The sequence below is a fragment of the Hypanus sabinus genome, unplaced genomic scaffold (assembly GCF_030144855.1).
Source record: "Hypanus sabinus isolate sHypSab1 unplaced genomic scaffold, sHypSab1.hap1 scaffold_1149, whole genome shotgun sequence".
NCBI lineage: Eukaryota > Metazoa > Chordata > Chondrichthyes > Myliobatiformes > Dasyatidae > Hypanus > Hypanus sabinus.
The window spans coordinates 23,663-95,751 of record NW_026779207.1 but is presented as its reverse complement, the minus strand read 5'-3'; the positions used below and the strand labels follow the sequence as shown (position 1 = coordinate 95,751).

At 46.9% G+C, this 72,089-nt stretch overlaps 1 protein-coding gene and 1 long non-coding RNA gene across 2 annotated transcripts; one reads left to right on the top strand and one right to left on the bottom strand.

The window, feature by feature from the left end:
* The first annotated feature begins 18,194 nt into the window (after positions 1–18,194).
* On the top strand, positions 18,195–22,974 carry LOC132386415 (uncharacterized). The gene is made up of 4 exons (XR_009509532.1): positions 18,195–18,395; positions 20,745–20,887; positions 21,741–21,804; positions 22,105–22,974. It is a non-coding gene; the product is annotated as an uncharacterized LOC132386415 (long non-coding RNA).
* Positions 22,975–34,523: 11,549 nt separating this feature from the next.
* LOC132386414 (low affinity immunoglobulin epsilon Fc receptor-like) lies at positions 34,524–69,441 on the bottom strand. Its single transcript, XM_059958691.1, has 10 exons — positions 69,339–69,441; positions 61,823–61,974; positions 57,411–57,589; positions 53,234–53,353; positions 49,461–49,577; positions 45,479–45,808; positions 39,324–39,653; positions 37,345–37,490; positions 35,839–35,903; positions 34,524–35,367 (listed from the first exon to the last, which is right to left on the bottom strand). Exons 3-9 carry the CDS (start codon positions 57,475–57,477, stop codon positions 35,847–35,849), a joined length of 1,167 nt encoding a protein of 388 aa, XP_059814674.1. The 5' UTR covers positions 57,478–57,589; positions 61,823–61,974; positions 69,339–69,441; the 3' UTR covers positions 34,524–35,367; positions 35,839–35,846.
* Positions 69,442–72,089: the final 2,648 nt, after the last annotated feature.

The window sequence follows — 72,089 nt, the reverse complement described above, 5'->3', positions numbered from 1 at the left end:
ATAACGTTCGTTGTCAGCGGGAGAGATTGAGAAGAGAGAAAGTGGGGTACAGAGGGAGGGGAGACTGTAAGAGGATTAGTGAGGAGGCCGTGAGATTGAAAGGCAGAGGAGAGCGAGGGAGTAGAGGAAACAGGAGACAGCTGGAGACAGGAGTGAAACTGAAGCGTGTTTGGCATTAATGAGAGAGAAATAGGGAGATGGTGAGGGGAGAGTGAGGGACGCAGAGAAAGAAAATGATAGACAGTAGGTGACAAAGAACTTGAGAGAACAGCTGGAGTCGGTCTGCTGCCATTTTTTATTTTTTGCTGTCTTTATGCCGGCCCAGTCATTGTAACCGCACGCTTTCAATACTGACAACCCCCAGCTTATGTTCCAATGGGTGAAGCGAGTCAAATTTTAAACACCGCGCAGCGTGTGTTGGTTTCCTGTGAACTTCAATATCTAAATGTCATGTCTAAAAATGGCAATCTATCTTTTTGGGGGCTCGCTTACTTCGGAGGGTGCTGCGGGTAACCCAGGACCGTGGTTTCCAGAGCACAGAGGGTCTTACCATCTCCATCGAGAAGTGAGTGGGGCAAAGACGGAGCGAGGGAGATTCACTCAGTGTCTCACCCCTGCAGGGTGTGATGGGACGACGTTACGGAGCCCGCTTCTCTATGTCTGACCGCTGGCAAGTGTGATTTGACGGTGTGGAGGGAGATACACTCGGTGTCTGACCCCGGGTGCAGCGGAAGGGACGGGGTGGAGGGAGTTTCACTCTGTGTCTGATCCCGGGAGTGTATGATTGAACGGAGCGGAGGGAAGTTAACTGTGTCTGTCCCCGGAAGTGTGTGATGGGACGGTGTGGAGGGAGATTCACTCTGTCTGACCCCGGGAGTGTGTGATGGGACGGTGTGGGAGTAGCTTCACTATATTTCTGAGCCTGATGTATCGTAAGCGGACATTATTATCAAGACCCTCTGTGTTCCCAGGGTAACATTTGTTGTTTTGACTCTGTATATCTAATGTGTTCCTTCCTGTTGAGAAATTTCATGGCAAGAGCACAGTTGACGCTAATGATTCCCTGTGGGTCCTTAATCCAGAAGCAATGCGTGCGTCTGCCGATGAGATACGAGCTCCATGCGACAGTCGGTGAGGAGGGTGGGCTCTCGGACGGGTCGGGGTGCAAGGCAGAGCAGCAATAGGGGCGGTATTGATGGAGAGCTGTGGAAGGCGATGTGGATAGTGCTCTGCGTGGGGATTGGTACAGAGGAAGCCATGGGAGGTGAGCTGTGTTGGTAGTACCGCGTAAGGGGGTTAAATTGGGCGCAATGAAGAGGGTGCGCTTTGTGGTTGGGGGCGTGATGCGAGAGCAGGGAGTGCCGTGTCATGGGCGGTGAGCAGCAGACACCTTGGCAGGAGTGGAGAGGAGGGAGGGGAGTGGAATGAGGTGGTGAGGATGGGGAATACTCTCCTCGTTAGAACCACACTCTCTCATTCCTCTCGCCCCTTTCCCAACTCTTTTCTCTGACCTTTCCACATCTCTCTCCTTCTGCGCCTCCTGCTTTCTCTGTTGCAATTTCCACTTTATCTGTTTCTTTTTTCCCACTCTCACATTTCCCACACTGTCTGATCTCCCTCTATCACACTCTCCCTCTCTACTGCTCTCGCTGTCCTCGCGCACTCTTTCCCTCTCCCCTCACTTCGCTCCTTCTAGTCTGTCTCTGTAACCGTTTCACCCCCGCTCCTTGCGTCAATCCTCTCCCTCTGTCTCCTTCTCCTTCGCTGTCTCACTCACTCCCCTACGCATAACCTCGCTCCTTTTTTCCCTTTCTCCATCTTTCCTCTTTCTCCGTTGCCTCTGCTCAATTCGCCCCCATTTTTACCCCCATCACTCCATTCGCTCATTCCCCAATCCATCCATTTTTTTTTCATCCACACTCTCCTGCTCTGTCTCCTCGGCTCTCTCCCCTCACTTCCACCACCCTGTCATTTTCAATCCCCACCTCTCATCCCTCTCTTTCCGCAATATAATCCCCTCTCTCTGCTCCGTCTCCCTGTCCTCACCCCTCTCCCATTATTTACTGATCTGTCCTCCTTCTATTTCTCTCTGTCTCTCATTCTCTCACTTTCTTCCCCAGACCGTCAGACCTCCACCGACTCAGAGCTGAACTTTGGGAAAGACGAACACCGAGTCGATGAGCGTGAGAATCCTCCCATTGCCTCGGGACCAGGCGAGCTGCGAGTCACTGCACAGGCAGGTCAGAGTTCACTGTAGCGAAGCCATTGTGAAGGGGTCACGTGTCATACCCCCAGTGTCCTAGTTTCTGATGCATCTGCCTTGCCCACTTCTTCCGGCAGTTTGTGCCATGGACTGATCACAATCTGGGTAACAAAATGTTGTTGCGCGGCTCCCCAGATAAACGTGTTTGCATGTTTCTCGAAGCGATTGTTTTATGTTCATTTCTTACCGATTCACCTATTTCATTCCAGTGGCATTGGCTGCAGGTCACGTGTCTGACCTTTAACAGTTTCCATTGGCTGTTCCAGGCCAGCATCCATTTATTGTCTTCTTACCAGCAAGTGACCATCTGTCACTTTGTTCTCAGTCAGCTTGAATCGAGCAGATCATACAGCGCCAAATCCACGCACTCCATCCACACTTTCCACTGCGCCGGTAAAGCAGCTTCCGTAATAAAGACTCCGACCCACCCTGACCCCCAACTCCACACGGGGAAAGATACGAAACCAAGCCTCGCCACGTTCAAAGACAGTCTCGACTCGCTTTTATCAGATTACTGAACGGTCCCCTAGGGCGATAACTGGATGGTTGACATCAACGCCTGCCCCTTTCATCGTATTGTCCACTTTCTCTGTAACTGTGGCACTTTACTCTGCATTCTGTTATTCCTTTACTTTTTCTACTCCTGTGAAGTGACCTGTATCTGTGGCATTCCACAGGGACATCTCCTCTTTCTGATGTATGCAAGCGATCTCAATAAAAATGTAGATTGGTTGTTTGGTAGGTTTGTAGATGCTGCGACGATAGATGGTGTTGTGCAGAGCGTAGAATACTGGCAAAGAATTCAGTGGGAGAGAGATCAGTTATTAATGTGGCTAAAGACATGACAGATTGAATTAGATACGGACCAACGTGAAATGTTGAACTTTGTTAGGTCAAAGGAAAAGGGATAATGCAACATTAAATCCAAGCTCCAAAGTGGTGTTGATGAGCAGAGACATCTTGGGATCCATGTTTATAGATCCCTTATTATGGCTGCACATTTTAGAACCATACAACACCATAGCCGTTTGGCCTTTCTTGACTGTGCCGAACCATTTTCCTGCTATTTCCCACTGGCCTGTACCTGGCAAATTTCACTCCATACACCTCTCATCCATGTAGCTGGCCAAGTATTTCTTAAAAGTTAAATGTGAGCCCGCATTTACAACTTCATCTGGCAGCTGATTCCACACTCCCACCACTCTCTGTGTGAAGAAGCCCCGACTAATGGTCCGTTTAAACTTTTCCCCCTTCACACTTAACGCATGTCCTCTGGCTTTTTTCTCTCCGAGCCTCAGTGGAAAATAGCCTGCTTGCATTCAATCTATCTATACCCATCATACTTCTATATACCTCCATCAAGGCTCTCCTCATTCCTCTACGCTCCAGGGAATAGACTGCTAAACTATTCTACCTTTCTCAGTAACTCAGTTACTCAAGTCATGGCAACAGCCTTGTAAACCTTCTCTGCACTTTTCCAACCTTATTAATATCCTTCCTGTAATTAGGTGACCAAACTTCCACACTATACTCCATATTCGGCCTCACCAATGTCTTATACAGCCTCACCAGTACATTCCAGCTCTAACACTCAATACTTTGATTTATAAAGAATAATGTACCAGCATTTATCTTTACTACCCTATCTACCTGTGACGCCACTTTGTCCACCGCACCTCCAATCTTGGTATCATCAGAAAATCTAGCACATTATCATCCTGATGATTGATATAGATGACAAATAACAATGGACCCAGCACCGATGCCTGTTGCACACTACTATTCAAAGGTTCCACTCAGAGAAGAAATTCTCCACTACCACTCCCTGACTTCTCCCATTGAGCCAATGCCTAATCCAATTTCCTACCTCACAATGTATACCTGGTGATTGAATCTTCCTAACTAACCTCCCATGCGGGACCTTCTCAAGGCATAACTGAACTCCATGTAGACAACATCCACTGCCTTCCCTTCAGCCACTTTCCTTGTAACCTCCTAGAACAACCCTAATAGATTGTTAAACATGGCCTACCACACACAACGCCGTGTTGACTCTCCCTAGTAAGTCCCATTCTATCGAAACACTTCCAAATCCTATTTCTCAGTACACATTCCAATAATTCACCTACTACCTATGTCAAATTTACCGGACTATAATTTCCAGGATTACTTTTAGAGCATTTTTTTTAAACAACGGAACAACATGATATATCCACTAATCCTCCGGCACCTCACCTGTAGATACAGAAATTTTAATATATCTGGTCCCTGCAATTTCAATACCAGTCCCCTTCAAGCTCCTTTCAGACCTTTGGGATTTTTCTACTCTGATTTGTATCAAGGCAGCAAGCACCTCAAACCTGTATAGTTTCAATGACCTCATTACTTGTTTGCCGTAGTTCCATGGACTCCATGCCAATTCCCTTAGTAGATACAGACGCAAAAATCCAGTTAAGACCTCCCACATTTCTTTTGGTTCCATACATAGCCGACCACTCTGATTTTCAAGATGACAAATTTTATCCCTTACTATCATTTTGCTTTTGATATACTTGTAGAAGCTCTTAGGATTATATTTCACCTTGAATGCCAAAGCTATTTCAAGTCTTCTTTTAGTCTTCCTGAATTTTCTTAAGTTTTTTTGCACGTTTTATATTCGTTAAGTTCCTTATTTTCTCCCTGTTGCCAACACTTGTTATACATCTCGCTCTTCTTCTTTATCAGATTTCCAGTATCCCCAGAGAACCAAGGTTCCTTAATTGTTATTCACTTTGCCTTTAAACCTGACAGGAAAACTCTGCATTCTCAAAATTTCGCCTTTGACGGCTTCCCACTTCACAACGACATTCTTGCCAGGGAACAACCTGTCCCAATCCACGCATTTTAGATCTTTTTGCATTTCTTCAAATTTGGCTTTTTTCTAATTTAGAACCTCAACCCTTGGAACAGATCTATCTTTGGACACGACCAATTTGAAACTAATGGTGTTTTGACCACTGGAACCAAAGTGTTACCCCACAAACACATTAGTAACCTGTCCTAACTCGGTTCCAAATAGGAGATCTAATATTGCATCCTCTCTAGTCGGTACCTCTATATATTGATAGGGAGTAGAGAGTTTTAGGATGTTTGGATAGACCCATGAATGTGATAGACGACAGAGACACAGATATATTTTTATTGATCCCGAGGGAAATTGGGTTTCATTACAGCCGCGCCAACCAAGAATAGAGTCGAAATAGAGCAATATAAAATCATGATTAATTAAATAATAATACGTTAATCATGCCAAGTGGAAATAGCTCCAGGACCAACCTATTGGTTCAGGGTGTCTGACACTCCGAGGGAGGAGTTGTAAAATGTGTTGGTCACAAAAAGGAATGACTTCCTATGACGTTCAGTGTTGCATCTCGGTGGAATGAGACTCTGGCTAAATGTACTCCTCTGCCTAACCAGTACATTATGGAGTGGATTGTAGCCATCGTTCAAGATGGCATGCAACTTGGACAGCATGCTCCTTTCAGACACCACCGGCACAGAGTCCAGTTCCACCCCTACAACATCACTGGCCTTACAAATGAGTTTGTTGATTCTGTTGGTGTTTGCTACCCTAACCCTACTGCCCCGTCACACAACAGCAAACATGATGGCACTGGCCACCACTGCCTCGCAGAACATCTTCAGCTTCGTCCGGCAGATGTTAAAGGACCTCAGTCTCTACAGGAAGTAGAGACTGTTCTGACCCTTCTTGTAGACAGTCTCAGAGCTCCTTGACCAATCCGGTTTATTGTCAATTCGTATCCCCAGGTATTTGTCATCTTCCACCATGTCCACACTGATCCCTTGGATGGAAACAGGGTTCACCCGTTCCTTAGCCCTCCTCAGGTCCGCCACCAGCTCCTTAGACTTTTTCCAATAAGCTGCAGATGATTCTGCTCACACTATGTAACAAGTTTCCCACCGTAGCCCTGTACTCAGCCTCAACTCCCTTGCTGATGCATCTAACTATGCCAGACTCATCCGAAAACTTCTGAAGATGGCAAGACTCTGTTTAGTAGTTGAAGTCCGAGGTGTAGATGGTGAAGTTAAAGGGAGACAGAACAGTCCCCTGTGGAGCCCCAGTGCTGCTGACCACTCTGTCTGACACAGAGTGTTGCAAGCGTATGTACTGTGGTCTGCCAGTCAGGTAATCAATAGTCCATGACACCAGGGAAGCATCCACCTGCATCACGGTCAGCTTCTCACCCAGCAGAGCAGGGCGGACGGTGTTGAACGCACTGGAGAAGTCAAAAAACATGACCCTCACAGTGCTCGCCGGCTTGTCCAGGTGGCATCCTCAACTCCTAGTCGGGACTGATAGGCGTACTGGAGGGGGTCTAAGTGAGGCCTAACCATAGGTCGGAGCTGCCCTAGAACAAGTCTCTCCATGGTCTTCATGATGTGAGAGGTCAATGCCACCGGTCTGTAGTCATTGGAGCGACTGGGTCGCGGCGTCCTCCGTACAGGAATGAGGCAGGACGTGAGGCAGCACGGGAACCCTCTGGAGACTCAGGCTCAGGTTGAAGACATGCTGACGAATTCCACATAGCTGGGGGGCACAGATTCTGAGCACCCTGGGGCTGACAGCAACCGGGCCTGCAGCCTTGATCGGGTGGTGACGTTTCACCTGTCTTCTCGCATGTGAAGCCAACAGTGGTGGTTTCAGGTGTGGGGTCGGGGGGGATGGTTAGTCACGAGAGCAGGGTGGGGGCGGTGAGGAGGGGTAGAAGGGGAGAGCGGTGTATGTGTTGGTTGGGGGTGGGCAACATATGAATCATGTGGGGGATAGGCAGGGACCAAATGGACAAATCTGTTAAAGAACAGGTTACAGCCGTTGGCCCTGTCCACACGTGAAGGCGCATGGACACAGAGTATGCAGAAGATACGAGGGCAGGAATTGATTTCCAGTGGACAATATCTTGCGCAGAAGGGCCTGTTCCTGTGTTGTACCAGCTGATCTATATGTGACAATAATAAACCAAAGCTGTGTCCGAAACACAGATGCCTTGTTGAAAATCCAGGTTTCTATCCAAATCTTTGCACCTTTACGTGCGTCACACCAATAGTCGGGGACAGCAACCTGAGATTTTCGTGCTCTTCTTTCTGTGGCCAAGGCAATGGGAAAACAAATGACCCAGTTACTGTGAATATACTGCATCGCAAACTTGTGAATAAATCTTCCAAAGGAGGGACGTTGCCAAAGGCCCGACTACATTCATATTTTAACTACCCATCGACCTACACGAACAACACAAAACTCACCTTCTCCGACGCCACTTAAGTGTGGTATCCTGTATCCTGTCCTTCCGCATGTCACTTCCCAGAGCACCGAACCTCACATTAATCTGGGTTAACGTCCGTTTGTCTTTTTTCTACACATCTGCAACCCTCTCCACAACACCACCAATCTTTGTGATGAATGAAAAATTACCAACCCATTCATATCCATTGTCATTCATAACAGCCCTACGGATTTCGAACTATCGAAGGCTCGTTGTATATCTGTACTACAAACAACCGTGAGATTCATCTTCCTTTTGAAGAAAAAAAACATTATTTACTTATCTTTTGAAAAACGGTGTCGCAATTCCCCAACTTAATCCTGGCCTTATAACTGCCGGTTTTGCAATGGCCAACTAACCTATCAACTGGTATGTCTGCGGACGGGGGCAGGAGGCTGGAGCACGTGGACGATACCCTCTCGGTCACGGGGAGAAGGGCAAAGTCCCTCCAGCCAGCGGCTGGAAGGCGCTGGTACTGTAGAGCGGTTTGCTCAGCTCGAAGATACATTACCGCTGTTTCTCTTGCCAGTAGCCACGAAACAAAGAAACACAGACGAGTCTCCGAAAATCCCTCAGCATTTTAATTCCAACAAGACAGCCATATGTCCAATGTGTGAAAAAAGAGCAATCATTGCAAACAATAATACAACTACCTTATAAATCATATAACCATATAACAAATACAGAACGGAAACAGGCCATCTCGGCCCTTATAGTCCGTGCTGAACTTTTACTCTCACCTAGTCCCACTGATCGGCACTCAGCACATCGCCCTCCATTCGTTTCCGGTCCATATATCTATACAATTTTACTTCAAATGACAATACTGAACCTATCTCGACCACTTCTGCCGGAAGCTCGTTCCAAACAGCTACCACTCGCCGAGTATAGGAATTCCCCTAACTCCCCCTAACTCTCAACTCACGTCCTCTGTTTGAATCTTCCCGACTCTCAATGGAAAAACCCTATCCACATCAAATCTATCTATCACCCTCATAATATTAAATACCTCTATCAAGTTCCCCCTCAACGTTCTACGCTCCAAAGAATAAAGACATAACTTGTTCAACCTTTCCTTGTAAATTAGGTGCTGAAACCCAGGTGACATTCCAGCACATCTTCTCTTTACTCTCTCTAATTTGAGCTGGATCGCGCCCTCTCTCCATCCCTCTCCTTCACTCTGCCTCCTGTCATTCCGGCTCTCTCAAACTCTCTCTTTCTCCCGTTCACTACTTCTTTTCTAAGCCCCGCTCCGAATCTCTCGCCGAAACTCCTCATCCTCTATTCTCCACATCCTTCCTCCCTACTCCTGTTTCCCCTTTTCCGTCACGCTTACCATCCATCTCTCTCCGCACTCTTCCCCTTCCCTCTCAATGAAAAAAGCCTACCCACGTTAAATCTATGTTTTCCCCTCATAATTTTAATTACCTCTACCAAGTCCGCTCTCAACCTTCGACTCTCGAAAGAATAAAGACCTAACTTGTTCAAACTTTCCGTATAACTTAGGTGCTGAAACCCAGGTAACATTCTGGTAAAGCTAAGCTGTAGTCCTTCAATTTTGCTGACATCTTTCCTATAATTCGATGATCATAACTGTACGCAATACACCAAAGCCGGCCTCACCAATGCCTTGTACAGTTTTAACATTACATTCCAACTCCAGTACTCAATGCTCTGATTTATAAAGGCCAGCATACCAAAAGCTTTCTTGACCATCCTATCCACATGAGATTCCACCTTCAGGGAACTATGCTCCGGTATTCCTAGATCACTCTGTTCTACTGCGTTCTTCAATGCCCTACCATTTCCCATGTGAGTCCCATTTGGTTATTACTACATAGATGTATTACTTCACACTTATCAGCATTTAACTCCATCTGCCGTCGCTCAGCCCACTCTTCTAACTGGCCTAAATCTCTCTGCAAACTTTGAAAACCTACTTCATTATACACAACGCCACCTACCTTGTATCATCTGCCTACTTACTAATCCAATTTACCACCTCATTTTTCAGATCATTAATGTATATGACAAACGACATTGGACCCAGTACAGATCCCTGAGGCACACCACTAGTCACCGGCCTCCAACCTGGCAAACAGTTATCAACCACTAGTCTCTGGTTTCTCCTATCCAGCCACTGTTGAATCCATTTTACTACTTCAGTATTAATATCTGATAATAATTTATTATTATTATACGAAAATAACAACATTACGAAAAATAATATATTAACGACCCTCTCCCTTTCTCCTCTCTGTCCCTAATTCTATCACGCTCATCTTGTCTCTTCCCTCTCTCTCTTCCACTTTTTCCTCCCTTCACTCTCCCCCTCTCTCCCCCACTCTTTCGTTATCTCACTCATCCCTGTCACGCCTCTGCACACATCAGCTCGCACCCTATTCTCCGTGAATAAATCTATTTCCATTTATTCACACTGTTCTCTGTCCCCTCTATTCTTTTAGATATTCCAGCGTATATCCCCCATATATTGCCTTGTCACCCGTCTCTGCGTCCCGTGCACCCTTTCTCTCCTGTTCGGTCTCCCCTCTTTTCTCCCTCAACTTTCCTTGCCTCTGGGCCCTTTCTCCCTCTCTTATTCCTCTCTCTCCCTACGCTCTCAACAACTCTTTTTCTCCGACCTCAACCTCCATTCTCTCCCAGTCTCTCCTCCTTCTATTTTACTCTCTCACATTCTCTTTCTCTCCCAGACGGTATAGTATCGATATACTCAGTGCTGAGCCCTCGGAAAGATGAACTTCTCATCGATGATTATGAAGAATTTCCCACCGTCTCAGGATCCGCCGACCGGCCAATGACTGCACAAGCAGGTCAGAGTTCACATTATTGACGTCACTCTGAAGCTGTCGCGAACGATACCCACAAGTCTACCAACTATAATGCTTCTGAATTGACCATTTCCTCTGGCAGCGCGTTGTCACTCCTGTCCTAGATTATCTCTTTCTGCTAAACTCTGACATGTGCGTTAAGTCCTCAGTTCTTCAAGCCCAGAAAAATAAAATGAGAGCGCACATTCACCTTGTCTGCGCCTACTTGGTTTTATACACCTCTATAAGGTCGCCCCTGCGCTCCAAAGCCTGTCTGTTCTTCGTAATTTAGACCCTCAGGTCCCGTCAACATTCTCGTAAATATCATTTCATTTCAGTGGCATTTTTCCTACATCAGGGCGACCAAAACTGAACACCATACTCCAAGTGCGGCCTGAGGGACGTCTTGTATGAATGCAACGTGACCCAAGTTATGGTACGACAACACAGAATTTAAAATTGAGACAGGTTTTTAGTAATAAATAAAGCATTTGTTTAAACAGTTCAAAAACAAATGAAAACTAAACAAACGACTAACTTAACCGGAAATTAACTGCTATATGGCAACGCAATCAGTTCTTAAAGCGGTAACTGCAAAAGTCCGAGATATTTATGCAGACAATTAGCAGAGAATTCCTGAAGTAACGAATTACTCGACGACGTGAAGTAACTGCTGATCCCAGCCGAAATATGCTTTGCCCAAAGGATTTACGACGAAGGGAATAAAACGGCTAACATGGACTGACCTTTTCCTTGGCAAATAAATTGTCCCAGCACTTTCTACTTATACAGCAGGGGCTATCTCACGTGCAGATTACTGTTTCTTGAACGAAGATCTCATAAGGTCGATCCTGTATTACCGACGACTTCACTAACTTTTCTTGATCCTTCGGTTTCCCAAACTTCCATAATTCCTCAATCTCCGACTGGACTAAATTTGGCAGCGTTGTAGCGAAAATGCCGGCAATAACCTGTTGAGATTTAAGATACAAAATTTAAAACTCCACTTTGAAACAAAACTGCGTATTGAGCCGAATACGCAGCATAACGGAGTCACTGACGAAGGAAACAACGAAGTGATCTGCGTCACAATAAGTTTTTACGACTTTTATACCTGTTGAAACAGGTCATCACATAAACCCACCTGGTGGGAATTAGATCACCCCACCATCACGTCCATTACGTAATGCTTACCAGATACTCAGTTTCATCATGGTCAGAAGAAAGTCACAAGGTACCCACGGCATGTAAACACCTCCCTCCAAAAAATGGTCAAAAGATTAACAATTAATTACTTAAAGGCCTTCCAAATACCTTTTAACTTCCAACATGCCAGCAATCTCACATACAACATTCTTTATCGCATTCGCTAATAACCCCGGGTCTGCCAAATCCAGAAAATCATCAATATTCATTCTGAAGAAAGCCACTAACAACCAATCAAACACAAGAATCGGGTATTTCCCTTGGGAAATCAAATCGATAATTAAACACACACTTAAGCACAGAAACAGAACAGAGCCGACGAGCCCCAATAGATACGGCACGGCAACAATGAATACTGAATGGAGAGAGTTTTATGAATAACAAATAAAACATTTATTTACACTCAGCTCAACAAGAAATGAAAAGTAATCAAGCGACTAACTTAACTGTAAATGACCTGCTATACGAAATCTCGAACAGTTCTTGAAGTGATAAATACGAAACACAGTTCTGAAAGTGATGAATACGAACACAGTTCTTAAAGCAATAACTGCAGAAGGCAAAGTGATTTTACAGTCAAGTAGCAGAGACTTTTCTGAAGTAACGAATTCCTCGACGACGTGACGTTACTGTTGATCCCAGCCAAAATATGCTCTGCCCGAAGGATTTACGATGCAGCAGATAAAAATGGCTTAAAGGTACTGAATTCCTCCTTGTCAAATAACGCCGCACCAGCTCCTTATGCTTTTCCAGCAGGGACGATAAGAGGAGCAGGTTACTAATTCTTTTAAGAAGATGCCATAAGATCGATCCTGTATTACCGCCGGCGACACCGGATTTACTCGATCCTTCTGCTTCCCGAACTTAGATAATTCTTCACTCTCCGACTGGACTAAAACTGTCAGCGTTTTAGCGAATCTACCTTTTGAGACTTAAGACAGAAACTAAAGCTCCACCTTGAAGCAAAACTGTGTCAGGAGCCGAATACATAGCTTAACCGAGTCACTGACGAAGGAAACGACGAACTGACCTGCGTCACAACAAGGCTTTCCCCTTTTATACCTGTTGAAACAGGTCAGCACGTGACCACAAACTGGCGGGAAATTACATCACCGCACCATCACGAAGCCATTACATCATGCTCACAAAAACACATCATGGACATAAGACAGTCACAAGATACCCACGGTGTACGTGACACCCCCTTCATTCTGTAATCGGTGTCCTGACTGATGAAGAACAGCACATCAGGAGCCTCCTTCACCGTCTCGCCTACCTCTGACCTCACTTTCCGGAACCATGTACCTGCGGCACAACACACTGTTGTACAGCACACCCCGGGGTTCACTGTGAAAGTTACACCGTGGTTTCCCTTCCTGGAATATTATAGGACCCACTTATACGAAATAGATTATATTTTCTATTGCTTGTCCCACTTCCTTTGCTAATCGATATCTCACGATAAGAAATAACTGCCTCCAATGTCTAACACGTCAGAAACGCCAGTGTCGTCTGCAAACTTACCAACCGTGTCTTTTTAATCTGATCGATATATTTGACTATGTTGTCTGGTTCCACGACTGGTTCCTAGTGAACACCACTGGTGTCGGGCTTTCTGTCTGTGAAACGAACTTTAACGTTAAACCTTTGCCCCCTACCGCCAAGCTAGATTTCCCTGAGCACTATTCCAACCGGGACCAAACTATAGTTTGTGTATGTTACATCAACCACCCAGAGCTGATCAGTCCTCTGTTTTCAGAGAGAATGTTTGTTTACACTTCATTCTCCAGAACAGTCTATCATCTGAACCCCTGTCAATAGCCTTTTTCAAGTGTCTGTATCTACTACGAGTGCCGAATCTATCCTCCACCGTCAAATTAACCCGTAAACCTTTCCTGGGTCACACGCCATCCGGCATCTCCTTCCCCATTCTGTCTTCTACACTCAAAATCTTCCCTTCTCCTCGCCAGTCTCACCGCTCACTTCCTTCTCTGTCTCTCCCTACCTCCCTCTCTTCCATCTTTCAAAGCAATCGACCCAGCTGGAATCTTGTTAATGGATTTGATAAAATTCTGCGTGCATTATATCTACCAATATGAACAAATCAGGCAGTCAAATGCCCCTGCGTCCCACACCATAACACAGAGTAGCCGACCAAGTGGAATATCTAAATGCCTTATTGAGTTCCCTGCACAACACCTCTACTACCCTGGTCTCACGAACCGCTCTGGTTCCTCACTCAAAACGTAGAAACTGATCCGCCGGTGGCAGTAAGTAACTGCAGAGCTTTGTTAACACAGCTGAGCACATCTCCGAAACCAGCCTCCCTGCGTGAACTTGGTCTACACTTCCTGCTGCCTCGATAAAGCATCATCAATGGACCATCCCGGACATTCTATCTTCTGCACCCCATCATCGGAGTGAAGATGCGAACACATGTCTCAATAGGCTCATGGAGAGCTTCTGCACCACTGTATTCATATTATTGAACTGGGCGCAATACGATAAAGTGGACTCTTGACCTCAGAATCTGCCTCGTCGCGGCCCTTGCACCTTATCGACTGACTTCATTGCACTTTCTATTCTCATTGAATTGTCACCTTGCCGTGGTGGACAAGCTTGAGCTCTCCGAAGGTCGCGAAAGCGATGCCGTCTGGAACCATGCTCCAAGTAGGGTCACCCATGACGGTAAGGTCGAGGGTGAGGTCACTGACAAAGAACAATCCAACCAAGACCTCAACGGTGGAACAGGCGGACAACGTTACCTAGATCTCCACGGCTGTGAAAGTGGATGAAGGTTGCAAGAAATCCATAAGCTCCAATTGTCGTGGTTCCCATGCTTCTGGAATCAGTTGGATGATTTGTGAAATATCGTGAGCTTCCTACAGTGCAACATCCAGTACACGTTAAGCAATACACGCACAGCCGTCGTCGCTCTGTGAGCACATCTACGTCACGGGATAGCCAAGACAATTATACTTTCCTGAAACTGTGAACTCCAAGATGTGTGAGCTCTCTAATAATATTTACCAAAGCGTCAGAAGTTAATTCGCTTGTTAGGGCTATGGCTTGTTCACAGTCATCGTTAACAAAGAACTGGTGAGGCAAATCTCAAAACTTTATAAATAGCCTGACTCCTCAAAACTTGTCCCTGCAGTCTGCAGCCATGGGCTCCTCTAAGCAGCCGAAGGCAAAAATACATGATGCCCACCAAGCGCACCAAGCAGGAAAAGGCTATAAGATGACAGCAAAGCGTACTCATGTAGCCTTTTTCTCAGTTCGTAATGTATGTAAGAAATGGCAGTTAACCGGAACGGTAAACGTAAGGGTCAAGATATTTTTTTTCCGAGAGAACTGATCGTAGGATTGCTAGAATGTGATCCATAACACGCATTGGACTGTATGAGACCTTCAGGAAGATTTAGCAAACTCTGGAGAGGTGGTGAACTGTTCTACTGTGCGGCGGCACCAACACAGGTATAACCTTCATGGAAGAGTCATTAGAAGAAAACATTTCATCCATCCGCAACACAATATTCAACGTCAGAAGTTTGTAAAGGAACTTTTAAACAAGCCTGATGCTTTTTGGAAACAAGACCTGTGGACGGATGAAGTTACAATAGAACGTTTTGGCCGCGATGAGTAAAGGAATGTTTGCAGAAAAAAAAGGTGAAAAATTCCATGAAAAGACAAGTCTCCAATTGTTAAACTTGGGGTGCATCTTTGGGCTTGTGTTGCAGCAATTGGCAAGGGGAACATTTCACAGGCAGAGCGAAGAATGAACACAATTAAATTACAGCAAATTCTGGAACCAAACATCACACCGTCTGTAAAAAAGCTGAAGTTGAAAAGTGGATGGCTTCTACAACAGGATAGTGATCCTAAACACAACTCAAAATCAGCAATGTTCTACCGTAAGAGGGGAAAGCTGAAGGCTTTAACCATATAACCATATAACAATGACAGCACCGAAACAGGCCATCCCTGCCCTTCTAGTCCGTGCCGAACGCTTACTCTCTCCCGAGTCGCACCTACATGCACTCAGCCCATAACACTCCATTCCTTTCTTGTCCATATACCTGTCCATTTTTTTCGTAAATGACAAGGTCGTAGACTGCCATTTAAGAAAGTTGTTTTTTGGCTTAAATGTCAAAAGTGAGCCCGCATTCTCCACTTCATCTGGCAGCTTATTCCACACCCTGCGCGAAGAAGCACCACCCCCCCACTCGAATGTTCCCTTTAAACTTTTCCCCCTTCAGACTTAACCCACGCCCACTGTTTTCTTTTTCTTCCATAGCCTCATTGGGAAAAGCCTGCTTGCATTCACTCTATCTATACCCATCATAATTTTATACACATCTATCAAATCACCCATCATTATTCTACACTCCAGGAAACAAAGACCTAACCTATTCAACTTTTCTGAGTAACTCAGTTTCTCCAGTCCAGGCAACATCCTTCTAAATCTTCTCTGCACTCTTTCAACTTTATTAATATCCTTCCTGTACTTCGGTGACCAGAACTGCACACAGTACTCCAAATTCGGCTTCAGCAATATCTTATACAAACTCCCCATTACATTCCATCTCTTATATTCGATACTTTGATTTATTCTGACATTTCAGATGGTTCACAGAGATTCATGACAATGATTCCACGATTGAAAGGGTTACTCTATTTTCTATTACCCTATGAGGAACGTCTGGCTGCTCCTGGGCTGTATTCCTTGAAGTTCAGTAGAATGAGGGCAGATATCATGGAAACATTCCGAATGGCAAAAAAGCCTGAACAGATTAGAAATTGCAAAGTTATTGCGCATGGTAGGGGACTCTAGGCAAGAGGGCACACATTCAGGATTGAAGGATGTCCATTTATAACCTGAGGAATTTCTTGCCACAAGCGACTGTGCAGGACATTTCGGGCAGAGATAGATAGGTTCTCGATTAGCCAGGGTATGAAAGGGTATACGGAGAAGGCAGGAGAGTGGGGATGACTGGAAGAATTGGATCAGCCCATGATTGAAAGACGGAGCAGACTTGATGGGCCTAATGGCCAAAACTTGGCCGAAAGCTCACATGTCTTATGGCCTTATAGTCATATGCTTTCTCCACAGCTGCGCATGAACTGGAGCCGAAAGAGAGGATCGGAAGTAGACCGAACCGTCTGATCTGCTTGCTCTGCTTAGTTACGTCCGCCCTCATCGTGATAGTGGCCGGACTCTCGATCCATGGTGAGTGGAACGGTCTCCGGGTGGAGTCAGACCATAAATAAAGAGAGTGGAATTAATTGTTCTTGTAAAACACCACAGCGACACCGACACGCCCCTTACTAGAACACCAATTGAAGCCCATTACCATTACACGGCCACAGCCCTAACCGTGATGACGACACGATATTTACCGCAACAGAATTTAGACTTATTCCGACACCAACACACCATTCACCCTGACATCAATAATGCTGTTACCGTAGCAGGGTCACGGCCTTCAACGAGACACAGATACACACCTGACACAACATGGACACGAACATCGCCGTGACACCGACACGGCGCTCACACTGACGGCAACATACCCCTCACTATAACATCGACATGCCCCTGACCGTGTTATTGAAAAACTCCGCAAAGTAACACTAAAACACAGTGACAGGCACTGCACCGTGACACTGAGGAACCGTACTCCGTGACAACTTCACGCTCCTCAAAGCACTCCGCCCTGCCCCGTATCGTGATAAAGACTCAGAAATTACTATAGCACCCCTTACCGAGAGATTATTGTCCCTCACCATAACGCCGATGCACCTCTCACTGAGGCGATTCCTCACACCTCACGCCCACACAGGCGAAGCCGTCATCGTGATACCGACACCTTAATTCACAATAACACCAACATATTACTCTCCTTGACACCGACATATACCTCAACGTGCGATACTCACTCACACTGCCCACGTCACGGTGAGACAGACACACACTCTCAATGAGACCAGCACCCACACATTACACAGGTACTCCACCCACCCACCGTGACCGCTGATATTTCCCTCGCCGTGACGTCGAGATACTCTTCATTGTGACCTGGACCACCTCTCGCCGGGGCACAGAAACTCCTATCACACTGACACCGACACGTCCCTCACAGCAACTCGAACTTGTTCCGCGCTGAGACAGGGAATCGACCATCACCACACTACTGATACAAACCGTATTGTAACAACAAAACCTTCACTACGTCTTTGATATACTCCTCAGCGTGACACCAACGGCAGCCTCAAGGTGGCGCCGACGCCTCTCACTGTGCCATCAGCTCATACTTCACTCTGACACTCTTCACCGTGACACTGACACAACACTCTCTGTGACGCGTAGTGAGTAGCGTGACGCTGACTCACGTGTCACTGTAAACGCTAAACATCCTTCACCATCTCTCTCAGTGTCACAGATTCGTCAGTCTAAGGTCACTTCTGATCGAAAATACCATGAGTTAAACTCAACCCTTCAATCCCAGCTTTCTGAGCTCAACTCCAATCTGTCCGAACTTAAACGAATGCACAGAGATCTCCGTCACCAGTTCACTGACATCGAAAGGAAGTACAGATTTGTCAATGAAAACAAGGCTCAAATCTGTGAATTGTTGACCAGCAGAAGAGGTGAGGCATCATCCCCTTCTTTCACGCGCTCCTCAGCTTTGGGCAGGCATGGAGAGAGGAAACGGCACTCCGTACTTGACATCGGGAATGTGTGAAGAGACGATGATTCACTTTGTGTTTGACCCGGTGAGTGTGTGATGGAGCTGCGTGGAGGGAGATTCACTCTATCGCTGAATCCAGGAGAGTGTGATGGGAAGCTGTGGAGGTGGATTCGCCACTTGTCTGACCACACTATTGAGAGATGTAACATTAAAATTTCACCCTATTTCTCACTCCGGGAATGTCTGATGGAACAATTTGGATCGAGCTTCACCCAGTGTCTGACAGCGGGATTGTGTGTTGGGACAGTGCACAGAGAGATTCAACCCATATTTGACCTCTGAACTGTGTTATGGCACCGTGGAGAGAGAGGATTTGACCTTGATTCTGGGAGCTTCTGACGGGCCGGTACAGCGGGGGGTTCACTCTATGTCTGAGTGCGCGATGGTCCCCATGGAGAAAGTGATTCACGTTGTGACTTACCACGGGGGTGTGTGAGGGGCGGTGTGAAGAGAACTTCTCTCCATGTCTGATGCCTGAAGTGTGTGATGGGTCCGTGGAGAGAGAGATTCAACCTGAGTCTGGCAACGTTACTGTCGTTGTCTCATCCCGTGTGTGGAACGCCGTGTTTGACATAGTGTGCGTGAAATGAGAAGCTATGGCGGGAAAGGGGTGGGTGAGTGCGTTTGGTGGCGGGTGGGAGGTCATGTGTTTGTCTGATACCAGAAACAGAGACGCGTGTCTGGATGGAGTGTCTGAAACCTGGGGTGTATGATAGGTGGGGATGGAGCTTCACACGTTTTCTGACCCGTGCGTTGTTGGTTATCATGGGCGGGTGTAATGGGTTAGTGTGCAGTGAGCTTCACTCCCATGTCTGACCCAAAGAGTATGTAATGGTGTGGTGGAGAGAAAGTTTCAGTCTGAGATTGACCCATTCTTGTGTGATGGGACAGTGTGGAAGGAGCACTCCTCTGTGTCTGACCCCAGGAGAGTATAATGAAACTGTCAGGCAAGAGCTTAATGCTTTGAATGTCCTCGAGAATGTGTGACGGGACATTGCGGATGGAACCAGTATTTGGGTATCACCCGTCAGGAAGTGCGTGATTGAATGGACTGCGGGGACCTTCACTCTGCAACTGACTCTGGATGCCTGTGATGAGATGGTGCAGAGGTAGTTTCATGGCGTGTCTGATCTTGGGAGTGTGTGATGGGACGGCATTGAGGGAGATTCACTCTGTGTCTGAACCCGGGAGTGTGTGATGGGACGGTATTGAGGGAGATTCACTCTGTGTCTGACCCAGCGAGTGTGTGATGGGACGGTCTGGAGGGAGATTCACTCTGTGTCTGATATCGGGAAAGTGTGATGGGACGGTGTGGAGGGAGAATCCCTCTGTGTCTGACACCGGGAATGTGTACCGGGACGGTGTGGAGGGAGGTACACGTCTGACAACGGGAGTATGTGATTGGAGGGTCTGGAGGGAGATTCAGTCTGTGTCTGACCCGGGACTGCGTGACGGGACGGCGTGGAGGAAAATTCACTCTCTGTCTGACCCAGTGAGCGTGTGATGGGACGGTGTGGAGGGAGATTCACTCTGTGTCTGATCCCGGGAGAATGCGATGGGGCGCGGTGGAGGAAGATTAACTCTGTGTATGACCCCGGGAGTGTGTGATGGGACGGTGTGGAGGGAGATTCACTCTCTCTGTCCGCGAGAACGTGTGACTTGACAGTGAGCAGCGTGCAGTCTGAAACCTTGTGTGCGTGTTCTGGCGCAGTGGAGAGAGAGAGAGAGAGAGAGAGAGAGAGAGAGAGAGAGAGAGAGAGAGAGAGAGAGAGAGAGAGAGAGAGAGAGAGAGAGAGAGAGAGAGTATGATCCCAGGACTATGCGATGGGAGAGTTTGGAGGGAACCACCCTGGATCCTATCCAGAGGCTGTGTGATAAGGCAGAGTGGAATAAACTTCAACCGCTGTTTGATCGCAGGGTCTGTGATGGGACGGTGTGGAGGGATCATCGCACTGTTTCTGACACACCGTTTGCGTGATGGGATGCTGTGCACCAAGCATCACTTTGTGTCTGCGTTTATCAGGGGAGGGGCTAGAGGTAGCCTCAATCTATGCCTGCCTGTCGAGTCTATGATGGGACGCTGTGGAGGGAAATTCATTCTATGTCTCTCCCCAGACGTTGCTATGGGACAGTGTTGTACGAGATACACTCTGTCTCTTGAATCCGGGAGTGTATAATGGGTGGTTTGGAGGGAGCTTCATTGTGCCCGATCGTTGTTGTTGTGTGATCGAACGGTGTGTGGGGAGATTCACTCTGTTCCTGACCTCAGGTGTGCCGAGACATTCACTCTGTGCGTCACTATGGAAGTGTGTGATGGGAAAATGTGAGGGGAGTTTCACTCTGTGTCTCACTGTTCCTTTTTCCTGATTTCCAGAGCAAACGTGTTCCAAGGACTGGATGAAAAATAGAGACCGGTGTTATTACGTATCCACGTTTGAAACGTCTTCCCACAAAGCGATGCATGAATGTTTAAGCCGTGATTCAAGGCTGCTGGAAATCAATTCAAGGGCTGAAGCGGTATGTGTCACAGCACGGGAATATCCCACAGTAACACAGGAATCATCACACACTCCCGGGGTAAGATACAGAGTGAATGTCCCTCCACACTGTCCCATAACACACTCCCGGGGTCAGACACAGAGTGAATCTCCCTCTTCACCGTGCCATCACACACTCCCGGGGTCAGACACAGAGGGCATCTCCCTCCACACCGTCCCATCACACACTCCCGGGGTCAGACACAGAGTGAATCTCCCTCCACACCGTCCCATCACACACTCCCGGTGTCAAACACAAAGTGAATCTCCCTCCTCACCGTCCTATCACGCACTCCGGGGGTCAGACACAGAGTGAATCTCCCTCTTCACCGTGCCATCACACACTCCCGGGGTCAGACACAGAGGGCATCTCCCTCCACACCGTCCCATCACACACTCCCGGGGTCAGACACAGAGTGAATCTCCCTCCACACCGTCCCATCACACACTCCCGGTGTCAAACACAAAGTGAATCTCCCTCCTCACCGTCCTATCACGCACTCCGGGGGTCAGACACAGAGTGAAGCTCCCTCCACACCCTCCCATCACACACTCACGTGGTCAGACACAGAATGAATCTGCCTCCACACCGTCCCATCACACCCTCCCGGGGTCAGACACAGAGTGAATCTCCCTCCACACCGTCCCATCACTCACTCCCGGGGTCAGACATAGAGTGAAGCTCGCTTCGCACTGTCCCATCACACAATCCGGGGGTCAGACTCAGAATGAAGTTCCCTCCCTCTCTCTCGACCATCTCATCCCACAATCCCTGGTTCAGGGATTGACACAGGATCCTTCTTAACATTAATTGTAGAAGTTTACGTTCGCAGAATGTTGTTTTCAACGCTCCCGTACTTCTCAACGGATCATATGGATTGGAAGATGCGAAGACGGGTAAGATTCGGATTCTGACGGGATTCTGGCTTAGGACTGGGTCAGGGGCATTAGATTGGAGACCCACTGGGCCGTGGGAAGTGAGGGGGTCGCGACTGTAGACTAGATTCTGACACATTGTTGTTGGAGAGAGCGTGGAGAAGTGGCATCAGTTTTTGGAGAGATATGGGAGGATTAGTTTGGAGATTGACACGGGGCTGTGTGGAAAGGGCGATGCAGTGGAATTAGTTTGATGACGGTCTCCGGGGTCCTCCTGGAGATGTTTTGACCCTGTTGAAATTGCTTTACCTTCCTTGACAGGGAAGAAGCTGTTAGTCTTATGATCACTCGAACTTCTGTCTGCGGTAACTGACTCGTACGAATGGAGATTCCCTTGCAACGGTCAACACCTTTTCGTCTGCGAAAAGTCTGCACATTTGTGCACGGATATTCCTGAAAAGATCCAGGATCTCTGTCAACAGTCCCTAGGGCCAACTTGAATCACATTACAATCCGTTTTGCTCACTCGTCTATCTTCCTCACTCTTATCCACCTCATCCTCATATTCCCGCTTCAGACACCCTGTCCCTTACCCAACCATTCTCCTCCACTGTATTCATCCTCTTCCCCCCACATTCACCTACATTCCTCTTTCACTATCAATCTCCTTCCTTCGCGCCACCTCTCCCACTCTTCCCTCCCCCGCACTGTTCTCCTCACCTCCTTTTCTTTTATCTCTGTCCCTCCTCCAGCCAATCTCACCTCACTCCTCTGCACTCTGGTCCACTGATTACCCATCCTGGGATACAGAATTGTGCGGATTCACTCTATTTATGTCCCTCGGGGTGTTATACACCTCTATAGTGGTACACGTGCTCCCCAAAAAATAAACTCCTCACGCCAGACCGGTCTCCACAAGTCAGCCACCCGAATCCCAGCAACATCCTCGTAAATCTCCCTCTGCACTCTTTCCAGCTCATCTTTCCTACTGCAGGGCGACCAGAACGAACACAGGACTCCAAGTGTGGGTTCACCGATGACTTGTACAACTGCAATGTGATCTCCCGACTCCTGTACTCAGTGAACACCAGCGTGCCACATGTCCTGTCTATCTGTATCGCGTGTTTGCAACCGGAATCACCATCTGACTTATTGTCTGTGACTTATACCACCCGAGAGTTGATCATTTCTATGATCAGTACTGCGTAAAGTTGTAAATTTAATGTAAGTTCCAACAATTAGTAAATACAACAAATAAGGGATATCTAGGGTGCTGATGAATTCAGGAAGCGTTTACTAATCTGACGGTGGATGGAAAGTAACTTGTTTCAAATTGTTGAGTACGGGTCGTCAGACTCCTGTACATCCTCCACGATGGTACAAATGATAGCAGGGCATTTCCCGGGTGGTGAGTGTCCTCAGTAATGGATGCGGTCCCTCTTGAACATGTCCTCGTTAGTGGGGAGGAGATTGCCTGTGATGGATTTCGCTGGGTCTAGAACCCTCTGCAGCTTCTGGCGACCCTGTGCGTTGCAGCCTCCACACCAGGCGGCGATGCGACAAACCAGAATGCTCTCCGCCGTGCATCCGGAGAATACGCGAGTTTTAAATGACAGGCCACATTTCCTCAAACTCCTGCCGTTGTAATTCCTTCTGTAAAGAGAAAAATATGGATGGTGGTGAAGGTACGTGCAGAGTCAGGTCTCAAATACACTCAGACTGTCATAAGGTGGGCGTTGAGAGCGGACCCAAATACAAGACACAGACACTGAAGTACTCGGGACAGGGCCAGGTGTATCAAGAAAGCAAGGGAAGCGGGGAAGAAACGAAGCTGGACAAGACAAAGGACATGGACAAGACTAGGAGACAGGACATGGGCTGGGTCTAGAGTAGGAATGTGGGACCTGGAAGAGTAACTCGTAACTGGGAACTGGGACAAGCACCGGAGCCAAACACTTGACAGGAACCCGTAAACTGTGTCTTGTCTAAGGCTCGGACTCCGGATCCAGGCGAGGACTGGACGTGGCAAGGCAAAAGGACTGGACGTGGGGACAGGACACGGGGCTCCAGGGCCGGACGAGGATCTTTAAGTTCAGACTTGGTCTTGAACGGAGAAAAGGAAAGTAGAGACTAGGTCGAGGGAGAGCAAAGCAGAAGCGGGGAGAGGTGTAGCAAGACACGCACTGGAACCTACTTGGATCCTTGAACTTGAGCACAGGAGCACTGAACACAGAGCCGGGACGCCTCCTTGGGAACAGGACATAGGGCCGGGACTCATACACGGAGTCAGGACCCCTTCTTTGGGACACGACACAGGACAGGGACATACAAGGAACACAGAGATTTGACCCCTACTTGGGAACAGGACGTAGGGCCGGGACTCATACACGGACAAGATGATGAAGAGCATTGGTCATGTATATGGCCTGAGGCCTTTTCTCAGGGATGAAATGGCTAACATTAGGGGGCACAGTTTTAAGATGTTTGAAAGTAGGTACAGAAGAGATGTCATGTGTAAGTTTTTTTTTTAGGCAGGGAGTGGTGAGTGGCATTTATACCGTTATCGCCTTGTTTTAATTTTCCATTCTACTTCACATAAATGGTAACATTGCATTTGCCTTCTTCACCACAAACCAAAACTGTAAATAAACATTCTGGGAGCCTGACACGACGAGGCCTAACTCCCTAAGCACCCAAGAGATTTGAAATATAATCCCGTCTGATGACTGACCGCGCTGTTGCTCTTTTAACCAAAATGAATTACCATACGTTTCGCAACGTTACATTTCATCTGCCATTTTTGTCCATTCGTCCAATTTGCCTGCATCCTGCTGTAATCGCATTAGTTCCTCAACTCGACATACCCATCCACCTACCTTAGCAACATCTCCAAACTTTGCCACGGAGTCATCAATTCCATATGCAAATATCATTGACAAACAAGATGAAAGTGACGATCCCAATTCTGACCACTGAGGAACCCCACTAGAAACTGGCAGCCAACCAGAAAAGAAACCATTTTGTTCCCAATATCTGCCTCCTGCCTGTCAGCCATTCCGCGATCAAAGCCAGAATCTCTCCAGTAACGCCATCGGATTTTCTCTTGTTCAGTAACCTCATGTGTGGCGCCTTGTTAAATGCCATCTGAAAATGCAAGTTATCAACTGCCTCTTCAGTGTGCACTCGTTCCTTTACTCCCTCTGAGAACTCTAACAGGCTTGTCCGGCAAGATTCGCACTCACAGACACTCACAGTGACATCCCCTGTCTCTCCCGTGTCCACTCGGTTTGTTACTTCCTCTGAGACTCTGACAGGCCTGTCCGGCAAGATTCGCACTCACAGACACTCACAGTGACATCCGCTGTCTCTCCTGTGTCCACTCGGTTTGTTACTCCCTCTGAGACTCTAACAGGCTTGTCCGGGAAGATCGGCACTCACAGACACTCACAATGACATCCACTGTCCTCCTGTGTCCACTCGATTTGTTACTTCCTCTGAGAACTCTAACAGGCTTGTCCGGCAGGATTCACACTCACAGACACTCACAGTGACATCCACTGTCTCTCCTGTGTCCACTCATTTTGTTACTTCCTCTGAGAACTCTAACAGTCTTGTCCGGCACGATTCGCACTCACAGACACTCACAGTGACATCCACTGTCTCTCCTGTGTCCAATCGGTTTGTTATTCCCTCTGAGAACTCTAACAGGCTTGTCCGGGAAGATTCGCTCTCACAGACACTCACAGTGACATCCACTGTCTCTCCTGTGTCCACTCGGTTTGTTACTCCCTCTGAGAACTCTAACAGGCTTGTCCGGGAAGATTCACAATCACAGACACTCACAGTGACATCCACTGTCTCTTCTGTGTCCACTCGGTTTGTTACTCCCTCTGAGAACTCTAACAGTCTTTTCCGGGAAGATTCACACCCACAGACACTCACAGTGACATCCACTGTCCCTCCTGTGTCCAGTCGGTTTGTGACTTCCTCTGAGAACTCTGAGAGGCTTGTCCGGGAAGATTCACACCTACAGACACTCACAGTGACATCCACTGTCTCCCCTGTGTCCACTCGGTTTGTTACTCCCTCTGAGAACTGACAGGCTTGTCCGGGAAGATTCGCACTCACAGACACTCACAGTGACATCCACTGTCCCCCTGGGTCCACTCGGTTTGTTACTCCCTCTGAGACTCTAACAGGCTTGTCCGGGAAGATTCACAATCACAGACACTCACAGTGACATCCACTGTCCCCCTGGGTCCACTCGGTTTGTTACTCCCTCTGAGAACTCTAACAGGCTTGTCCGGGAAGATTCACACTCACAGACACCCACAGTGACATCCACTGTCTCTCCTGTGTCCACTCGGTTTGTTACTCGCTCTGAGACTCTAACAGGCTTGTCCGGCAGGATTCACACTCACAGACACTCACAGTGACATCCACTGTCCCCCTGGGTCCACTCGGTTTGTTACTCCCTCTGACAACTCTAACAGGCTTGTCCGGCAGGATTCACACTCTCAGACACTCACAGTGACATCCACTGTCTCTCCTGTGTCCACTCGGTTTGTTACTTCCTCTGAGAACTCTAACAGGCTTGTCCGGTAAGATTCACACTCACAGACACTCACAGTGATAACCACTGTCTCTCCTGTGTCCAGTCGGTTTGTTACTCCCTCTGAGAACTCTAACAGGCTTGTCCGGCTGGATTCACACTCACAGTGACATCCACTGTCTCTCCTGTGTCCACTCGGTTTGTTACTCCCTCTGAGAACTCTAACTGGCTTGTCCGGGAAGATTAGCAGTCACAGACTCTCACAGTGACATTTATTGACTCTCCTGTATCCACTCGGTTTGTTACTTCCTCCAGTTACTCCAGTAGATTTGTCCGGCAAGATTTCCCTCAGGAAAAACCATGCTGACTTTGACTTATTTTATCATTCCTCTCCAAGAACCCAGAACGTTTTTCCTTAAAAATAGACTCCGACACTTTCTCAGCAACTGAGGATGGGCTGACTGGCCTATAATTTCAGTACTTTAGCCTTCCTTCCTTCCTTCCTTCCTTCCTTTCTTTCTAAATCTTTTTATTCGTGTTAGTAATATGGACAGAATACAAATGATATATTGATAAAGAAATTACCAGCATACACATTCCATTGCATATGAAAAAAAGCATACTTAATATTTACAATATATATGAGTTTACCAAGACCTAAGCCATAAGATATATGTATGGACATAGTAAATCTAAATATTTCATAATGTATAATATAAAGAAAACAGAAAAAAGAAAGAAAAACAACGAAAAAAAATTATAATGCAAAACTATCTAATCTAATCTAATAACTATAACTAATAAGTAATAAAAGGAAAAAAAAGAAACAAAAAAAAGAGAAGGAAAAAAATAAGGGGCTGTTTATAATATCTCACAAAAATATGTATTCATCAATGCCGTCACTTCCGGTCCTCTGAAAATACATAAGCTAAAATCTGGGAAATCAAATGAACTTGAAATTGCGTCTTTAACTCATATGTTTTGGTTGTGTTCATTTTTGGAGAAATATTGGAAAGATATTTTTGATATTATTTCTGCGGTTTTGAATATCGATTTACAACATCATCCTAATACCGCAATTTTTGGTTTACCTATGTTAGACTCACTGCATTTATCTGGTTCAGCCCGTCGAATGATTGCATTTCTAACTCTGATGGCTAGAAGATCTATATTGTTGAATTGGAAAGAAATTGATCCTCCTACTGTATTTAATTGGTTCTCCCAAACTATGTTATGTTTAAATTTTGAAAAAATTAGAAGTGGTACTTTTGAGACTTCTATTAAATTTGAAAAGTTATGGAGACCATTTATTCAACATTTTCATATGATGTAATATGACCCTGTGCCAAGTTCATTTGATTAGCCTGCCTTCCTTCCTTCTCAAAGAGTGGAGCGACATCTGAAATCTTCCAGCCCTCCGGGTATTAGGTAATTTTGAAGATTGTAACCAATGCACCCGTTTTCCTTTGGTAACTTCTCTCAGCACTCAGAGATGTGGGTTGTCTGTTCCAGGAGACTTATCCAGGCAGTATCTTTGAATTGTCTTGCAAATTGCCCACTGTAATCGCAATGACACTCACGCTTGCTCCCTGAAACTTATTGGTCTCTGGCACACTACTAGTTTCCTCAACTGTGAAGACATATGCAAAGTACCAATTACGTTCATCTACCCTTTTTGTCACCCATTAATACCTCACCATTATTTTCCTGTGGCTCAAGATCAACTCTCATCTTACCATTAGCCATAGTATAACTGAAAAAAACATAGTATCCTTGTTTACATGATTGGGTTCTTTGCCATCATATTACGGTTTTATTTCAATTTTATAGCATTTTACTTGCCTTTTGTTGGATTTTAAAAGAATTCAAATCATCCATCTTCCCACTCACTTTTGCCACCTGAGATTACCTTCCCTTGGCTTAGCTACAGTCCTTAACTTTCTTTGTCAGCCACGGTTGCCCACATCAGCCACTTAAAAGCTTCCTCTTCTGTGGGACATCTCCATCCAGCACATTATTTACAATTACAAGGAAATTCTGCCTTCTGTGCACTGCCTGCATCACAGCCGTTATCCCCATCCCTTTGTGATACTGATACATGTGACTTATGCTTCTCGCTCAGAAAATTCAGAACGATTTTAATCACACCTCTTCAGTGAACAGACTTCTGGCTTTTGTCCATATCACTTACGAATGCTGAGTTTTCGTTGTGAGAAAAACCGGACCCTGACATGTTGGAAGCAACTCACCATCCAAGAGTCGCATTCTGGCACAGCGAACCTCCTGTCTGTTCCACTAACTAACGAATCCCCGATCACTACAGCTTGTTTCTTTTTTCCCACCCCTTCTGAGTCAAGAGGCAGACTTACTGCCGAACAGCAAACCACTGGGACATCGCTCTCTCTGGCCGTCCCGACCACGATCTCTCCAGTCACTGTTCTGCCACTCTGGCTCCAATCCCTCTGGAACTGGTTGGCACCCATGAGTGTGAAATGTATAAACCTTCTGGTTATTGACTGACTAGCACGTGACTTGGGTTTCATCACTACCTTGAAGGTCCTGCCCTTTAATCTAACTCCCTGTACCCCCTCGTCTTTAGTCTCACCCATGCCATGGGAGGTCAAATGGATCACGATCTGACATGCTCCCCACTGGGCGTTGGACCATCTGGACAATTGCAATACCTTCGTCAGGATGTGGTTTAATGGCAACAGCTCAGAGTTCAGCGCAAACATTTCCTCAGTTCTTATCAACGAGCTCCAGATCCAGGACAGTGCATCTCCCTCTGCAACAGGATGTTTGACTTCCTCATGGGGAACCACAGTCAGTGTAGATCGGTCACAATATTTTCGATCAACAAACAGTGTTGAAGTCACAGTGAAGCTGCATAGGGGATTTTATAACCAAACACATACAGTGGAGGAGATTTAATAACCAAATAACATGCAACAATTACAGCAGGGAAACAAGCCATCGCGGCCATTCTAGTCCGAACCGAACGCTGACTCTCACCTTGTCGCACCTACCTAGTGCAGCCCATAACCCTCCATTCCATTCCAGACCATATACCCATCCATTTGTTTAATGACTAAATCTAATCTGCCTCTACCGTTTCTACTGGAAGCTCGTTCCATACAGCTACCACACTCTGAGTAAAGAAGTTCCCCCTCTCTTTACCATAAACGTTTGCCCCCTACCTCTCATCTCATGTCCTCTTGTTTGAATATCTCCTACTCTCAACGGAAAAAGCCTATCCACGTCCTCTATCTATACCCCTCATAACGCTAAATACCTCTATCATGTCTTCCCCACCCCTTCAACCTTCTACGCTCCAGAGAATAAAAACATAACTTGCTCAACATTTCTCTGTAACTTACATGCTGAAACCCAGGTAACATTCTAGTGACCAGAACTGTACACAATACTACAAATTTGGCCTCATCAAAGCCTTGTACAATTTTAACATTACATCCAAACTCCTATACTCAATACTCTGATATATAAAGGCCAACATACCAAAAGATTTCTTCACCACCCTCTCCACTTGCGATTCCACCTTTAGGGAACTGTGCACCATTATTCCTAGATAGCTCTGTTCTACTGCATTCCCCAATGCAAAACAAAATTGCTAAAAGCAACATTAAACATAAAAACATGTCAAGGAATTAATTTCCAAATTTAACATCTGAACTAAAAATTCACCCAATTCACCATGTATGACTTATTTTGATTAGTCCTACTAAAAAGTAGCACCTCACCCTTATGAACATTAAACTCCATTTGCCATCTTGCAGGTCACTCTTCCAACTAGCCTAAGTCTTTCTGCAAGCTTTGAAAACCGATTTCATTATACACAGCGCCTCCTATCTTAATATCATTTGCATATTTACTAATCCAGTTTACCATCCCATCATCCAGATCATTAATGTATATGACAAACAACATTGGACCAAGTACAGATCCCTGAGGTACACCACTAGACACCGGCCTCCAACCCGACTAACAGTTATCCACCATTACACTCTGGCATCTCCCATCCAGCCATTATTGAATCCATTTACTACTTCTACATTAATACCTAACGATTGAACCTTCCTAAATTAGCTTCCGTGTGGAACCTTGTCAGAGGCCTTAATGAAGTCAATATAGACAACATCCACTGCTTAACCCACGTCAACGTTCCTTGCAAGCTCTTCAAAACAATTCAATAGGTTTTGTCAAACATGACGTTCCGCGCACAGATCCATTTTGACTGTTCCTAATCAGACGCTGTACATTCAGATCATTATATATGCCATCTCTAAGGATACTTTCCACTAATTTACCCACCACTGACGACAAACCTACAGGCCGATAATTGCCAGGTTTACTCTTGGAGCCCTTATTAAACAATGGAACCAGATGAGCAATTCGCTAATCCGACACCATCCCCATTTCTAATGACATTTGAAATATTCCTGTCAGAGCCCCTGCAGAGTCACCGGCAGTAAAACTAAATAAGTCTCCGTTCATTCCCACTCTTTGCCTCTTCCCACGGAAACACCACTTCATCCATTATACTCCGCACATTAATGCCTTCAGTCCTGCATTCATCCTTTTCGATGGTGTCCACAATTTACCATGCATCTCAGAAGATTGACTGCGATGTCTCCCCCTCAACAGCCTCTCCTTAGTACAAATTGCCTCGGTTTGTAAAACCAGTTACCTCATCCTCAGCACTATTTTCAGCCAATGCCGATCCTTCTGCATTGAAATGTGTGCAGCCCAGTATAATATTTGCACTGATATCCACCATCTGATTACCACCTGTGTGTGAATTCCTATCACCATCCGTCTCCACAGCCTCTCCAACCTCTCCAATAACTGTTTTGGCTCTCTGGTCCCATCCCTCTGGAACTATTTGACACCCATGAGTGTAAACTGTATAATCGCATGGGCTCTGGCCCGGAGAGCACGGTGCTCGGGTTTCAATACTGAGTTCACTACCCTGGAGATCCTGCCCTTTAACCCTTATCCCTCTAGTCAATCATCCTAGCCATGCCATTGTTAGCCAAGTGGAACACGATATGACTTGCTTTCCATTGGACCTTGGACAATCTGAACAACTGCCATACCCACGTCGGGCTGCTGTTTATTGACAACAGCTCAGAGTTCAGCACAATCATTTCCTCAGTTCTTATCAACAAGCTCCACATCCGGGGCAGTGTACCTCCCTCTGCAACAGAATGTTTGACTTCCCATTGGAAAACCACAGTCAGTGTAGCTCGGTCACAACATTTCCGATCAACAAACAGCGCAATAGAGGCACATCGGCCCACAAAGCATTGTCGAAAATGCTCTTATCTTGGAATTCACCAATGGTAACCCATAACACTATATTTTCGAGGCTCCATCCCCTTTCCAGGAGTCTCTTAAGAAACCCTGTCGTATCCGGCACAGCCACTAGCGCCGGCAGCCAAATCCACGCACTCTGCGTCAACAAAGAAAAAAAACAGTGACAACTGTAACTGCTTCCAGGCACATTAAAACAGTGCCCTCTCGTGCGAGCTATAGTTTCTTGTGCCCTGCACCCTGCGTGTAACTACCTCTCTGTACGTTCAGTCTATCACCCGGAAAGCCTCTCGAATTATTTGAAAATTCCCTGGATGTTAGCATCTGTGCACAGTCAACAAGTTGACCCCGCTGACCTTGTCTCTCTCCACAAGAGGTCTGTAGTGGCTTGACTGTCCTGCTACCCAGTGGCCTCGGTCCGTCTGGAGAATTGGAATATCTCCATCAGGCTGCGGTTGATCGGCAACAGCTCAGCGTTCAGCACAATCATTTCCTCAGTTATAATCAACAAGCTCCAAATCCTGGGTCAGTGTATCTCCCTGTGCAACCGAATGTTTGACTTCTTCATCGGGAAACCACAGTCAGGGCAGATCGGCCGTAACATTTGCCATCCACAGGTAGGGTTCAAGTAGTAGAGGGGCGACAAAAGGGCTGAGACAGATTGTGGAAATGGGCAAATAAATGGCTGATGAAATACAGTGCCGGGAATTGTATGGTCTTGCAATTCAGGTGAATAAATAAACGTGCGGACTATTTTCGAAATGGAGAGAAAAGCGAACAATCTGAACAAAGCAGACAAGTGAAAAAGGATTTGGGAGTGCTTGTGTAGGATTTCCTCAAGGATAATTTATTGGTGGAGTCGTTGGTGAGGAAGGCAAATACAACGGTCGCATTGCTTTCCAGAGGACTGAAATATAAAGAGAATCATTTAATTTTAAGTCGTTATTCGGAAGCCTAATCTGGGGTATTATGAGCAGATTTCGGTCCCTTATGAAGGGAAGGATGTGTGGACGTTGTGAAGGGTGAAATGGAGTTTCGCGAAAATGATTCCTGGATCGAGGAGCTTTGAATGAATCTGGGCCTGTCCTCTCTGGGATTCTGATGAATGAGTGATGACGTCATTGAAGCCTATCAAATGTTGAAAGTCCTCGATAGAGTGATTTGAAAGAGAGACTAAGGCCTGCGGGGAAAGCCTCAGCATGCAGCGATGAGAATTTAGAGCGTATGTTCGGAGGAATTTCCTGCAGAAAGGCGGAGATTTGAGGAATTCCTTGCAGCTTGCGGCGGTGGAAACAAAATGATTGTGTATGTGCAGCACATCGGTAGATCCAGATAAATGTTTCTGCTGAGGAAATTAAGCAGCTACGGATTTTTTTTTTGTTTGTTTTTTTTTAAGCTAAACCAAAAAAAAAGGTGGTATTTTCCTGCTTACAGCCTCAGCCACGTGAAATTGGCTTATGGTACAGAAGATTAGAGAGTTCAACGCGTGGCTCAAGGTTTGGTGTCAGAGAAGTTGCTTTGATCTAATGGAAAATTGGCACCAGTATTGGGGAAAGAGGGAGCTGTTCCAAAGGGACGGGCTACACCTGATCCGGGATGGATCCTTGAGAGTCACATTAAGAGGGGATGTGTTCAATAGATTGGCGGAGTATGGATACAGTAAAAGTAAGAAGTGTGGATAAAGATGAAGTAAAATCAAGAGATAAAAAAGAGGAAAGTAAGAGTGGAGTGAAGTGAAGCGAAGAAACGTCAAGTGTAAAGAGAGAAAGAAGACATGATTTTAAAAACAATGTCAAGGCAGTTTATCTGAATGACCCTAGTTTTCTAGATAAAGGCAATGAACTTGTGGCAGAAGTCAGTTTAAAATGGAATGTTTTAGTAGCCATTATAGAGACTTAGTTCCAGGGTGGAGAGCATTGGGAAGTAAATATCCAAGGATATCAAGTAACATGTAAAAGTTAAGCAGAAAGTTCAAGGAGTTGGGTTAGCGCTCTTAATTAAGGATGCGATCAGAGCGATAGGGAGAGACAATATACTGTAAGATCTAAGGAGCAGAATGTTGAATCCATCTCGGTGGAGATAACACATTCATTCAAACACGAAGAGGATGTCATGCTTCCGACTGAATAGAGGCAGGCATCCCTGCTTTGGCATTCCCATACCCCGGAGAGTGATTAGCTGTCACCTTCTATTTAAGGCTCAGACTGACAATTATTACCTGCCAGCATTGCTTCATGGAATGTCTGTCGGTGAAGGCCTTGAGCCGAGCACTCAGTGCAAAACCGTAGGAGATCCAAATCCTTTACTGTTGTTTGTGATTTTGTCTTTGGATTTCTTCACTGTCATCTTGTTTATTTCGAATCTGAGTCGAACTGTATTCCAGACCATAGTCTGCACTTGCCTTCACTATCCTCCATATCTCTCTCTGTGCAGAACGGATTGCAGCGTTTGGAGTTCGAGAGATTTGGTCTCTCATTAAAGAGACGCAGATTTCGCAGGAAGTATGGCAAGGAGCACTCTGGCTTGTCGCATCGCCGCCTGGAGTGGAGGCTGCAGCGCAGAGAGTCGCTAGCGGCTGCAGAGGGTTCTAGACTCAGCCAACCCCATCACGGACACAAACCTCCCCTCCATCGAGGACATGTTCAAGAAGGGATACCCGGGAAGACCACATCCATCAGCAAGGACCCTCTCCCGCCGGGAAATGCCCTGTGCTCATCGGTACCATCGGGGATGGGGTACAGGAGCCCGTAAACTCAACAATTTACAGGCAGTTGCTTCCCATGCGCCATCAGATAGCGAACGCTCCCTGAAAACTTAAACACTCCCTTGGTATTCACATTTTTGCATTATTTATTAATTATCCCAATTTACGTTAATTTTATAATTTGCAGCGTGCTGAGGTCACGCTGAACTTGTATACGACGTTCGTGAGGCCGCGCTTTATAAGGCAATGTTCAGTTCTTGTCGCACTCCTGCAGGAAAGATGCCGCTGAGCTGGAAAGAGCGTAAAGGGAGATTTACGAGGATGTTGCGGGACTCGAGTGTCTTAGTTCCGGAGGGAAGTCAAGAATAATGTGTCTATATTCTTTGGAGCGTGGGTAGGAATCCAGGAGAGGGACAGATAGGGTGAATGTGCACAGTCTTTTCCCCTGGATCAGGAAATTGAGAGCGAGAGTGCACATAATTGAGGTAAATGTGTGTGGAGAAAACGGAGAAAGGGGAGGCAGAGAATAGGGCCCTAGGGGGAGAGGAGGGGTGGAAAGGGAATGAACTGGAGAGGCGTGGAAAAAGAGAAAAGGAGTAGCAAGGGGGAGCAAATGGGGGGAGCGGGGCAGAGAGAGGTGGTGTGCACCAGATGGGGAGAGGTAGAGCAGTGAGGGAGAATGGGGATATGAGTAGAGGAGGAGACTAGGGTTGGAAGGAAGGGATGAGAGGGTGGGTGGGCTTGAAAGGATAGGGGACTGAGGGTGAGGTAGATTGAATGGGGAGAAGTGGGGTGAAGTCACTTGACTGAAGTCGGCCCGACAGGCTGTTGACAGAGAGCTTGGATCTCTTCAGGAATATCCGGGTATAAATATGCCGATTTCTCGCAGATGAATCTGTGTTTCCTTTTGCAATTGTAAATGTAACTGTATGAGTCACACTTACTGCAGTTGGGCGATCCATAGAACATCGCGTACAGAACATAAGAGGCCACATTCCTATGAAATGGGTTGAGACAATTTCAAAAGAGACAAAATAGATCCAGCAGGCAACTGGAGATCGTCGCCAAACTAATCCCAGTAATCTACGCTGTCGCCACAGACCCCTGTCAGCTGCTGAAAAAAAATCCCATGATACCGCGCTCTCTTCACAGCCCCGCATCCATGGCAGTACGAATCCCACTACTGCGCTCTCCACTGCAATCCCGAGTCAGTTCCCCCACTCTCTTCCAGCAGCCATGTATCAGACCACAAGCTAATCCCACTGTCCCACTCTTCTGACCGCCCTGTATCAGACTCCAAAGCAATCGCACTGCCCCACTCTCTCCCCATGGCCCTCTGTCAGACTCCGAACTTATCTTACTGGCTCACAGCTTCGTATTGGTCTGAAAACTAATCCCACTAACCGACTCTCTCCCCACGGCCTCGTGTCCCTCCCTCACCACCGACCTGTAACAGTCCAAAACTCACCCGTCACCTCATTTTCCAATCCAGTAAGTTCTGGATTCTTCTCCGACAGAGATGGAAACAAATTCCTATGAAATTAAATTCATTCGATTAATTTGCATTCAACGCCCTGGGAAATGTTTCACTGCTAATGCAATGGTTTCTCTGTAGCAGCAGTGTGTTTGTGTTATGACGAGAGATAACGGGGGCTTTGGTATTCATGCCGTCCCCTGATGGGAGGGGTTTTCTATCCTGTGAACCCGAGAGCAAGGGACTCGCGGGCTTTTGCTCGGCAGAAGATGGAGAGAGAAGATGCCAGAACGGGGTAATCGTAGACTGCAGTCCTGAGCGGACTTGAAATGGGGTCGGGAGCTGACCACGCCAGCGGGAAATCGATGGAGAACGGACGGACAGGAAAACAGTCAGCTCCAAGGAGCGGATTAGACTGTTCCGTTAAAATGGGCCCTTTTTCAAAATTGTTTTCTATACTGACCCTGGAGTCAAATGAAGAATCATAAAGCCCAATCGTTTAATTGCAACTGGGGATCTGTTCGTTATTTCGTGGGATTCATTTGTAACCGGGCAACACATCACACAAACGAGATTTCTCAGTTTGACCGGGCCGGAGGCATTATCGACGCAAACCCTTGCCCAACCCCCAGAGAAACGCACGCTGGTCGAACCAGAGGGTAACATTCAGGCTCTCTCCATACCTCATCACGGGAAAATGGGAAGAGATGGGGTCACCCGGTGATGCTTCCAGGAACGTGCTATGGGACGTTGCAGACTGAGTTTACATTCTTGCAGGCTGCATCACTCTCAGGTATGGAGAGGCTACACTCAAAGTTTTAGGAACAGCTTCTTCCCCTCAGCCAGCCGATTCCTTAATGGACTTTGAAGCTTTGAACACTACTTCACTTTTTACAATGTACACCGTTTTTGTTTTATTTTTACATTTTAAATAATCTATTCAATATCAGTGGATGATTTACTTCTTTATTTTTTATTATGTTTTTTTTTAAATTTTAATTATTATTTTGTCTTCTTCTGTTATATCATGTATTGCATTGAACTGCTGCTGCTGAAGTAACACATTTCACATCACATGCAGGTGATAATAAACGTGATTCTGATTCTGCTTCTGGTGGGAGTTTCACTGTGTGTCTGACCCCGGGAGTGTGTGATGGGACGGTGTGGAGGGATATTCACTCTGTGTCTCACCGCGGGAGTGTGTGATGGGACGGTGTGGAGGGAGATTCAATCTGTCTCTGTCTCTGGGAGTGTGTGATGGGACGGTGCGGAGGGGGAGATTCACTCTGTGTCTGACCCCGGGAGTGTGTGATGGGACGGTGTGGAGGGAGATTCACTCTGCGTCTGACCACGGGAGTGTGTGATGGGACGGTGTGGAGGGAGATTCACTCTGTGTCTGACCCCGGGAGTGCGTAATGGGACGGTGTGGAGGGTATTCACACTGTGTCTGACCCCGGTGTGGACCGATTCAATCTATGTTAGACCCCGGGAGTCACATACCTCTTCCTCCTTTGAATTTATTTCCAGGAGCCTTGCATCAAAGTTTGAACAATGTTCCCTCGCTCCATCATAAGGTTTCTCCAAGGATGATATGAAATAACACCGATCTCCGTTTCCGATCCAGTTCTGAGGACACGTGAGCTCTCCTAATCAGGAAAAAAAAAGAATACAGTGAATATCCCGCCATATCAGCCACTGCAACAATTTGTATCAGGAAAAAGTCAAACTCCCACCACAAAGTCTCTTCCTGGAATCAGACAGCAGGTGTCGCTGCTGTCGCTCCGTTCTGTAACACACAGCTGCAGCCAGGGACAGAGTGAACCTCCCTCCGCACCGTCCCATCACATATCCCGACATCAGACACGCAATGCAAATACCTCGGCACCGTCCCGTTACAAGATCGAGAAGTCAGTTATGGAGTGAAGGTCCCTGCAGACCATTCAATCATAAACTTCCTGATTGGGCCGACAAAATGTTGCTTTCCATTCACAACGTCACGTTAGACACTCTTGGGGGTTGACAAAGAAACAAGCTCTTGTCTCACGGTCCCATTATACCCTCCCGTGGTCAGGCAAAACATGGTTTTCCTTCTACCCGGTGAGATCACACACCACAGGGGACAGCAAAGGAGAAGCTCCTTCCGCGCCATCCAACCTGTTCTTCACCTTTACACCTGACTCCCAAAAGTCTCCTTCTTCACATCCACGTCATTGGTCCCTGCATGGAGCACGACATTTGGCTGCTCACCCTCCCTCGTGAGAATACTGAGAACTTGACCCGAGATATCGCGCACTCTGACACCAGCGAGGCAACAGACCATTCGAGATTCTCGAACTCTCCTACGGAAACCCTTATCTCCCCCCAATAAGTGTTGAATCCCCTATCACTACTCCTCTCCTCCTTTCCCTACTTCCCGTTCTGAGCTGAGGGTCCAGTCTCGGTTCCAGAGCCCTGACCACCACGTCCTCACCAACAGTGTGCAAAACGGTATACTTATTATTGATTGGATCGGCCACAGATGTACTCTGCTCTTCCTGCCTGTTCTCTTTCCCTCGCCGTTAATCTGTTCGCTGATAAACCTCCCCCGTTGTCTCAGAGTCCGACTTCCACGCGCATGCCCAGTTGTGCCCCGTTCAAACTGCCGAAGAAAAGACCTCCCCGCTCTCAATCTGCTCGCTTTTTAAACTCCCCAGCTGTCTCAGAGGGAGAGTGATTGTCACTCTACAGCTTCTCAGCACACCACAGAGCAAATTGTCAGACACAGAGGGAAGCTACCTCCACACGTCCAATCACACAATTCCGTGTCTAACACAGTGTGAATCTCCCTCCTTACGTCCAATCACACACTTCCTGGTGAGTCACAGTGTGAAGCTCTCTCTGAACCGTCCCATCACATTCCCTTGTGTTCTCACACAAAGCGTAGTTTCGCCCACCTCCTCCCATGGCTCAGTCACGGGGTCAGACTCCCTCCAGAATATCCAATCACACATTCCAGTGTTACATAGAATGAACATCCCTCTGCACCTTCCGATCACACACTCCCGGATTCAGACACCGACGCTCTCTCTGAAGGATCCCATTACACACTCCAGATGCCGGACACAGAGTGAAGCCACCGCTGTACCATCCCATCACAATCTCACGGATTCAGAGTGAAACTGTCTCTTCACGCTGAATATCACACTTCAGGGGTCAGACTTGAAATTAATTTCTCTGGGCACTGTCCCATCAGAGAATCCCGTGGTCATGCACAGAGTGAATCCAACTACACAACCTCCCATCAGATTCTCCTGTATTCAGTGACAGAGTGAACCTTCCTCTACACAATCCCATCACACACTCACTGGGTCAAACACAAGGTGAATTATCCTCCATTACAGCTCTTCACACACTCCCGATATCAAGCACAGAGTGACGCTTCCTCTCTCCATGCCTATCCTGTGATGAGGAGCGGGTGAAAGAGGGGGATGATGCCTCACCTTTTCTGCTGGTCAACAATTCACAGATTTGAGTCTTGGTTTCGTTGACAGATCTGTACTTCGTTTCCATCTCAGAGAACTGGTGACGGTGATCGCTGTTGATTCGTTTAAGATCGAATAGATTAGAGTTGAGCTCAGAAAGATTCCTGAGACAGGTTCTCCGGGAGAGATCCAGGTGGGATTTCTCCGATATTGTGGATTCAAGGGTTGAGTTTAACTCATGAACTTGTAGTCGACATTGGCGCTGGGTCCTGTTCATCTCGTGACACTCTTCCCAAAAGAGCTGGAAGTTTCGGTCGCATGTCATCTGAGACTCAGGAATCTGTGACACTGAGAGAGATGGTGAAGGATGTTTAGCGTTTACAGTGACACGTGAGTCAGCGTCACGCTACTGAACTCACAGAAAGTGTGGTGTCAGTGTCACGGTGAAGGGTGTCACAGTGAAGGTTATGCTGTGGCACAGTGAGAGGCGTCGGGGCCACATTGATGAGTGTCTTTGTCAAGCTGAGGGGTATATCAATGTCTCCGGAACGGTTTCGTTGTTATTACCATGGGGGGGATCTGTGTCAGTATCGTGCAGGGTATGTTCACGTTGCTGTGACGGAAGTGTCGACGTCATTGTGATAGCAGTTTGTTTGCTACGGCGAGAGTTGTACCGGTTCACAATGAAGTGTCTCTGGATCTGAAAGCGAAGGAAATAGGGAAATGTCAGACTGAGGGGCCTGGTGGTGTCACTGTGCGTGGAATATCTGTGCATTTGTGTGGGGTGTGCTGGTCTCACAGAGAGGGGCATGTCTGTGTCATGGCGAGAGACATGTCATGGCCAAGGTGTTTGAGAGAGGATCACGCTGAGGTGTGTGTCGCTGTCACGGAAAATGCTACGTCGGTGTCATTGTGAATTTAGGTGCCGGTATCACGGTAGGGGGTTTACCTGTGTCAGTGTGAGGTGTGGGTAATTGCCTCAGTGAGCGGGGCATCGGTGTTTTGTTCCGGTGTGATACTGTCTCAGTGAGGGGTCTTACGCTAACTTCTGAGTCTTTGCCACGATGCGGGGCGGAGCGGATCACTGTGCAGCGTGAAGGTGTCGCGGTGTACGGTACCTCAGTGTCACGGTGAAGAGCGTGTCGGTGTCACTGTGAGGTGTGTTTCGGTGTCCCATTGAGGAGTCTATCAGTAACATCGGCAGGGGCATGTCGATATTACAGTGAGGGGAACGTTGCGATCAGTGTGCCTGGCAGGTGTGTGTCACGGCGAGGGACGTGTCAGTGTCGCGGTCAGGAGTGTATCTGTGTTTCGTTGAAGGTCGTGACCGTGCTACACCGTCAGTGGCAGCATGAATCTTGAATGTGTTACGGTAAATGCCGTGTTTTTTTTTATAAAGGTTAGGGGTGAGTCCGTGTTATAGAACATAGAATAACTCAGTTCAGTACAGGCCTTTCTGCCCACAATCTTGTGCCTACACCTAAACCCTGCCTCCTAGAAATACACCTACTTTAAATTCCTACATATACCTGTCTAGTCGGCTCTTAAATTTCACTAGTCTATCTGCCTCCACCATTGACTCAGGCAGCACATTCCACGCACCAACCACTCTCTGAGTAAAAAAAAACCCTTCCTTTAATAGTCTCCTTGAACATCCCATCCCTTACCTTAAAGCCATATCCTCTTGTATTGAGCAGTGGTGCCCTGGGGAAGAGGCGCTGGCTGTCCGCTCTGTCTATTCCTCTTAAATTCTTGTCTACCTCTATCATGTCTCCTCTCATCCTCCTTCTCTTCAAAGAGTAAAGCCTTAGCTCCCTTAATATCTGAAAATAAAGCAAACAGTCTAAACCAGTCAGCATCCCGGTAAATCTCCTCTGTACACTTTCCAACGCGTCCACAACCTTCCTATCGTGAGGCGACAGAACTGGACACTGTACTCCAAGTGTGACCTAACCAGAGTTTCGCAGAGCTGCATCATTACCTCGCAACGCTTAAACTCTGTCCCATGACTTATAAAAGCTAACACAGAATAAGCTTTCCTAACAACCCAATTTACCTGTGAGGCAACTTTCAGGGATTTGTGGACATGAACCTCCAGATCCCTCTGCTCCTCTACACCACTAAGTATCCGGCCATTTACTTTTTACTCTTCCTTGGAGTTTGTCCATCCAAAGTGTACCACCTCACACTTCTCCGGGTTGAACTCCATCTGCTAATTCCCAGCCCATCTCTGCACCTTATCAATATTTCTGCAATCTTTGACAATCCTCTACACTATCCACAACACCACCTGCCTTTGTGTCGTCTGTAATCTTGCCAACTCACCCTTCTACCCCCAGGTGGTTAATAAAGGCCAGGAAACGTTGTAGTGCTAGAACCGAACCTAATGGGAAACCACTAGTAACAACTCTCCAATTCGGATGTACTCCCTCCACCACGACACTCTGCTTCCTGCAGGCAAGCTAATTCTGAATCCACCAGGCGAACCTTCCCTGGATCCTATGCCTTCTGAATTTCTCAATACGCCTACCGTGTGGATCCTTATCAAATGCCTCACTAAAGCCATGTAGTTCACATCAACCGTATTACCATCACCTCTAGGACTAGTGACCTCCTCACCGAACTCTAACAGGCTTGTTAGACACTATCTGCACTTCACAAAGCCATGTTTTCTGTCGCTGATCAGACCATGATTTTCTAAACGCCCATCGATCCGTTCTCTGAGAATAATTTCCAACAGATTTCCCACCACAGATATAAGGCTCACTGGTCGATAATTACACTGACTATCCCAACTAACTTTTTTTCACAAGGGGACAGCATTCGCCACCCTCCAATCCAACGGAGCCATTCACGTGGACAACGAGGACATAAAGATCCTAGCCAGAGGCTCAGTAATCTCTTCCGTCTCCTCGTGGAGATGCCTGGGGAATTTTGCATCAGGCCCCGGGGATTTATCCGTCCTAATATATGTTAACAGTTCCAAAACCTCCTCTCCTATAATATGAATATGCTCCAAAACATGAACCTCACTCATATTGTCCACACCGGCATCAATTTCCCACTGTTTGGTGAATACCGAAGGGACGTGTTCTTTGAGGACCTCGCTCAATTCCACAGCCTCCAGGCACATCATCCTATTTTTATCTCTAATCGGTCCTATCTTGTCATTCCTGTGTTCTTCACATGATTGAAGAATTCCTTGGAGTTTTCCTTTACCTAAGCACCAAGGTCTTCTCATGCCCCCTTCTTGCTATTCTCAGCTCTTTCTTAAGATCCTTTCTTGTCCCCCTACATTCCTCAATAGACCCATCTGATCCTTGCTTCCTAAACCTCATGTATGCTGCCTTCTTCCACCCGACTAGATTTTCCACCTCACGTCACCCGTGGTTCCTTATGCTTACCATTCTTTATCTTCCTCAACTTGAAAACATTACCCCTAACAACCTGCAAGTGACACTTAAACATCGACCGCATGTCCATAGTCCATTTCCCTGCACAAAGATCATCCCAATTCACACCCGCTATCTGTTCTAGTCTTATAGTCTCGTAATTTGCCCTTCTCAATTAAAAAAAATCCTACCCTCCCTGAATCTATCCTTCTTCATGATAATGCTAAAGGTCAGGGAGCGGTGGTCACTCCCCCAGATGGTCACCCACTGAGAAATATGTGACCTGACCAGGTTCGTTACCTAATATTAGATCCAGTATGGCATTTTCCCTGGTCGGCCTGTCAAAATACTGTGACAGGAATCATAACGGACTTAACGGACTCTGCCCGTCTAAACCGTTGGAATTAAGCAGGTGCCAATAATTATTAGGGAATTTAAAGTCACACATGATAACAACACTGTTATTTTTGCATCTTTCCTAAATCTGCCTCACAATCTGCTCCCCGGTATCTCTGCAGCTCCCAGGAGACATATAGAATAATCCAAATAACTACTCCCTTCCTGTTCCTGGCTTCCACCCATACTGACCCAAAAGAGGATCCTGCTGCATTACCCTCCCTTTCTGTAGCTGTAATAGTATCCCTGATCAGTCAGGCCACACCTCCTCCCCTTTAGAATCCATTCCTGCCCTGGTGTCAGCCAAATCTCTGTCATGGCCACGAAATCACAATTCCAAGTATGTATCCCAGATCTCAGTTCATCACCTTTGTTCCTGATGTTTCTTGCATTCAAGTGCACACACTTCAGCCGTTCTACCTTACTACCTTCACACACTTTATTCTGCTTCTTTTTCCTAAAAACCTCTTTATATGTTATAACTGGGTTTATTTCATGCAATGTCCTTGCAGTTCTCGCATGCCTTTTTTCCACCACCACCTCACTATCTGTTCCAACACTCTGGTTCCTCTCTCCCTGCAAGTCTAGTTTGAAACCCCTGGAGCAGCTCGAACAAGCCTTCCCGCAAGGAATTTATTCCACTTGCAGTTCAGGTACAACCCGTCCCTGAAACAAGACCCAATTGCCCAGAAACATGAAGCCCTCCCACCTACACCAATTCTTTAGCCACGTACTTAGCTGCAGTATCCTCCTATTTGTAGCCTCACTAGAATGTAGAATTGGTAGAAAGCTTGAGATTGCAAACCTGGCGGTCAGACCCTTCAACTTTGCACCTAACTCCCTAAGCTCTCTTTGCAGGCCCTCCTCCTTCTTCACATCCACGCTATTGGTCCGTACATGGACCACGACATCCGGCTGCTTACCCTCCCTCTTGAGAATACTGAGAACTCGATCCGAGATATCGCGGGCTGTGGCACCAGGGAGGCAACAGACCATCCGAGATTCTCGATCTCTCCCACAGAGCCTCTTATCTGTCCCCCTAACTATTGTACCCCCATCACTTCTCTCCACTTTTCCCTCTTTCACTTCTGGGATCCAGTGTTGATGCATTCGACGTGACAACTCAGAACTTCTGGAAGGTCCTCCCCACGAGCAGCATCCTAAACGGTATACTTATTGTTGTTTGGAACGGTCACCGGTGTGCTCTGCTTTTCCTGCCTATTCTCTTGTCCTCACCAGACAGTCACACAGCTACCTGTCTCCTGACTCTTAGGGGTGACTATCTCCATGAAAGTCCTATCAATTTTTGCCTCTCCCTCATGAATGATCAGATGTTCATCCAGTTCCCTAACTCGGTTTGTCAGGAGCTGCAGCTGGATGCACCTTTACAGGTGTAGTCATCAGGGCCAATTGTGCTCGCCCTGACTTCCCACATCCCGCAAACGGAGCATTCGATTGTCCTAACTGCTGCCTCCATTACCTACTTCTAAGTAATTGAAAGAGTTTACCCGGCCTTACCTCACTGGGAGCAAGCTCGTCCTCGGTCTCTGCTCGCCGAAGCCTGTCGAGCCAAAGCCTTCCTACTCTGTCTCCCACTACTCCATCACCTGCTCCGTTAATCTGTTCGCTTTTTAAACTCTCCCGCTGTCTCAGAGGGAGAGTGTTTTTGTTTTCCTTTACAGCTACTCAACGCACCACAGAGCAAACTATCAGACACAAAGTGAAGCTGCCTCCACACGATTCCATCACACACTCCCGAGTTCAAAACAGTGTGAATCCCCCTCCCTTCGCCCCATCACACACTTCCTGGCGAGTGAAGATCTCTCTGAACGGTCCTATCACACCCCCTGCGTTCTCAGAAAAAGCGTACTTAGGCCCAGCCCCTCCCATGGCACACGCACGAGTTCACACTCCCTCCACAATATCCAATCACACATATGGTGTCACACAGAATGAAGGCGCCTCTGCAATGCTAGATCACACACTCCCGTAGTCAGACCCAGACGCTCTCTCTCTACGATCCCATTAGAAACTCCGGGAGTCAGGCAGATGGTGAAACTCCCTCTGCACAGTCCCATTATTCAGTCCCGGATTCAAACCAAGTCTGAAGTTTTTTTTTTTCTCCACGATACCGTCACACACACCCAGATTCAAACACAGAGTGAATCCAACTCCACAACGTCCCATCACACACTCCTGTATTCATTGATAGAGTGAAACTTCCTGCACGCAGTCCCATCACACACACACCGGGTCAAACACAGAGTGAATCACCCTCCACACCATCTCTTCACACACTCCCGATATCAAGCACAGAGTGACGCTTCCTCTCTCCATGCCTGCCCTGTGATGAGGAGCGGGTGAAAGAGGGGGGTGATGCCTTACCTCTTCTGCTGGTCAACAATTCACAGATTTGAGCCTTAGTTTCGTTGACAGATCTGTACTTCGTTTCCATCTCAGTGAACTGGTGACGGAGATCGCTGTGCATTCGTTTAAGATCGGACAGATTAGAGTTGAGCGCAGAGAGATTCTTGAGACAGGTTCTCTGGGAGAGATCCAGGTGGGAATTCTCCAATATTTTGGATTGTAGGGTGGAGTTTAACTCATGGAATTGTAGTCGACATTGGCGCTGGGTCCTGTTCATCTCGTGATACTCATCCCAAAAGAGCTGGAAGTTACGGCCGGATGTGATCTGAGACTGACGGATCTGTGACACTGAGAGAGAAGGGGAAGGATGTTTAGCGTTTACAGTGACACGTGAGTCAGCGTCTCGCTAGCAAACTGGTCACAGAAAGTTTTGGGTCTGTGTCTCGGCGAAGGGTGACACAGTGAAGCATTTGCTGGTGGCACAGTGAGAGGCGTCGGCGCCACCTTGAGGGGCTTTTCTGTGTTACGCTGAGGGGTATATCAATGTCCCGGTGAAGATTTCGTTGTTATTACCATGGGGGTCTGCGTTAGTAAGGTGCAGCGCATGTCCGAGGTACGTGTCGGTGTCACTGTGATAGGAGTTTCTGTGCCCCGGCGAGAGGTGTACCGGGGCACAATGAAGTGTATCTCGATGTCAAGATGAGGAAAATGTCAGCGTGAGGGCCTGGTTGTGTCACCGTGGGTGGAATATCTGTGTCATGGTGTGGAGTTTGCTGTTCTCACAAAGAGGGGTGTGCCTGTGACACGGGGAGAGACATGTCATGGCCACCGTGTGTGTGAGAGTGTCAGTCTGAGGTGTGTGTCGGTATCACGGAGAGTAATATATCAGTGTTATTATGAATTTAGGTGCCTGTATCACATTAAGGCGTTTGCCTGTGTCAGTGTGAGGTGTGGGTACTTGCCTCAGTGAGCGGAGCATCGGCTTATGTTCAGGGGTGATACTGTCTCGGTAAGGGGTCTTACAGTGACTTGTGACTCTTTTTCACAATATGGTGCATTGCGAATCACGTGAAGGTGTCACGGTACATCAGTGTCACTGTTAGGAGCGTATCGGTGTCACTGTAAGGTGTGTCCGCTTGAGGAGTTTATCAGTAAGGATCAGGGTCATGTCGATGTTCGTGGGGGGTACGTTACGGTCAGTGTGTCATCCATGTGTGTGTCATGGCAATGGTCGTGTCAGTGTCGCGGTCAGGAGTGTATCTGTGTCTCGTTGAAGGGCCTGGTACTGTAAAAGCATTGGCGTGTCGATTGTGTTACGGGAAAGGTCGTGTTTTATCAGGTCCTTCTGCCCAGAATGTTATGCCGACCCTTAAACCCTGCCTTCCATATAACTCCCCACCTGAAATTACTCCTCATTCCTGTCTAGCAGTCTCTTAAATTTCACCAGTGAATCTGACTCCGCTACTGACTCAGACAGTGCGTTCCAAGCCCGACCCACTCTCTGAATAAATAAAAAACCTTCCTCTAATATCCTCTTTCAACCTCCAACCCCTTACCCTAAAGCCATGTCCTCTTGCATTGAGCAGTGCGGGCCTGGGGAAGAGGTGCTGACTGGACACTCCATCTCTATTCCTCTTAATATCTTGTATAACTCTATCATTTCTCTCACCAAAGAGTAAAGCCCTAGTTACCATAATCTCTGATCATAATTCAGACTCTCTAAACTAAGAAAAGTCCTAGTCAATCTCCTCTGCACCCTTTCCAATTCTTCCGCAGCCTTCCTAAGGTGAGGTGACCGGAACTGGACACTGTACTCCAAGTGTGGCCTAAGCAAAGTTTTATAGAGCTGCACCATTACCCCGCGATTCTTAAAATCTATACCTCAACTTCAGAAATCTAACAGCCCTTAAGCTTTCCGATGTATCCTATCGACCTATTAGGCAACTTTTAGGGATCTATGAACATTTACCTCCTGATTCCTCTGCTCCTCCGCACTACCAATTCTCCTGCCATTTACTTTGTACTCTGCCTTGGAGATTGTCTTTCCAAAGTGTACCACCTCACATTTCTCCCGGTCGAATTCCATCTGCCACTTGTCAGTCCACTTCTGCATCCAATCAGTTTATCACTGCAGTTTTCGACAATCCTCTGCACTACCCACAACACCACTATCATTTGCACTCTTTATTCTGCTACTCTTTCCTGAAAAACTCTCTGCATGTTAGATCTGGATTTACTCCATGCACGTCTTCCACTGTTCTATCACTCTGGGTCCCATCTTCCTTGCAGCCTATTGTAAACCCTCCCGAACCACCGACCTGAAAGGATATACTTCCCCTTCCAGTTCAGGTGCAACCAATCCAATCTGTACTGGTCCCACCTTTCCCAGAAGGGATTCCGATGATGCAAAAATCTAAAGCCTTGCCCCCTGCACCAGCTCGTCAGCCACACATTCAACTGCCATCTCCTCCAATTCTTAACGTCACTATCACGTAACACTGGCAGCAAACCTGAGACCGTCACCCTTAAGCTCCTGTTCTTCCGACGTCTGCCTAATTCCCGAAACTCACAATTCAGGACCTCATCAGGATGGTCTAATCAGGGACAGTCAGCATGGCTTTGTGAAGGGCAAATCGTGCCTAACAAGCCCGATAGACTTATTTGAGGAGGTGACCAGGCATATAGATGAGGGTAGTGCAGTGGGTGTGATCTACGTGGATTTTAGTAAGACATTTGACAAGTTTCCACAGAGTAGGCTTATTCAGAAAGTCAGAAGGCATAGGATCCAACTAGGTTTGGCCAGGTGGATTCAGAGCTGGCTTGCCTGCAGAAGGCAGAGTGTTGTGGTGGATGCGAGTACATTCGGAGTGGTGGGTTGTGACGAGGTTTGTCCCATGAGGTTCTGTTCTGGGACCTCTACTTTTTTGTGATATTTAATACCGACCTGGATGTGGGGGTAGAAGGGTGGTTTGGGAAGTTTGCAGACTGCACAAAGGTTGGTGGTGTTGTAGATCGTGTACAGGATTGTCAAAGATTGGGGAGAGACATTGATAGGATGCAGAAGTGGGCTGAGAAGTGACAGATAGAGTTCAACCCAGAGAAGTGAGAAGTGGAGGACAAACTCCAAGGAGGAGAATAAAGTAAATGGCAGGATACATGAAAGTGTGGAGAAGCAGAGGGATCTCTGGGTACATGTTCACAGATTCCTGAAAGTTGCCCCACAGGTAGATAGTGTAGTTAAGAAAGCTTATGGGGTGTTAGCTTTCATAAGTCGAGGAATAGACTTTAAGATACGCGATGTAATGATGCAGCTGTAGAAAACTCTGGTTAGGCCACACTTGGAGTTGCGTGTCCAGTTCTGGTCGCCCCACTATAGGAAGGATGTTGAAGCGTTGGAAAGGGTACAGAGGTGATTTACCAGGATGCTGCCTGGTTTCGAGAGTATGGATTCTGATCAGAGTTGAAGGGAGCTAGGGCTTTACACTTTGAAGAGAAGGAGGATAAGAGGAGACAAGATAGAGGTGTACAAGATATTAAGAGATACAGTGAGAGTGGACAGCTAGCTCCTCTTCCCCAGGGCACCACTGCTCAGTACAAGAGGACACGACTTTTAGGTAAGGGGAAGGAAATTCAAGGGGGATATCAGAGGAATGTCTTTCACTCAGACAGCGGTTGGTGCGTGGAATGAACTGCCTGAGTCAGTGGTGGAGGCAGATAAAATAGTGAAGTTTAAGAGACTATTAGACAGGTATATGGAGGAATTTAAGGTGGGCGGTTGTATGGGGCTAGGTTCTGAGGGTCGACACAACATTGTGGGCCGAAATACCTGTAACGTGATGTACTATTGTATGTTCAATGTTCTATGATCATCCCTCTTCCCTATGACAGGGGTTTTTAATCGGTGTTACGTTAAGGGGTTGGTGTCACTATGGTGCTTTGCAATAATAATTTATTCTGCTCTATTTACGGTCTGACTCCACACGGAGCCGGTTCCACTCACCATGGATCGAGAGTCCGGCCACTGTCACGATGAGGGCGGATGTAACTAGACAGAGTAGGAAGATAAGACGGTACGGTCTATTTCCGATTTTAATTTTGGACTCCTGCTCTTGCGCAGCTGTGGAGAGACCATACGATCATAAGATTATAACACATATTTAATGAGTCCATAAGAGCTGTTTACTGAATACTTCAATATCTTAGTGATTGTAGTGATGATTTGCTGCAGTCTGAACAGATTGAGCATGCAGATATTCAGAAAGAGAATGAGCTGGATCTTTTGGAGAGCATCTAGTTGGATACGTCGCCTGGAATGGAGGAAATGTACTGCAGGCTGCAGTGAGAGGAAAGGGAGGAGACTGCTAAGCCTATGTCGACGCACTATGCATCATCAATAGCCACAGGAGAAGTTCCGAACGATTGGAGGGTTGCGGATGTTGTTCCCTTATTCCAGAAAGGGAGTAGGGATAGCCCAGAAAATTATAAACCAGTGCGTCTTACCTCAGTTTATGGAGAAGATGCTGCGAGGCAAGAAATGAGAACATTTGAAGACGTGTAAAATGATTAGAAGTAATCGGCATGGATTTGTAAAGGGAAGGTGGTGCCTTACGAGCCCAAGGATGTGACCAAACACGTTGATGACGGAAGAGCAGTAGATGTAGCGTACATGGATTTCAGCAAGGCATTGGGTAAGGTACCCCATTCAAGGCTTATTGAGGAAGGAAGGAGGCATGGGATCCAAAGCAATATTGCTTTGTGGGTCCCAGAACTGGCTTGCCCATAGAAGGCAAAGATTTGCTGTAGAAGTGCCATAATCTGCATGGAGGTCGGAGTGCCTCAGGGATCTGTTCTGGAACCCTTATTCGTCGTGATTTTTATAAATAAGCTGGATGAGGAAGGGGAGGGACGGGTTAGTATGTTTACTGATGACACAGAAGTTGGAGGTGTTGGGGAAAATGTGGAGGGCTGTCAGAGGTCACAGCAGGATATTGCTAGGATGTAAAACAGGGCTGAGAAGTGACAGATGGAATTCAACACAGATAAGTGTGAAGTGGTTCATTTTGGTAGGTCAAATATGATGGCAGAATATAGTATTAATGGTAAGTCTCTTGTCAGTGTGGAGGATCAGAGGGATCTGGAGGTCCGAGTCCACAGGACGCTCAAAGGAGCTGCGCAGGTTGACTCTGCGGTGAAGAAGGCTGACGGTGTATTAGACTTCATCAGTCATGGGATTGAATTTAGGAGTCGAGAGGTAAGGTGAGGAGGAGATTTACAAGCACGTTGCCTGGATTGGGAAGCATGCCTGATGAGAATAGGTTCACTAAATTCGGCCTTTCCTCCTTGGGGCGAAAGGGGATGAAACGTGCCTTGTTAGAGGTGTACAAGATGATGAGAGGAATTGATCTTGTGGATGGACGGAGGCTTTGTTCCCAGGGGCTGGAATGGTTGCCTCAGGAAGAATAGGTTTACGGTGCTGGGGAGTAGGTACAGAGGAGATTTCAGGGGTAGGTTTTCTACTCAGAGAGTGGAGAGTGTGTGGAATGGGGACCGGCAACCGCGGTGGAGCCGGGGAACACAGGGTCTTGTGAGAGGATTGTATTGAGCAGTAATTCTTCTCTGTTTTTATGTTTCATAAGATGTAGTAGCAGTAGTAGGCCATTCGGGCCTCCGAGACTGTCCGCCATTCAATCATGGGCTGATCAAATTATTTCAGTCATCCTCATCCCCTGCATTTTCCCCGTCCCCTTTGAAACGCTGGATAATTAGGAACCTATATCTCTCTGCCTTATACGCACCCAGTGACCTGCCTTCCGCAGCTGCTCGCGGCAATAAATTCCACAGCTTTACCAGCCTCTGACTAAAGTAAATTCTCCGCACTTCAGTTCGAAAAGGTCTTCCTTCAGTCCTAAAGCTGTGCCCTCTTGTCCCAAAATTCCTTACCATGGAAAATAATATTTCCATATCTGATCTGTTCAGGCCTTCCAGCATTCGGAAAGTTTCTACGATATCCCCCCTCATTCTACTGAACCTCAGGGAATACAGACCAGAGGCTGCCAGATGTTCCTCATACAGCGACACTGTTATTCCTGGAATCGTTCTCGTGAATCTTCTCTGAACCCTCTCTGATGTCAGTATGTATAAGGAGCCCTAAACTGCACGCAATTCTCTAAGTGTGTTCTCACCAGTGCCTTTTGGTGCCTCAGCAAACTCCAAATGCCTTGACTTGGCAAAGGCTGACAGATGTCTGACGGATTCCAGAGATTAGTCAGGTCGTTTCAACACTGTATACAATACGCCTGATTCAGCCTAACTAGTCTCCCCTGAGCCTCCTCCGCTTCCTCCCGAGGAAGCGACCCAGGTGTCCGACCTCTCGTTGTAACACATGCCACCGAATCCCTGCAGAGTCCTGTTAAACCTCTCCGGAGGCTCCCCAACGCCCTGACATCCTTCCGATAATGGGGTGACCAGAACTGTATTCAATACGCCTGATTCAGGTCTGCTAGCGATTTTTATAAAGTTGCAACATAACTCCCTGACATTTGTACTCAATGTCCCGACTAATAAAGACAAGAATGCCATAGGACCATCTTAACCATCCCATCAAACTGTGCAGCCACGTTCAGGGAGCTATGAACATGGACTGCAAGATCCTCTGCCCATCTAAAGTAAGGACATGTTCGGCGCAGCACTGTGCTCTGAAGGGCCCGCTTTGTGCTGTAGGTTTTCTATGTTTCTGTGTTTCAACACTGATAGTGTGTCATTTCTATCATTTGACCTAACAAGGTGTAACATTTTAGGCTTGTCCGGGTTAAACTCCATCTGCCCGGTCTCCAAACCATATCCGTTACTGATCTACGTCACACTGAATTGTGTGTCAGTCTTCCCCGCTCTCCACATCATCTCTCGCCGTAACATCTGCAAACCTACTAAACCACCCATCTACAATTTCATCCAGATCATTTTATATACATTTAAGAGCCGAGAGGTAATATTGCATCTATATAGGACCCTGGCCAGACCCCAGCTGGAGTACTGTGCTCAGTTCTGCTCACCTCACTATAGTAAAGCCGTGGAAACCGCAGAAAGGGTGCGGAGGATATATACAAGAATGTTGCCTGGATTGTGGAGCGTGCCTTATGAGAATAGGTTGAGAGAACTCGGCCTTTACTTTTTAGGGCCACTGAGAATGAGAGGTGACCTGATAGATGTGGACAAGATGATGAGAGGCTTTGATCGTGCGAATAGCCAGAGACTTATTCCCAGGACAGAAATGCCTAGCACGAGAGGGCATGGTTTTAAGCTGCTTGGAAGTTCGTACTGAGCGTAAGTTTTTTTTTACCCAGAGAGTGGTGAGCGTGTAGAAAGTGCTGCCGGCGGCGGCGGTGGAGGTAGAAACGATAGGGTCTTTTAAGAGACTCCTGGATGGGTACATGGAGCTTAGAAAAATAGAGGGCTATGGGTAAAGCCAATGTAGTTTAAAGGTAGGGACATGCCCGGCACAGCTTTGTGAGCCGAAGGGCCTGTATTGTGATGTATGTTTTCTATGTTTCTATGTTTCTAGCCCACCCATCTACATTTTCATCTAGATCATGTAAACACCTCACAGAAAGGAATTTCACTGGGGATCCGAGTGTCAGCCTGTTGTTACAAGACTGTGGTCAGTCCATGGAACGAGACAGAGGAAGTGGTCGAAGCAGATGCATTAGAAGCTTGGACCATTGGTAGTATGGCACGTGACCCCTCCGGAAAGACGTCATTTCTGCGAACTCTGACCTGTTTCTGCAGTGGTTGACGGAACGCTGGGTCCCGAGGAAATGGGAGGATCTTCGTCCTCATCAATGCTGGGTTCCTCTTTCTGAAATTTCAGCTCTGAGTAGCTGGAGTTCAGACCGTCTGGGAGAGAGCAAATCAGACAGTCAGAGAAGGAAGTGAGTGCGAGCGGTAGAAAATGGGGGAGGGTGTCAGAGAGAGAGAGAGAGATAGATAGATAGATAGGGTGAGATAGCCAGAGAGAGGTTGAGGGAGAGGGGGGGGGGGGGAGAGAGATGAGAGACACAGCGAGGCAGAAGAGAAGAGCAATGGACAGATAGGGGGAGAAAGAGATAGGGGCGATGGGCGGGAAGGTTGAGCAGAAAGATTGGGGAGGGAGAACGGGGTGAGATATGCGGAAACGGGGGCGGGACAGGGGAGAAAATCGGGAACAGTGAGAGGTCACGGAGAGCTGTGAGAGAGGGCAAAAGAAAGGGGGATTGAGAAGGGAGAGTGAGAGAGGAGAAAAATGGCAGAGGGATGGGGACAAAGAAGAAGAAAATTTGAGAGAGAGAGAGAAGAGCGAGGGCAGAGTAGTCGGGAGAAGGAAAAGTGTCGTGGATAGAGAGGAGGAGAAGGCAGAGGGGATATGAGAGGCAAATGTAGGGGCAGAGCGAGGTGGGAAGATTGGGAAGGGCGGACGGAAAATGATGAGAGGGAGCGGGGAAAGAGGGACAGAGCGCGAGACAGAGACCGACAGTGGTAGAACCGGTGATTGTGATAAAGTAGAGACAGGAGGGAGAGGGGACATTGAGAGAGGGCGAAGAGAAGGGGACAGTGGGAATCAGAAGGGAAAAGGAGGAGAGGGAGGAGAGACGGAGAGAGAAGGGAGAGAGGAGAGGGTGGGAGGGGAGAGAAGGGAAGGCGGGGAAGGGAGTGGGGTTTAAAAAGGGAGACAGTAGTTAAGGCTTCATGCCGCGCACTCTCCACACCGAACCCTCTACAGCACTCTCTCTTAAAACACCCCAAGGCGCTCCCTCTATATCGTCCGTTCCAGGGGCTCACTCTTCACGGCACCCTCCCAACTCATCACCCCACATTTCGGAGCCCCTCCCATCGTCTCTCCCACGCGTTCACTCAGCCTGATACTCAAACAGGGAATCAATAGGGTAACTGTACATTTGCCCTCAGATCTCTCGGCGGGATTGGACGCCTCACCTAAACAGAATCAATCCAACAAAGATGAAACATAGAAACATAGAGAAATCGGTGCGGGAGTAGGCCATTCGACTCTTCGAGCCCGCACCGCCATTCGGCATGATCGTGGCTGATCATCCAACTCAGAACCCTGCACCTGCTTTCTATACCCTCTGATCCCTTTAGTCAAAAGGTCCATTTCTAACCTCCTCTTAAATATAGCCCATGAACCGGACTCAACTGTCTCCTCTGGCAGAGAATTACACAGATTCTCCACTCTCTGCGTGAAGAGGTTTTCCTCATCTCGGTCCTAAAAGGCTTCCCCTTTATCCTGAAACTTTGATCCCTTATTCTGGACCCACTCCCCCCCCCCCACACACCCAACATCGGAAACCATCTTCCTGCATCTAGACTGAAAAATCCCTTTAGAATTTTTGTGCGTTTCGATAAGATCTTCCCGCAATTTTATAAATTCCAGTGACTATAAGCCTAGACGATCCATCTTTCTTCATATGGAAGTTCTGCCATTACAGGAATCAATCTGCTGAACCTTCTTTGTGCTCCCTATATGACAAGAAACTCTTTCCTCGGAGTAGGGGAACAAAACTGCAACACAATACTCCAAGTGTAGTCTCACCAAGGCCTTGTACAAGTACAGTGGGACCTCCCTGTTCCTGTACTCGAATCCTCTTGCTATGCATGCCAAAATACCTTTTTGACTTTTTCACCGCCTACTGTACCTGCATGCCCACTTTCAATGCCTGATGTACAATGACACTCAAGTCTCGTTGCGCCTCCCCTTTTCCTAATCGGCAAACAAACAGATCTGTTTTCCTGTTCTTGCAACCAAAGTGGATAACATTAAATTGCATCTGCCATTAATTTGCCCACTCAGCTAACCTAGCCAAGTCACCCTGCAGCCGCTCAGCATCCTCCTCACAGCTAAAAACGCCGTCCAGCTTTGTGTCATCCACAAACGTGGAGATGCTGCATTTAATTCCCTCGTCTAAATCATTAATGTATATTGTAAACAACTGAGGTCCCAGCACTGAGTCTTGCGGTACCACACTAGACACGGCCTGCCAATCTGAAAAGGTCCCGTTTAGTTCCACACTTTGCTTCCTGTTTGCCAATCAATTCTCTATCCAACTGACCAACTGAAACTGACCTCGAACTGTCCGGACCCGGGCGACGAGATGTTTTTGACATTAGGTTGCATGTACAACAGAACAGAAAAGGGAGAGTCAGAAGTCGGGTGAGGACGCCTCCATACCGTCCAATCATACATTCCGGGGGTCAGAGATAAAATGAATCTCCCTCCACACCGTCCCATCACACACTCCCGGGGTAAGACACAGAGTGAATCTCCCTCCACACTGTCCCATCACACACTCCCGGGGTCAAACATAAAATGAATCTCCCTCCTCACAGTCCCATCACACACTCCAAGGGTTAGACATAAAATGAATCGCCCTCCACACGGTCCAATCACACACTTCCGGCGTCCGGCACAGAGTGAGTCTCCCTCCATGCCGTCCCGTCACACACTTCCGTGGTCAGGCACAGAGTGAATCTCCCTCAACACCTTCCGATCACACACTTCCGTGGTCAGACACGGAGTGAATCTCCCTGCTCTCCGTCACATCATACACTCCCGGGGTTGGACATAAGATGAATCTCCCTCCACACCATCCCATTATACACTCCCGGTTTCAGACACAGAGTGAAGCTCCCTCCACACGGTTCCATCACACACTCCCGGGGTCAGGCACAGAGTGGATCTCCCTCAACTTCCCATCACACACTTCCGTGGTCAGACACAGAGTGAATCTCCCTCCACACCGTCCCATCACACGCTTCCGGGGTTAGACACAGAGTGAATCTCCCTCAACACCTTCCCGTCACACACTTCCGTGGTCAGACACGGAATGAATCTCTCTCCACACCGTCCCATCAGACACTCCCGGGGTCAGGCACAGAGTGAATCTCCCTCAACACCTTCCGATCACACACTTCCGTGGTCAGACACGGAGTGAATCTCCCTGCTCTCCGTCACATCATACACTCCCGGGGTTGGACATAAGATGAATCTCCCTCCACACCATCCCATTATACACTCCCGATTTCAGACACAGAGAGAAGCTCCCTCCACACGGTTCCATCACACACTCCTAGGGTCAGGCACAGAGTGAATCTCCCTCCACACCGTCCCATCACACACTCCCGGGGTCAGACATAAAATGAATCTCCCTCCACGCAGTCCCATCACACACTCCCAGGGTTAGACATAAAATGAATCGCCCTCCACACGGTCCAGTCACACACTCCCGGCGTCCGGCACAGAGTGAATCTCCCTCCACGCCGTCCCATCTCACACTCCCGGCGTACGACACAGAGTGATTCTCCCTCCATGCCGTCCCATCACACGCTTCCGGGGTCAGACACAGAGTGAATCTCCCTCAACACCTTCCCATCACATATTTCCGTGGTCAGACACGGAGTGAATCTCCCTCAACACCGTCCCATCAGACACTCCCGGGGTCAGGCACAGAGTGAAGCTCCCTCCACACGGTTCCATCACACACTCCCAGGGTCAGACACAGAGTGAATCTCACTCCACACCGTCCCATCATACACTCCCGGGGTTAGACATGAAATGAATCTCCCTCCACACCGTCCCATCACACACTTTCTGGGTCAGACGCAGAGTGAATCTCTCTTCACACCGTCCCGTGACACATTCCCGAGGTCAGACACAGAGTCAATCTCCCTCCACACCGTCCCATCATAGACTCCCGGGGTCAGACACAGAGTGACTCTCCCTCCACACCGTCCCATCATAGACTCCCGGGGTCAGACACAAAATTAATCTTCCTCCACAGCGTCCTATCGCACACTGTCGGGGTCAGACATTGTGTTAAGCTCCCTCCTCACCGTCCCATCACTCACTCCCGGGATCAACACCGAGTGAAACTCCCTAACTCCGTCTCTCTGCCCCACGCACCTTGTGAAGTTGACCGTGAGTCCATTTTGGTGAACTTCACATTCAGGTATGTCTCGCTGCCGTCCATCCTGTCGAGGATTCTTTCCGTCTCTGAGCTCGAAAGCGGAAGCAGCCGTTGTCAACTGAAGTCCGTGTTGATAGGACAGTTAGACCGACACCAACGAACAGCAGATGAACAGCTGTTAAAGAGAGGAACCGAGAGCAGGCGGAGTAAGTCGGGGAGGAGAGGGGATGGGGCGTTGGAGAATGTGATTAGAGTGGTGGGGTAGAACACTGAAATTGTGGAGAAATGGGAGAGTGAGAGAAATGGGAAGGATCGTGGAGGGAGAGAAACGGATGACTGGGAGATAGTCGGGTGTCTGCAGAGAGAGGGAACGAGCGATAAAGACGGGGAAAGGAAAGAGGGAGAAAGGGGAGAAATAGAGACGGAAGATATGGAGAGAGATCGGGAGGAGGAGGGATAAAAGAGAGTGCGCGCGCACGAGTTGAAGAGAGGGACGGATTGAATGAGAGGGAGCGGAGACGAGGATTGGCAGGAGACAGAGCGATATAGAAAGTAACAGAGTGCAGGAAGGGAAGGGATGAGGGCGAAGGTATGTGGACGGTGGACGGAGAAATGAATCGGAGGTGGGGTGATGAGGGAGAAGGAAGGAGTTCGATGTAGGGAGAGAGGATACGGAGTGGGATACAGGAAAAGAAAGGGAAGAAGAGACCGAGGGCAGGAATGAGGATGGAGCGAATGTCGGAGGGATTTGTATCACTCAGACAGAGCCTCTATTGTCCTGGAGATTTGCACCCCGCGGTTCTTTGCTGATTTACCCCAAGGACGCGCACACAGCTCCTGACCACCGCCAGGACTTCAGCCCATCTGTCTGCGAGAAAACACAGAGTGCTGGGTCACAAAGACCCAGCACATCCACTTTCCTCGCAGAGAGATGAACAGAATCCAGTGGCGCTCTATCTCTTTCGTTCCGTATTCCAACTCTCTCACTCTCTCTCTCTCTCGCACTCTCTTTCTCTCTCTCTCTCTCTTGCACTCGCTCTCTCCCCTCTCTCGTCCTCTCTCTCTCTCTCTCTCTCTCTCCCCCTCTCTCCTCTCTCTCTCTCCCTCTCGTTCTCGCTCTCTCTATCTCTTTCGTTCCCTATTCCGTTTCTCGCTGCCTCTCTCTCTCTCGCACTCGCTCTGTTTCTCTCCCTCTCTCTTCCTCCCTCCTCTCTCTCTCCCTCTCACTCCCTCTGCCTCTCTCCCTCTCTCTCCCTCTCTCTCTCTCTCTCTCTCTCTCTCTCCCTTCTCTCTCACACAGACACTCACTCACACAGTATCTCACTCCCTCTCCCGTTCTTTCTCTTTCAGCTCTCCTCCATCGCTCTTTATCTCACCTACCGTCCTCGAGTGGCTTGGTCATAGTTTGCAGGCGCTTGAATGATACACAAGGGATTGCCGGAGACATGTTTTTCACACAGAGTTTATGGATTGCGACAGAGCGATATTGTACTTCCAGCAAAGGTGGTGGAGGTGGATCTAATGGGGACTTTTAAGAGACTTTTAGTTAGCAACATTGTTCTAGGATTTTGACAATGGAATTGACCCCTACGTCTATTTTCCTTTTATCCAGAAACATTGCCACAAAGCCATCTATTCCACTCAATCATTGACAAATGATAAGAAAAGTCGCGGTCCCACACTGACCCCCTGAGTAACACCGCTAGTCACCGGCAGCCAACCCGAGAAGGCCTCTTTTATACCCACTCGCTGCCTCCTGCCTGTCAGCCATTCCTCTCTCCATGCCTGTGTTTGCCGTAACGCCACAGGATTTTATCTTGTTCAACAGCCTCATTCATGCCGCTTTACCAAATACTTTCTGAAAGTCCAGTAAATGACATCCACTGCCTGTTCTTTAGTGACCCTGCTGGATACTTCCTCAAAGAACTCTAACAGATTTGTCAGCAAGATGTCGCATGTCAAAAACCAAGCTGACGTTGACATATTTTATCCTGTGTCAGCAAGTGCCTCAATTATATTAATAGACTCCAACACTCTCCAAACTACTGTGGGTAGGGGAACTGGCTCACACTTTCCTTTAGAAACATGACCACATTGAAAGCCTACAGATAAATAGAGGCCCTTCGGCTCAGAATGACGTACCGAATAGGTCCCTACTTCTGAAACTACTAGTCTTACATATGACCTTCTATTTTACGAAGTTACCGATAAACAGAAACAGATTTAAAATAAGGTGATAGATAAGATAGAGGCAGGAAAGTTGTTTGCACAAATAAAAATGACCTGGATGAGGTGGTAGAGGGATGCGATGGTAGGTTTGCTGATGACTCTAAAGTTGGAGGCATTGTAGATAATGTGGAGGGCTGTCAGAGGTTCCAGCGAGAAATTGATAAATCGCAAATCTGGGCTGAGAAGTGGTTGATGGAGTTCAACCCAGATAAGTGTGAAATTTTTCATTTGTGTCATAGTGTGGTCATAAGTTATCAACAGACCATCCCTCCACTTCCTCACCAGGTTATGCATAACATCACGAGGAGTAAGGGTCCCTGAAGAGATCCCTAAGACACTGCACTTGTGATAGACATCCATGCAGAACATGACCCGTCTACAACTACTCTTTGCGTTCTGTGGTCAAGCTAGTTCTGGATCCACAAAGCAATGTCGTCTTGAATCCCAGGCCTCCTTACTGTCTCAGTAAGCCCTGTCTATCCGTAAGCCAACCTTCTTTTCCATAGTCACTTCACTTCGGTTACAACCCCCTAGCAAATCTAGATTAGTGATGGGAGATTATGTGGGACATCAGGAGTAGGTGATATGACGGTGGGAGGCAGATTCACCACATGTCTGACCCTGGGAGCGTCTGATTGGACAGTGTGGAGGAATCCTCACTCTCTGTCTGATGCCCTGATTGTATGTTTAGACACTGTGGAGGGAGATTTACTTCTGTCTGACCCCGGCTGTGTGTCATGGGATGGAGTGTAAGGAGTTTGTTCTGTGTCTGACCCCGGGAGTGTATGCAGACTCGGTTTGAAAGATTCTCTGTCACGTCCCGGGGATTTGTGATGGGACGGTGTGTAGGGAGATTCATATTGCATAACCCCGGTTGTGTGTGAATGGACAGTGTGGAGTGAGCTTCGCTCTGTATCTGACCCTGGGTGTCTGTGGTGGATCCGTGTGAAGGGAGATTCTCTCGTTGTCTGACCCCAAGAGTGTGTAATGGGACGGTGTGGAAGGAGCCTGACTCTGTGTCAAACCCCGAGAGAGTGTCATGGGTCGGTGTGGAGGGAGTTTCACTTCGTCAGGCCCCGGAGAGAGTGGAGTCATCCTCACATGGTCTGGCAGAAACCTCATCCTCGACTGAGCTGATTTCCAGCAGTTTTCAACCATTGTTTGAGCTTTCATTCTTCACCTCACCGTGAGGTTTGGCCACCGTTGATATAAAATAACAAGCGACCTTCCTGTTGATCCATCCCTGTCAACAAGTTTGCTGTGTAAATGGGGAACAGTGAGTGACCGTTTGAGTTTTGCTGACAAAGAAATTCTGAACCTACAGGGAGACATCATGTCGTTGTTGATGTAAATTGTCACGAGTACCCTCACTGAAGGGAGATTACCCTGCAACCATCCAGATTTCGCAGAATCGGTCACTGTAGATCTTTGGCCTCAAGACTCAACCTCAAGTTCAGGAACAGTTATTTCCCCACAATATTAATCCTCAACCATCAGGAAGGAGCTACAGGAGCCTCAGCTCCTAAACCATCAGGTTCGGTACAGATATTAACCCTCAGCCATCAGATAGGAAGTGCAGGTGCCTCGGGACTCACACCAGTTTCAGAAATGTTCACTACCCCTCAACCTTCAGGAGGGAGGTGCAGGAGCATCCGGACCAACACCAACAGGTTCAGGAAAAGCTATACCCCTCAACAATTATTAGAAGTTACAGGATCCTCAGCTCGCTCTCTACCTGGTTCAGGGACAGTTACTAATCATCAACCATCAGGACGGAGGTACAGAAGCCTCAGGAACTAGACCATTAGGTTCGAAAATAGTGATTACCTTCAGTCATCAGGAAGGTGATACAGGAGTTTCAGGCCATTCTCCACCACCAGTCTCTGGAACAGTTATTTCCCCTCAACCAGCAGTAAGAAGGTACAGCAGCCTCAGAACCCTCACCACCAGGATTAGGACCGGTTATTACCCCTTAACAATCGGAAAAGAGGTACAGGTGCTTCAGGACCCACACCACCAGGTTCAGGAACACTTACTGCCGCTCAGCCATCAGGAGGGAGATACAGGAGCCTCTGGACACACATAGCAAGGTTCAGGAGCAATTATTATACCTCAAGCATCGGGAACAGGTGCAGGGGTCTCACGTGGCAAACCACGAGGTTCAGAAAATGTTACTAACCTTCATCCATCAGGAGAGAAGTAGGGATGTATAGGAGCCTCAGGACACACACCAAGTTGAGCAACAGTTATTATTCCGCAACCACCAGGTAGGAGGCACAGGAGCCTCAGGACTCACAACACGAGGTTTTGAAACAGATAAATCCCATCAACCTACAGGAACAAGGAACAAGAGCCGTAGGTTTATAGCATTAATGGTAAGACTATTAACAGTGTCCCCTAGCTCAGGTGTTATCTAATAGAGAAACACATAGAACATAGAAAATAACCCGACAGCACAATATAAACCCTTCAGGCCATAAGGATGTGTCAATCATGTCCCTACCCGAGAAAATACTAGGCTTACTTATAGCCTTCTATTTTTCTAAGCTCCATATACCTATCCAAATGTATCTGAAAAGACCCTATCGTATCCGCCTCCACAAGCTTTTCCGGCAGACCATTCCAATCACTCACCACTATCAGAGTGAAAAAAATACCCCTGACATCTCCTCTGTACCTGGTCCCCAGCACCTGAAACCGGTGTCCTCTTGCTTGCCGCACGATGTATAGATGTATAAAGACTCTGACTTTCCACGCGAGAAACGCCTCTCATCATCTTATACACCTCCTTCAGGTCAACTGACATCCTCTGCCGCTCCAGGGAGAAAAGGCCGAATTTACTCAAACTATCCTCACAGGACAGGCAGGCAGACAGACAGACAGACAGAAAGACATACTTTATTGATGCCGAGTGAAATTGGGTTTCGTTACAGACGCACCAACCAAGACCAGTTTAGAAATTTAGCAATATAAAATTATAAATAATAATAATTTAATCGTGCCAAGTGGAAATAAGTCCAGGACCAGCCTATTGGCCCAGGGTGTCTGACACTCCGATGGAGGAGTTGTAAATTTTGATGGCCACAGACCGGAATGACTTCCTATGACGCTCAGCGTTACAATTCGGTGGAACGAGACTCTGGCTGAATGTACTCCTCTGCCTAACCAGTAAATTATGGAGTGGATCGGAGTCATTTTCCAAGATGGCATGCAACTTGAACAGCATCCTCTTTTCAGACACCACCGTCAGAGAGTCCAGTTCCAAACCCAAAGTATGACGTGCCTTATGAATGAGTTTGTTGATTCCGTTTGTGTCTGCTACCCTCCGCCTGCTGCCCCAGCACATAACAGCAAATATAGAACATAGAACATAGTACAGCACATTACAGGCCCTTCGGCCCACAAGTTGGTGCTGACCCTCAAACCTGCCTCTAATAAACCTTCCCCCACCTTAAATTCCGCCATGTATCTGTCTAGTTGTCTCTTAAACTTCACTAGTGTATTTACCTCTACCACTGACTCAGGCAGTGCATTCCACGCACCAACCATTCTCTGTGTCAAAAGACTTCCCCTAATATCCCCCTTGAACTTCCCTCCCCTTACCTGAAATCCATGTCTTGTACTGAACAGTGGTGCCCTGGGGAAGAGGTGCTGGCTGTCCTCACTGTCTATTCCGATAAATATCTTGTACACCCTTATCATGTCTCCTCTCATCCCCCTTTTCTCCAAAGAGTAAAGCCCTAGCTCCCTTAATCTCTGAACATAATCCATACACTCTAAACCAGGCAGCGTCCTGGTAAATCTCCTCTGTACCCTTTACAATGCTCCCACATCTCTCCTATAGTGAGGTGACAAGAACTGGACACAGTACTCCAAGTGTGGCCAAACCAGAGTTTTATAAACATGCATCATTACATCACGTCTCTTAAACTCTATCCCTCGACTTATGAATGGTAACAACCCATAGGTTTTCTTAACTACCCTCTCTATCTGTGAGGCAACTTTCAGGAATCTGTGGACATTTACCCCCACATCCCTCTGCTCCTCCACACCAACAAGAATCCTGCCATTTACTTTGTACTCTGCCTTGGAATTTGTCCTTCCAAACTGTACCACCTCACACTCCTCAGGGTTGCACTCCATCTGCCACCTCTCAGCTCACTTCTGCATCCTATCAATGTCTCTCTGCATGACAGCACTGGCCACCACAGACTCGGAGAACATCCTGAGCATCGTCCAGCAGATATCAAAGGACCTTAGTCTCCTCAGGAAATAGAGACTGCTCTGACCCTTCTTGTAGACAGCCTCAGTGTTCTTTGACCAGTCCACTTTATTATAAATTGTCCCCAATCCATAAAACATTCTTGTAAATATCCTCTGCACAATTTCTATTGTCTGCACATCCTTTCGGTAGTGAGACAACCAAAACTGAGCACAGTACTTAAAGTGTGGTCTGACTGGGGTCCTCTATATCTGCAATATTACCTCTCGGCTCCTAAATTCACTTCCACTATTGATGAATGCGAATAGACTGTGCGCCTCCTTAACCACAGTGTCATCCCGCATAGCTGCTTTGAGCGTCTTGTAGACAAGGAACCCAAGATCCCTCTGATTATCCACACTGCCAAGAGTCTTACAATTAATACTATATTCTGCCATCATACTTGAACTACCAAAATGAACCACTTCACAATTTTTTGTGTTGAACTCCATCTGCTACTTCTCAGCCCAGTTTTGCATTCACTCAATGTCCCGCGGTAACCTCTGACAGCCCTCCTTACTATCCTCAACAACTCAATCCTTTGTGTCATAACCCATCCCTCCACTTCCTCATCCAGGTCAGTTTTACTATCAGAGAAAACTTTCTCTGCTTCTTTCTTATCTATCACCTTTCATATTTTATCTGTTTCTATACTATCTCCTCTCATATTCTGAATTGCAGTGAATTGAGTCGCAGGATATCCAATATCTTCTCATAGTCTAATCCCCTCATCTCTGCATTTGACATGGTGAAACTCCGCTGCACCGCCTTCAAAATCAGTACATGCATTCTCAAGTCAGGAGACAGGAACTGCATGCAGTACTCCAGGTGCGGCCTCATCACTACCCTGTGCAGATGCAGCATAACCTCCCAGGACTTAAATTCAATCCATTTAGAAATTAAGCCTAAAATATTTTATACAACGAAGCAAGAGGCTGAGAGGGAAGTGGTAAAGGCATGTCGGAGAGAAATCTTGTGTTTTACTGCTCGGAGTAATTAGACTAGACTGCGCAGGCGCCTGACGTATGCGCCAACGTTGTTATTTTAGGGTGCGGCGTTGAGAGCGGGTAGTGCAATGAGAATGAGCAGAGTGGCACGGCATTGGCTCAACAGGCTTCGGCGTGAGCAGCCAGAGGCGAGGGGAGGTTCTGGTATGTTTTGTTTTGTTCGCTTAGAATAGACAGCATGCCGGACAGGATGTTGGAATGCTCCTGTTGCAGGGTGTGAGAAGTCAGTGAGACCTCTGGTGTTCTTGACAGCGACACCTGCGGGAAGTGCATCCAGCTGCAGCTTAGCTCCGAACAAACCGCTTTACGGATCTGGAGCAGGATCTGGACTACCTCCGGATCATTCGGGAGAATGAGGAGTTTATAGATAATATTTTCAGGGAGGTTTTTACGCCAAAGGAGCAGGGCACAGATAATTGGGTTGCCTTCAGGCGATGGAAGACGAAAGGGCATGTGGATTGCGTGGTCAGCATTCTGAAATGGGAGGGTGATCAGCCAGATGTCATGGTACACATCGGTACCAATGACAATGGGAGAAAGAGTGAGGAGGTCCTGAACGGTGCGTATAGAGAGCTTGGTAGGAAGTTAAAAAGCAGGACCTCGAGGGTGGTAATCTCAAGATGAGAATAATGCCAGAGTGTGTAAAAGTAGGATGGTCAGGAGGATGAACACGCGGCTGAGGAACTGGTCTAGGGACAGAGTTACAGATTTCAGGATACTTGTGCCCTCTTCTGGGGAGTTGGGTCCTGTAAAGGAAAGGTGGGTTATACCTAAATTACAAGTGGACCAATATCTTTGCAGGGTTTTTAGTGCTACTTGGGAGGGCTTAAACCAGATTTGCAGGGATGTGCGATTGAGCGCCAGACTAGATGGTCGAGAGGGGGTGAAAATAAATGATGCTGATTATTCATGCAATGTCACAAATAGAAGGGTTGCGTGTGGCGGTAATAATCTGAGGTGTGTTGATTTCAATGCTGGGAGTATTGTGGGAAAGGCTGACGAGCTGAAGGCGTGGATTGACACATAGAATTACGACGGTCTCGTCATTACTGAAACTTGGCTACAGGAGGGGCAGGACTGGCTGCTCAATGTTCCAGAGTTCCGATGTTTCAGACGTGATAGAGGCAGAGGGATGAAGGGTGAGTGTTGGGGAGGTGGTGCTGGGTGGTATTGCTAACAGGGGAAATGCTGCAGCAGTGCTCAGGCAGGGCAGATTAGAGGGTTTGTTTACCAAGGCCATTAGGGCGGAGCTGAGAAACAATAAGAAACAATACATTCACTTTAATTAGGATGCATTATAGACCACCCAATAGTCAGCGGGAATTAGATTAGCAAATCTGCAGAGAGATCGCAGACAGCTGCAGGAAACATAAGGCTGTGATAGTTGGGGATTTTAATTTTCCACATATTGATTGGGGTTCCCATACTGTTACAGGTCGAGAGTTTATAAAATGTGCTTAGGAAACTTTTCTAAATCAATATAAAGAAGTTCCAACTAGAGAGGATGCAATATTAGATCACCTGTGAGGAAACAAGTTGGGACAGGTGAAGGAAGTGTGTAAGTAGGGGAACAGTTTGTTTCCAGTTAGTTTCCAGTTTGTTTACAGTTAGTTTGAACGTGATCATGGATAAAGATGGATCTGGGCCTCGGGTTGAGGATCTAAACTGGAAAAAGGCCATATCTGAAGTAATGAGAAATGATCGAAACATTTGGATTGGGTCAGGTTGTTCTCTGGAAAGGATGTGATTGGTGAGTGTGTGGCCATCAAAGGAGGATTTCTCAGTTTGTATGTTCCTGTCAGGAATAAAAGAAAAGTGAATAAGAATAAGGAACCTTGGTTCTCAAGGGATATTGGAACTCTGATAAAGAAGAAGAGAGATATACGTCACATATAGGAAACAGAGAGCAAAGAAGTTGCTTGACGAGTACAGAAAGTGCAAAACATCTATTTAAGAAAGAAATCAGGAGGGCTAAAAGAAGACAGTTTTGGCAGTCAAGGTGAAGGATAATCGTAAGAGCTTCTACAGGTGTATTAAGAGCAAAAGGAGTGTAAGGTTTAAAATTGGTCCTCTTGAAGATCAGATGGTAGGCTTTGTATGGAACCAAAATATATGAGGGAGATTTTAAATGTTTTTATTTTTGCATCTGTGTGAACTAAGAAAACTGACATGGAGTCAATGGAAATAAGGCAAACAAATAGTGAGGTCATGGATACTATAGAGTTTGAAGAGGAGAAGGTGCTTGCTAAATTGAGGCAAATCAGAATGGATAAATCCCCGGGACCTGACAGGGTATTCCCTCCCACCTTGAATGCGACAACTGTTGTAATTGCAATGGCCCTGGCAGATATATTTAAAATGTCGGTATCTGCTGGTGAGGTGCCGGAGGATTGGAGGAGAGCTCATGCTGTTTCGTTGTTTAAAAAATGCTCCAAAAGTAATCCCCGAAATTATAGGCCGGTAGATATGACGTCTGTAGTAGGTAAATTATTGGAAGGATTACTGAGATACATGATCTACAAGCATTTGGATAGACAGGGGCTCATTAGGGAGAGTCGACATGGCTTTGTTTGTGGTAGGTCATGTTTTTCAAACCTATTGATTTTTTCGAGGAGGTTACCAGTAAAGTGTAGGAAGCGAAGGCAGTGCATGTTGTCTATATGAAATTCAGTAAGCCCTTTGACAATGTCCCTCATAGCAGGGTAGTTAGGAAGATTCAGTCGCTACTTATACCTTATGGGGTAGCAAATTGGATTAGACAATGGCTCAATGGGAGAAGCCAGAGAGTGGTAATGGAGGATTGTTTCTCTGAATGGAAGCCTGTGACGAGTAGTGTACCATAGGGACCAGTGCTGGGTCCATTGCTGTTTGTCATCGATATCTATGATCTGGATGACAATGTGGCAAATTGGATTAACAACTTTGCTGACAATACAAAGATTGAAGGTGTAGTGGACAGTGGGGAAGGTTTCCAAAGCTTGTAGAGGGTTTTTGACCAGCTGGAAAAAAATGGACTGAAATGGCAGATGGAGCATAATACAGACATGTATGATGTATTGCGCTTTGGAAGGACAAACCAAGGTATAACATACAAGGTAAATCGCAGGCACAGAGGAGTGCAGTAGAACAGAGGGATCTGGGAATACAGATAAAAAGTAATTAAGAGGAATTTTAAGAGGAATAGACAGAGTGGACAGCCAGCTTAAGATACTTTATGGAGGAATTTAAGGTGGGGGTTTATATGGGAGGCAGGGTTTGTGGGTCGGCACAACATTGTTGGCCGAAGGGCCTTTAATGTGCTGTACTATTCTATTTTCTATGTCAAAACATACCATAAACGTGACTTCACAGGTAGATAGGGCCGTAAAGAGAGCTTTCGAACATTGCCCTTTATAAATCAAAGTATTGGGTTTAAGAGTTGGAACGGAGAGGGAGGTTGGGTGACGCATTGGTGAGGCTATATTTGGTGTATTGTGTGCAGTTTTGGTAACCAACTTTCAGGAAGTTTTGAATAAGTTTGAAAGAGTGCAGAGAAGCTTTACACGGAATTTGCAGGGTCTTGATAAACTGAGTTACAGAGAAAGGTTGAATAGGTTATGAATTTATTTCATGGAGTGTAAAAGAATGAGAGGACCTTTGACAGAAGTAGATGAAATTATGATGTTTATAGATAGGTTGAATGCAAGCAGGCATTTTAAACTGAGGCGAGGGGAGGAAAAAGTCAGAGGACAGGCTTTAAGGGTGAAAGGGGGGACGTTTAAAGGGAACATTAGTGGAGTTTTCTACACACACAGCGTGGTTGGACTGTAGAATGAGCTGCCAGATGAAGTGTAAATTCGTGCTCACCTTTAGCATTTAAGAAAAACCTGGACAAGTAGATGAATGAGAGGTGTATGGAGGGATATTATCCAGGTGCAGGTCAGTGAGACTTGGCATAAAAATGTTTCGGCACTGACAGAAAGGGCCTAAAGGCCTATTTCTGTAATGTAATAGAACAATAGAACCATAGAACACTAACGCACAGTACAGGCCCTTCAGCCATCCATGTTGTGCCGACCGATTTAATCCATAAAAATGTACCAAACTCACACTACCCCTAAACCCTCCATTTTTCTTTCATCCATGTGCCTTTCCAAGAGGCTATTAAACACCCCTAATGTTTACCCCTAATGATTACCCCTAATGTTCTATGGTTCAATGGTTCTGACAGTCTGCGATCTCTCTGCAGGTCTGTTCCTCATAATCCAGCAGACTTTTCGCAGGTCGACAATGTAGCTCCAATGTCATGGAGCTACATTTCCTCATTTCCACAGCTGAAGAAAAAACAATCGATGTAGTGTATATGGATTTCAGCAAGGCATGTGTTAAAGTATCCGATTCAAGGCTTATTGAGAAAGTAAGGAGGCATGGGATCCAAGGGGACTTACTTTGTGGATACAGAACTGGCTTTCCCACAGAACGTAAAGCGTGGTTGTAGACGGGTCATTTTCTGCATGGTGGTCGGTCACCAGTGGAGTGCCTCAACAATCTGCTCTGGGACCCTTACTCTTCGTGAGCTGGAGGAGGAAGTGGAGCGATGGGTTAGCAAGTTTCCTGATGACACAAAGGTTGGAGGTGTTGTGGATAGTGTGGAGGGCTCTCGGAAGTTACAGCGGGACATTGATAGGATGCAAAACTGGACTGAGAAATAGCAGATGGAGTTTAACCCAGATAAGAGTGAAGTGGTTAATTTTGGTGGGTCAAATATTATGGCAGAATATAATACTAATGACAAGACTCTTGGTAGTGTGGAAGATCAGAGGGATCTTGGGGTTCGAGTCAACAGGACGCTCAAAGCAGCTGAGCTGGTTGACTCTGTGGTTAAGAGGGCATACGGTGCATTGGCCTTCATAAACTGTGGAATTGAATTTAGGAGCCGAGAGGTAATTTTGCAGCTACTTAGGACACTGGTCATACCCCACTTGGAGCACTGTGCTCAGTTCTGTTCGCCTCACCAGTGTATACCTCAAGGATTGTTGAAAAGAGATAAATATTTAATGAATATACTGTTGGTGACTGGTAAAAATATTCATACTAGGAAATGGTTATCACAGGAGAACCCAACCTTAAATACATGGATGGAAATTACAATGGAATTTTACAAAATGGAGAGGATAACAGCATCTGTTAATCATCAGTTGGAACAATTTGATTCATACTGTGGGAAATGGTTTAACTACATAACACCTCATAGGCCTGATTTTATTCTCTCAAATCAATGAATATGTGGTAAAAAAAGATCACACCCTCTTATACATCGTTTCCTCCTTTTGCTTGATCTTCATTTCATCTCTTTTCTATACGTGTTTTCCTCAGATGCGGATATTTCTGCAATATATCATATTTCTGGCATATATGGTATGTAAGTACAATATCAAATACGTCTTATGGAAATGTTTGTTTGATGATGAACTTGAATAAAAAGATAAATTAAGTAAAAAAAAAAAAGAAAGGGAAATTGACTGGATGGGAAGCATCTCTGATGAAAACATGTTGAGTTATCTCGGCCTTTTCTCCTTGGAGCGAAGGAGGAGGAGAGGATACCTGATAGAGGTGTATGAGATGATGAGAGGCATTGATCTTGTAAATTGTCAGAGCTTTTTTTTTCCCAGGGCTGAAATAGTTGCCATAAGAGGACACAGGTTTAAGGTGCTGGGGACTAGGTACACAGAAGAAGTCAGGGGTATGAGTTTTACGCATAGAGCGGGGAGTGTGATGAATGGGCTGCCGGTTACGGTGGTGGAGACGGATAAAATAGGCTCTTTTAAGAGACTTATGTATAGGGACATGGAGCTTAGAAAAATAGAGGACTATGGGTAGGCCTAGTAATTTTTAAGGTAGGGACATGTTGGGCGCAACTTTGAGGGTGGAAGGGCCTGTATTGTGTCCCTTTGTATCTAATATATGGAACCCCGAAATATCGTGCTGTCCTGCTTGCTCCTCCTACAACCAATTCTCAGTAATGTTCACAATATCATATTCGCTGTGTTGATTCATGCCCTAAGCTCAACTGCGCATCTCAGAAGCTTCCTGCATTGATATCCACGGAGAGCAGGGCACCCGTCACATCATGCACAACATTTTGATTCCTGCCTTTTTCTGAAGTGTTAACAATATCTGTCTCCATATCGACTCTGTTATCTGCTCTCGAACTCGGAATCCGAAACCCCTGCATCTGCAGTTCAAATACTCTCCCAAATCTCTCATTCACAGTACTGACAAACATCCCGCTGGGATATCAGTTCCTCTCCAGTTGATGTGTAAACCGTCTTCCAGCACTTCCGTACAGATCCCACCTTTCCTGGGATAAACTCAATGAGTTTTGAAGTGATCCCACCTGCACCGTAGCTTGAGGTACGTTCTAAACTGTATGGTCTTCCTCGGTCTGGGCAGACTGGGACGGGTGGTGGTCCTGTCCTTTAATTTAATAGCTAAATCCATGATCTCACTGTGCTGAACCACCTTCCCATACATCCCGATTTTATTGGAACATATATGGGCCAGGACGTCGAGCTGCTCACTCACCAACTTAAGAATCACAGAATCTTTATGCAATTGCAGTTGAGCCTCTTTCTATTGCACTTAAGTCAACTAAGTTATTTCAAGGCGATAGGAGAGGGGTCATAGAACATTGCTATTGAAATCATCTCAATTCACATCTAACAATGTCGTGCTCTCCACCCTGAAAATGTTTAATCAATTTCGCATCAGTTCAGTTTTGGGTCCCATTCATAGAAACCATCTATTTCTTCCATCCACAGTTGATTCAGTTTTTAGACAATGGGGTATGAAGCGTCCTATGCGCATTAAGCATTTATGCACTGATAATATATTATTAATAGCTTTGGTAACCTGTGCAGTAAATATGGCCTTCCGTATAACCATTTTATTTTCAATGCCTGCAGATTCTGCACTTTGTCAAGGCATATTTTCCCTCCTTTCCTGATCTACCACCTGCTATGTTGTGGTACAAGCTCAGTCTTAGCTTTAATACTAAATGGCTGATCTCTGTACTATACTCTCATCTGATGACATTGGGAGTTCAAGATCGATACAAATCTACGACTAGCTGGGAGGATGACCTTGGTGTGGATCGGGCTGAGGAATATTGAGCAAAAACACTGAATAGGATTCATTCC

What these genes read in the sequence shown, in the direction of transcription:
- LOC132386414 (XM_059958691.1), bottom strand. Translation starts at nt 57,477, where the DNA reads ATGGACGGCAGCGAGACATACCTGAATGTGAAGTTCACCAAAATGGAC. An exon ending in GGCCGGACTCTCGATCCATG is followed by an intron (nt 45,809 to 49,460) that starts GTGAGTGGAACC and finishes CTTCTCTCTCAG; the next exon opens with TGTCACAGATCCGTCAGTCT. An exon ending in ATTGTTGACCAGCAGAAGAG is followed by an intron (nt 39,654 to 45,478) that starts GTAAGGCATCAC and finishes CATCTCTCTCAG; the next exon opens with TGTCACAGATTCCTGAGTCT.